The sequence below is a fragment of the Erinaceus europaeus genome, chromosome 2, assembly GCF_950295315.1.
Source record: "Erinaceus europaeus chromosome 2, mEriEur2.1, whole genome shotgun sequence".
Taxonomy (NCBI): Eukaryota; Metazoa; Chordata; class Mammalia; order Eulipotyphla; family Erinaceidae; genus Erinaceus; species Erinaceus europaeus.
This window is the reverse complement of record NC_080163.1, coordinates 171,636,154-171,708,242: the sequence shown is the minus strand read 5'-3', so window position 1 is coordinate 171,708,242 and position 72,089 is coordinate 171,636,154. Positions and strand designations below refer to the sequence as shown.

Sequence of the window (72,089 nt, the reverse complement as noted above, 5' to 3'; positions counted from 1 at the left end):
GGACAGAGCGAGGGGGGAGCTCTCAGCACTGCCGTCTTCTACAGTGTGGTGAGACCCAGACCTGAGCCCAGGTGGTGCACAGGGCAAAGCAGGCAACTGACTGGCTCGGTCATCTTGCTGTTCCTGAAGGGTCTTTCCTACCTCTATTCTAGCTTTTACCTCATTTTATAACACTTCAACATACTAACTGCCAGACAGTTCTCATCTTTCTTTCTTACTTTTAAAATGTATTTTTAATTTTTATTAGATAGTTAATATTCATTCACAAAACTGTAAGGTAATAGGGGTACAGTTCCACACAGTTCTCACCACCAGAATTCAGTGTCCTGACTCCTCCATTTCACCTGGGTGATGTTGGGAGTGTTTGTCACCATGAATCTTGTTTTTATAGCTTCAGTGAGAGGGAAGCTAATGTGCAAAACACCAGAGGAAACTATGCACAGTTTCACTTATCTGAGAGAAAAGTTCTCCCAAGATCACCAATATAGGCTGATTCTATGACTAATCTATCTGTATGTGTGTGTGTGTGTGTATGTATATATGTATGTATATATATATATATATATATATATATCCTGTCCCCAATTTTTATAGTGGTCCTGCCTTTACCCCCTTTCTAGTTCACCCCCTGGCATCTGTTACTACTTCCAGGAGGCTTTACCCCCCTTCTCTCTCAGATAAGTGAAACTGTGCAAAGCTTCCTCTGGTGTTTTCCGAATTCGCTTCCCTTTCATTGATGCTATAAAAACAAGCTTCCTGGTGACAAAAAGTTTGGATCCTGGTGGAATAGTGGTACGGAGCCCTCTGGTTCACTTCTCCTCCCATAAATCCCTCTGGGAGTCTGGAACAAAGATCATTATGGGGTGCAGAAGGTGGGAGTTCTGGCATCTGTAATTGCTTCTCCACTGGATATAGATATTGGCAGGTTGATCCATACCCCTAGTCTGTATTTATGTTTCCCTGGTGGGGCAGGGTTCTGGAGAGCTGTATTCTGGGTCATGTTGGTGAGGTTGTCTGCCCAGGAAAGTCAGGAGGGTAATACAGTAGCACCTGGAACTTGGTGACTGAAAGTCAGAAAGATGGGAAGCAGGACAAAACATTTAATGAATAAGAACCCTCAAGTACGTGTGATGCCTTCTTTAGACCCTTCCACTAAATTCCAGGCTTGTGAGGTCTGAGTCTAATCGAGAAGGACTATGAAGGACTCTTGTCTGAGGCATGTAATTGCCCCTTACTTAGGGGGACATGTACACCTGTGCCCAGCATCCTAGGCCCCAGCCTGTGTCTACTCTGTAACTTTGTTAGAAAACATGCTGTGGAAATGGAACTAGGTGGTCTCATGTGTGAGGAAAGATCTCACCATAAGAGGAGATGGGAGGTTGACATCTCAGACATGGTGTCTGTGGAGACAATCCACGGTAACTGTCAGCAGCAGTGCGTAGTGGCCTGGTGGCTCAGGTAGTGTTGATTGAGCTGAGCTTGTTTTTCTTTGAAATTCCAGTGATTGGGATTTACTGTAATATACTTGACCTCACTATGCTTTCTGCTGTTTAAGGCTGTCTGCTAATAACAGTATCTTAGATACTGACAGGGCCAATCGATTTTGATCTATCTGGCTAAGGTTATAGGTAAGTTAGGTACTTATACACACACATACACACATTCATCAAATGGTCTTTAAAGATTATAAACAGATGTTGTAAATATAGTGGTCAATGGTGTAGATATGTCTCTCAATACCTTGTAATTGTCTAAATATGTGATATCCGTTTAAACTGTGTACAGTCTGGAGATGGCTTTATTGTGCAAATTCACTAAGAGCAGAAAACACCCACAAAAAGTTGAAAGTCTCCATAGTTTGCTGGGTCAGGAGTCAATGATTTTCAACTGCTATCCTGCCTTCTAGGCTTCTATTGATGGTCAGTTGCTCCTTGGGGATCCTCTTGCTGGTCCACTCTCCTTGTTGGGGATATTCTGCCTGATTCAGCAGCTGCTAGCTTTCATTAGTAGAACACATCTGCTAGTTTCCCCCCTGGGCCCCCACAGGTCTTGCTGAGATCAAGCATGTGCACCAAAGACACAGTAAGTAGACCAGGGTCTGCTGATGCATTGGTAGCTTTCAGTTTGCCAATGCTCTAACCCTTTGTGACCTAAAGTTTTGTTCTAAAAAAAATCCATCCTTATTGGTGAAATGGAGGACATGTTGTAATAAGATGACTTTTACACACACACACACACACACACACATACACAAAGATGTATATAAATTTTCCATGGTAAGAAAAACCAAAATAATTGTGTGTGTATAAAAAATTTCATAAAAATGACCTTTAAACCAATTTTCTCTTTAGACAGTTATGATACAAATCCTGAATAGAAATAGCTTGAGGATGAAATTTGAGTTAACACATTAGTAAACTTGCTGGAGAACGGACTGATGAGGGTAAAATATAGTTTTTTAATTATTTTAATTTCATGAATTACAGAAGGTGGTAGAGGGGCACAGAAGCAGCACTCTAGCATATGCAGTGCTTGGGATTGGACTCAGGACCTAAAATTTAGAAGCTCTAATTTCTTCCATGGTGCAACCTACCCATCTTCAGAGATATTTTTCTTTTGTTTTGTTCTAAAGATCTTATTTATTCATTAATGAGAGAGAGAGGAGCAGGGAGGATCTGCACGTTACTCTGGTATATGTGGCACCAGGGATTGAACTTCGGACCTCATGCCTGAGAATCCTATACTTTATCCACTCTACCTCTTCCTCCCAGTACCACTGATAATTTGGCTTTGATTGGAATTGGAACTACTGAAGAAGCACTATTGGGTGCTGGGTGGTAGTGCAGCGAGCGGGTTAAGCACACATGGCACAAAGCTCAAGGATAGGGGTTGGGATCCCAGTTTGAGCTCCCCACCTGCAGGGATGTCACTTCACAAGTGGTGAAGCAGGTCTGCAGGTGTCTGTCTTTCTCTCCCACTCATTGTCTCCCCCGACCCTCAATTTCTCTGTCCTATCCAGCAACAATGATAAACAAAAAGAACAACAAAAGGCGGGGGGGGGGGGTGATGGCCTGCAGGAGCAGTGGATTTGTAGTGCAGGAAGAAAAAAAAAAAGAAAAAGAAACACTCTTACTCCATAAGTAAACCTGAGATAACAAGAGTCTTAAACAATTAAATTCCTTCCACTCTTGCTCTTTGTCAATTGTATGTGCCTGACGTTCAGAAATAGAAATCCTTAGAAAAGAATTTGCGGTGCCTTTTCCATTGTAGTATAAAGATAGTAATTATATTAAAATGTGAATTCCTTTCTATCTCTGCACAGGTTGGAACAAGGACCTAGTCAGAAAGAATGCAGACCTACAATTTCACCCAGAATAGTGTCACTGACCACAGGGTAGGATATGAAGTCCATGATATTAAGGTAATATTACTGAATGTGCTTACTGTATCTTTGATTTATTAAGGAATCAAATTTTGGGGCCTGGTTTATTAAGGAATCAAATTTGGGGGCCTGGTTTATTAAGGAATCAAATTTGGGGGCTCTAGCAGGTATCCTTAGGCTGATCCTTGTGCTTTGCACCACCTGTGCTTAACCCACTATGCTACAGCCCAACCCCTGTTAATATTCTATTATCTTCCTTTCCTTCTTGGCTTGGTCCCTTTATCTTGCTTGTAAATCTGTCATCTGAACTGAGAAGGTTGAAAGAGGAGGGGAGGGGGCCCACTGAGGTGGAAGGATCCAGGGCCACATGTATGCCCTGCCCACTTCACTCCCAGGTCAGACTGGCTTCCTCTGCCCCCTGGAGCCTGTCTGTGCATGTGTGTGGGGGGGTGGGGTGTTTACAAGTGTTTCCTGATGTTAGAACAGTCTTGTTGGAGTGTGACTGCTAACTGCTTTTTGGCAAGATACTATTTTAAATAGTCCTGGGGTCCTGATTGTGGTACACCTGGTTGAGCACACATGTTACAGTGCACAAGGATCCAAGTTCAAACCCCTGACCCCCATCTGCAAGGGGAAAACTTTTTGAGTGGTGAAGCCATGTTGCAGGTGTCTCTGTCTCTTTCCCTATCACCTACCTTCCCTCTGAATTTATGGCTGTTTCTATCCATTAAATAAATAATGATAATAATAGAAAAATTAATTTACATGACAGAAGTCTACATCAAATTGGCATTTGAAGTAAGAAAGCTCTTTTTTGAGGTCCCCTGTTACAGAGCACATGAGTGGAAACAAACTGCTTCTGGAAAGCCTGTTTTTAGTAGCTTAACTTTTTCCTTTCTTTAATTTTATTTTCTTTGTAAACTATCTTTATTTATTGGATAGAGACAGCCAGAACTTGACATGTGATGGAAGGGGGAGATAGAGGGAGGGAGAGACAGAGACACTTGCAGCCCTGCTTAGTCACTTTTGAAGCTTTCCTCCTGCAGTGAGGATCAGGGGCTTGAATCCATGTCCCTGTGCATTGTTGTGTGTTTAACCAAGTATACCAGTGCCTGACTCCCCCCTTTTTTCTCTTGGCTTTTCTTTCTTTGTTTATTTTTCCTTTCTTTCTTTTTTTTTTTTTTTTGCTTTTGGGCTTATCACCAGCTTTCAGGGCCAGCACTATGAATCCACTGGTGCTGGCAGGCATATATTTATTGATTCATTTATTTATTTATTTTGGCTAAGACAGAGAGAAACTGAGAGGGGAGGGGGTATATAGAGAGGGATAGAGACCTGTTTCTCTGCTTGTGAAGTGTCCCTCTGCAGGTGAGGAGCCAGGGCCTCCAACCAAGATAATCGCATGGGTCTTTGTGCTTTTATACTATGTGCACTAAACCCAGTGAACCCCCACCTACCCCACCCTCCCATTTGCATTCCTTTATAGGTGAGAGGAAATACAAAATAAGAGGCAAAATCTTCACCCAGCACTTTGTTTAGGGCAGAAGAAACTCTGCAAATGTCTCCCCTCAGCTTAGAGGGAGAGGGGAGTTTCTCTGCATGTGATGCCTCTTTTTTTTTTTTAATTATCTATGTCTGGATTGACTTACTGATTAGATAGAAAGAGACATTGATAAGGGAGGAGCATATAGAAAGGGAAAGAGATAGAGACACCTCTAGCTATATTTCACCACTTGTGAAGTTTTCCCCCTGCAGGTAGGGGGCCAGGGGCTTGAACCCAGGTCCTTGTGCACTATGATGTATGCACTTAACCAGGTGCACCACCACCTGCCCCCATTTTTTTGCTTTTAAAGAAGCTTCCACTGATTTTTTTTGCATACAACTCTCTATATATGCTATTCTTTTTTAAAGGTTTATTTATAAAATGGAAACATTGACAAGGCCATAGGATAAGAAGGGTATAATTCCCACCACCAGAACTCAGTATCCCATCCCCTCCCAATGGCTTTCCTATTTTTTAACTGTCTGGGAGTATGGACTCAGAGACATTATGGTGTGCAGAGGTTGAAGGTCTGGCTTCTGTAACTGCTTCCATGCTGAACATGGTTGTTTACAGGTGGATCCATACTCTCAGTCTGTCTTTCTCTTTCCCTAGTGGGGCAGAGCTCTGGGGAAGTGGGGCTCCAGGACACATGGGTGGAGTCTTCTGTCCAGGGAAGTCCAGTAGGCATTTTGGTAGCATCTGAAACCTGGTGGCTAAAAAAAGACTTGACATATAAAGCCAAACAAATTGTTGACCAACCATGAACCTAAAGGCTGGAATGTTGCAGATGAAGATTTGGGGTCTCTGTTTTGAAGATAGCTAGTAGGCCTATTTTTAAAATGTTATATTCCAAAGGGATATTATATTCCAAGGGATATATATTCCAAAGGGACATTATATTCCTACTGCTTTGTCCTCTTCTCATGCAGTCTCATCCTGCAGGTAGCAGGATGGGTCTGGGCAAAGCCCTATTTCTTTTTCTGGCTCTGAGATTTTGAACTTTACATCCTGTCTCTAGATTTTATTCAAACTTAAGTCTGTCTCTAAACCCTAACACCATCAACACAAAATGAGTTGAGTTAGATTCTTAAAATTTATTTTGGATTTGAGTCCCCACCACACCTGCAGAGGAAAAGCTTTGTGAATGGTGAAGCAGTGCTGCAGGTCTCTCTCTCTCTCTTCTCCCTCTTTACTTCCTCTTTCCCTTTTGATTTCTGCTGTTACTATCCAATAAATAAAGATAATAAAAATATTTTTAAATTATTTTTTTAATTTTTAAAATATTTATTTTCCCTTTTGTTGCCCTTGTTATTTTATTGTTGTAGTTATTATTGTTCTTATTGATGTCCTTGTAGTTGGATAGGACAGAGAGAAATGGAGAGAGGAGGAGAAAACAGAGGGGGAGCGAAAGATAGACACCTGTAGACCTGTTTCGCTGCCTGTGAAGCAAACCCTCTGCAGTTTGAGAGCCGGTGTACTTAACCCACTGTGCTACCTCCTGACTTCCCTTAGATTATTTTTAAGGAATTTGTATTTACAATTAAATTTTGATTTGATAGAACAAGGCAATTCATACAAGGAAGGGAGATAATGGAGAGAGAGAAAGACACATACAGCTCTGCTTGCTTGTCAAGCTTAACCCCACCCCCTAGTAGGTAGGCACTGGGGCCTTGAACCTGGGTTCTTAGTCATGGTTATGTGCATGCTCAACTGAGATCACCACCACCTGTGCCTATTTTAAAATTATTAAAGAATTTCTTAAGAATCCCCTCAACACTTTATCTGTACTATTCCAGCTTAGGTCCATGATTGGTCAACAATTTGTTCGGCTTTGTATTTTAACTCTTTTCAACCACCAGGTTCCAGATGCTAGCATAATGCTGACCAGACTTTCCTGGACAGACAACACCACCAATGTGTCCTGGAGCTCTGCTTCCCCAGAGCCCTTGCCCACTAGGACAAGGGAGAGACAGGCTGGGAGTATGGATCAACCAGTCAATGGCCATGTTCAGCGGGGAAGCAATTGCAGAAGCCAGACCTTCCGTCTTCTGCATCCCACAATGACCTTGGGTCCATATTCCCAGGGTTAAAAAACAAGAAAGCTATCAGGGGAGGGGATGGGATACAGAGTTCTGGTGGTGGGAATTGTGTGGAGTTGTACCCCTTTTTTTAAAAAAAATATTTTATTTATTCCCTTTTGTTGCCCTTGTTGATTTATTGTTGTAGTTATTATTGTTGTCGTTGTTGTTGGAAGTTGTACCCCTCTTATCCTATGGTTTACTCAATGTTTCCTTTTTATAAATAAAACATTAAAAAAAAAGGGAGTTCGGAGGTAGCGCAGCGGGTTTAGCGCAGGTGGCACAGCCTAAGGATCCTGGTTCGAGCCCCCAGCTCCCCACCTGCAGGGGCCTGGCCTCACAGTAGGTGAAGCAGGTCTGCAGGTGTGTCTATCTTTCTCTCCCCGTCTTCCCTTCTTCTCTTCTTCTCTTTGTCCCAGCTGCATCCAGCTCAGCGCCATGGAGCCCTGCTGCCAGCGTCCTGAGGCCCTGTCGCCCCCACGCCGCATTGCTTAGCGTCGCGTCGCGTCACGTCACCCCACGCGCGTTGCGTCGCGTCACGTCACGTCAGCCCCACGCCGCATAGCGTCGCGTCACGTCACCCCCACGCCGCATTGCGTTGAGTTACGTCGCACCCATAGGCCCCAGCGCTGGGGCCCTGGTCCCCGACTTGAGTGCCAGGCCACTACTGTGCAGAGGCTCCTGGCGTGGAAGTACTGCTGCGGAGTCACGACGGTGCTGTGCTGGACAGCAGCGGCCATGTCCATCGTGCTCGGGCCATCTACTGCCATTCCTCCAATTCCAAGTAAGTGGCCCCCAGTGCCACCCGTCCTGGAAGGTGCTGGGTGGGGGGAGGGGCGAAATCGGGGTACAGCCGCAGAGGCGCCAGCGCCGCCGGACCCCTTACCCCGGGCCAGGCACACCCCGAAGAGGTGGCTGCGCCCCCCCCAACCCCCAGGACCCAGCGGCCTTGAGCGGGGCAGTCCCCGGCAGGGGCGCACCCGGGGGAGGTATGCGCGAGCCCCCAGACCCCACACCCGGGGCAGGGACACCCTGGAAGGGTGGCTGCGCGCCCCAGATCCCGCTGTTTTCGGCTTCCAGGAGCGCAAGCACAGGGGGGGACCCCGTCTGAGAGTCTGGGCAGCCGGCCTTCCCTTTCCTTCCAGCCAGGAGAGGGGTCCTGGGGTCCCAGGGCCTCGCCCAGCATGTCCATGCCTGCGGCTCTGAGCGTCCTGAGGGTGAGGACCCGCCCGGGCAGCTCGAGGCCTGGCAGTGCGCCTCCCGCCCACCCCAACCGCCCGGGCAGGAGTGGACCCTGGTGGAACCCACCAGCTTGCCTTGGCTTCGGGAGTGGCCAGGCCCAGAGAACTTTCCGCGCGCCCGCCCATCCGAAATGTGCGCCCTCTGTCCTTCCTCAGTGTGGCCCACGAAGGCTGTTTGGAATCCTGAACCTGGAGTTTGGCCTGGGGCAACATGGCGAGCCGGGCTCCCAGACTAAGGTGAAGGCCTGGGCGCGGAGTGTGGGTCCAGGTTGGGGGGTCTCCTCACACTTCTAGAACTGGAGTGTTTTCTCTGCCTCTGTCTCTCTCGGAAGAGACATGCATTTCAGAACTGTGCCCCATGCTGGCTGGCTGGAACCCCTGTTGAGCCGTTTGCCAGGCTGTGGATTGGGTCTGGGCTGAGGGTCTGGCACTTTGCAAACTGCTGGTCCAGGGAGGCCACTCCCAGCCCCCCCACCCCCTACCCCTTTCAGGAGGCCTGGGCCTGGCTGGGCTCCTTGTGCCATGGGGGGTGGGTGGGGGGCGCCTGGGGCTCTTGTGTCTGCGAGGACAGTCCTTGGGGGGACTGCAGACTGCCTGCGAACAACAGGGCGGCCAGGGCACTGGCAGGTGGGAGCTGCAATAGGAGCTGGGCAGAGCCAGGCAGGAGCCAGTCTTGGAGCTGGGTAGGAACCGGACAGGAACTGTGGTTTTAAAAAAAAGGAAATTAAAAAAAAGAAAAAAAATGTTACTTATTAATACCAAAAAGAGAAGCAGAGCATGACTATGGCACATGCAATGCTGGGGATTGAATTCAGGACTTAATGCCTACAGATCTACTGCCCTAGCCATTTTGCAATTCTAGAGTATAAATAGGTTATTTTATTTTTTTGTTGTTGTTGTCACCAAAGTCTCATTGCCTCCCTTTCTTTTTTTTTCTTTTCTATTCTTATCCACTCTTTTTAAATTTTTATTTATTTTTCCTTTTGGTTTCCCTGGTTGCTTAACATTGTTGTGGTTATTAATGTCATTGTTGTTGGATAGGACAGAGAGAAATGGAGAGAGGAGGGGAAGACAGAGAGGGGGAGAGAAAGACAGACACCTGAAGACCTGCTTCACCACCTGTAAAGGGACTCCCCTGCAGGTGGGGAGCCAGGAGCTCTAACCACGAACCGCGATCTTTCCTCCGGTCCTTGAGCTTTGTGCCATGTGCGGCGCTTAACCCGCTGTGCCACCACCCGACTCCAACTGTCTCCATCTCTTAACACTTTTTAAATAAGATTATAATATAGTCCTAGCTTTGGTAGTGCATATACTGAAATTGGCATGATACAGAGAAGATTAGCATGGCCCCTGCTCAAGGATTACACACAAATTCATGAAGTGTACCATATTTTTTCAAAAAAAGTTTATAAAATATATGTACACATATAAATAATTAAAACCTTTTAAAGAGCCAGTTAATGCAAGCTGGGAGGTGGTTCAGTGGTAAGAGGTCTGGTTTGCATGTGTGGGATCCTAGGTCTGTCTGAACCCTGTTTCTACTTATGCTGGAGCTCTTTTAAATGATTTACTAATTAGTGAGGGAGAAAGGGAGGAGAAAGAGAAAGAGATAGAGAGAGAGAGAAAACACTGTAGCATCAGTCTGTAACATGTGATGCTGGTGGTAGAATTCAGGACCTCATGCTTGAGTCCAAAACTCCAACCATTGTGCCAGCCTCCAGGGCTGCAGATTGGCTTTTTTGAAAAAAATCATGGTAATATTGTTCTCTTAACTGTACATCTTTTAAGTAATACAAAGACTTTTTAAAAATTTTTGTCAAATATTGTGCCTGGGGATCAATCCCACCCAGAACCTTGCACCTGCATGGGACAGCTGAGAAGCCTCCCCGCCAGTCTCCATTCTGTATCCTTTAAGAGAGGGAGACATGCAAAGCACTGCTCCTCTATGCACGGAGTCCCTCCCATTGCCTGCCTGTGGTGTGCACTTGCAGTGTGGAGGATCAGACCCCCAGCCACATGCTACGTAAAGCATGTGCTTTACTCCCTGAGCCGCCTTCTGGTCCTGAGTTTGATTCCTGGCATTGCATGTACCATAATGATGTTCTCATTCTCTTTTATGAATAAAAAAGTTATGTATGTACTTACATAACAATTCCCAGTTTTCCATAAAGCAATCTATGTATCTTTTTTTTGTTTGTTATTGGATAGCGACAGAGAGAAATTGAGAGAGAAGGGGGAGATAGAGAGGAATAGAGACAGAGAGACACCTGCAGACCTGCTTTACTACCTGTAAAGCGACTCCTCTGCAGGTGGGGAGCAGGGGGCTTCAACCAGGATCCTAAACGGTCCTTGCTCTTTGTGCCACGTGGGCTTAGCCCACTGTGCTACCTTCTGGCTCCCTTAGGTATCGTTTCTAAAGCCTGTTAAATCTAAAATGTTCTTAATCTTTTGTAGTAATTTCCTGATTCATGTTTTCTTGTCTTAAACATCTTAGTTCTGTTTAAGTTTGCCTTGTGGGAAGTCCCATCTGTCTTTGGTCTTGGTAATTTTCCAGGGATTGTAGTTGAATGCCAGCAAGAATGCTCCCAGATAAAAAACAAAGAAATTGCTCTGCATGTGCTTCGAGGTAGGCTTTACCAGAAGATTATAGAGAAAGACAGGTGTCAACAGCAAAATGCCAAAAGACTGCAGGTAATATATATATACATTTAAATGAAAGAAAGAAAGAAAGAAAGAAAGAAAGAAAGAAAGAAAGAAAGGTGGGGGTCAGGTGGTAGTGCAGGAGGTTGAGTGCAGGAGGTGCAAATCACAAGGACTGGTGTAAGGAACCTGGTTTGAGCCCCTGGCTCCCCACCTGCAGGCGGTCGATTCATATGTGCTGAAGCAGGTCTGCAGATGTCTTATCTTTCTCTCCGTCTCTCTATCTTCCCCTCCTCTCTCGATTTCTGTCTGCCCTATCCACAAACAATGACAGCAATAACAACAATAATAATAACCACAATAATTATAAAACAGCAAGGGCAACAAAATGGAAAGGAAAAAAAAGATTTATTTATTAATGAGAAGGAGTAAGGGAAGAACCAGAGCATCACTGTGACATATGCAATGCCAGAGATTAAACTGAGAACTTCATGCTTGAGAGTCCAATGTCTTATTCACTGCCCCACCTGTCAGGACACTGCAGATAAGATTTATTTAGTAGAATCACTTAACAACTGTTCGAAGAGTCACTCTGCACATGCCTTACATATGGGAGTCCCTCGGATTGATTTCTGGCACCACTGAACAGCAACACAGATACAGCAAGCCAAGTTCAGTGGATAGTAGATCTGTGCTTAGGTCTCTATCTCAAAATTGTAAGCATTGAACTGAGAGATAGCTTATTGGTAAATTGCATACTGCACATGCAGGAGGCCCCAAGTTTGATCCCCAACATACAGAAGTTCTGAGTGGTGCTCTATCCATAAAAATAAATAAACGAAGGGGTCCAGAGCTTGCTCCCCCAGTAGAGTGCACATCATATCACCATGCTTGCAGACTTGGTGTTGAGCCCTAACACAACATGGGAGCACCAGGCATGATGGCAGGTACTGTGATGTTTCCAACATGCTCTTTCTCCCACTTTTTCTATTTCATTTTTTTAAATTTTTAAAGTCAATTTTCTTTTATATATATTAATATATTTATTTATTATTGGACCGAGACAGAGAAATTGGGAGGAGAGGAGGAGTTAGAAAAGGAGAGAGACAGAGAAACACCTGCAGCCTTGCTTTACCACTTGTGAAGCTTCCCCTACCCCCTGCAGCTGGGGACCAGGGACTTGAACACGATTCCTTATGCACTGAAATTTCTGTGCTTAAACAGATGCACCACTGCTGGCCCCCTGTATATTTTACTCATTTATTATTTCCTGGATAGAAATTGAGAGGGAACAGAAGATGTAGAGGGGGAGACACAGAGAGACACCTGCAGCGCTGCCTTACCACTTGTGAAGCTTCTCCTCAGCTGGTTGTATCTTGGGCTTGAACCTTAGTCCTTGTGAATTGTAACATGTTCACTCCACTGGTTACATCACCTCCCGGACCCCATTTTTTTCATTTTAAATTTAAAAGGAGAAAACGTCTGTTGGCAATAGTAGAATTATATAGTATAAAACTGTTGTACTAAAATACATCGATATATTCATCTTTTTTTAAAGGTCATTTTGTGAGTGCACATGTATACTGTGAGAGGACCAATGTTCAAGCCCTTGATCCCCACTTGCAGGCAGAAGCTTCACAAGCAGTGAAACACTATCTTAATGTGTCTCACTTTCTTTTTCCACTCTATCTCCCCTTTCCATCTCTATTTCTTTCTGTCTTACCAAACAAAAAGAAAAAAGACTTTTTAAAGGTTACTTTATATTAAAAATGTTATTTCATTATTCTTGACCAAGTAAAAATATCTCAGGACATATAGAAAATATACTCCATTGAGAATAAGAAATAACTTGAATGTTTAGGCTCTCTGTGTCTGTGCCAGAAGGGGTTTGCTAAGAAGTAATGGTTGGGAAATCCGAATTCCTAGCTTCAAGTCTACCTACTGATGCTCCTCTGCAATCTGAGACCATCGCAGGCAAGGGATTAATATATCATTTGCACTGTCACTTACACTACTGCAGGCTAAAACAAGGGTAGGGAAAGTGGAAAGGACAAAAGTAGGAAAAACTAAGATATCTAAATCAAAGTGACTAGTGACAGTTACTATAATGCTTACTGTTATGCAACCCACTTTTCCTAAAATGCTACAAGGTTTATTACAAATAACTAAAAAATCTGGATATTTTGGGCTTCCACATTCTCTTTCAACCCCATTCAGGTTTTACTTTTGTTTCTAAAGATTTATTTATTAATGAGAGAAATAGGGGAGAGGAAGAAGGAGACAGCATCATTCTGACACATCTGATGCCGGAGACCAAACTTGAGACCTCACACCTAAGAACTCCAAAGCTTTATCCACTGTACAACCTCCCAGACAGTGGCAGCCTTTATTTTTTTATAATTTAAAATATTATGATACTTTGCTTACTTAAGAGGCAAAATATTTATACAATCTGAAGAGAACAAGAGTATACATACTTTGCTTATTTAAATGATACATACACTTTAGTAGAACTTACACATTTGAATAAAACTACATACATATGTAATTCAAAATCTAGGAAATATCGAAAAATGTAGTGGGGGAAAAACTCTTTCTTGCCCCTTGACCTTAGACTCTATAAGTAGAAAATATTAGAGTATGTTTTTTTTAATGAATTAATTTATTTTCCCTTTTTTTTGCCCTTGTTTAACATTGTTGTAGTTATTGATGTTGTTGGATAGGACAGATAGGAATGGAGAGAGGAGGGGAAGACAGAGGGGGAGAGAAAGACAGATACCTGCAGACCTGCTTCACTGCTTGTGAAGTACCTTTCCTGCAGGTCCGGGGAGCTGGGGGCTAGAACCAGGATCCTTCTGCTGGTCCTGGCGCTTTGTAGTATGGTCTTGGTAGAGCTATTTATTTCTGAACCCACAGGGAGTTGTAATAAATCTATGTAATAATATGTTTTATTTTACAACTTGAAAGTATCTTAATTTCCATAATAAATTTCATAAAAATGACCTTTAAACCAATTTTCTCTTTAGAGAGTTATGATACAAATCCTGAATAGAAACAGCTTGAGAAAGAAGTTTGAGATAACACATTAGTAAACTTGCTGGAGATCGGACTGATGTGGGTAAAATATAGCTTTTTAATTATTTTTAATTTCATGAACTAAAGAAAGGGGTAGAGGGGCACAGAAGCAGCACTCTAGCATATGCAGTGCTTGGGATTGGACTCTGGACCTACAATTTAGAAACTCTAATTTCTTCCATGGTGCAACCTACCCATCTTCAGAGATATTTTTCTTTTGTTCTAAAGATCTTATTTATTCATTAATGAGAGAGAGAGAGGAGCAGGGAGAATCTGCACATTACTCTGGTATATGTGGCACTGGGGATTGAACTTGGGACCTCATGCCTGAGAATCCTGTACTTTATCCACTCTGCCTCCTTCTCCCAGACCACTCATAATTTGGCTTTGATTGGAACTGGAACTACTGAAGAAGCACTCTTGGGGGCTGGGTGGTAGTGCAGCGGTTAAGCACCCATGGCACAAAGCTTAAGGTTAGGGGTTGGGATCCTGGTTTGAGCTCCCCACCTGCAGGGATGTAACTCCACAAGATGTGAAGCAGGTCTGCAGGTGTCTGTATTTCTCTCCTACTCCTTGTCTCCCCCCCACCCTTAATTTCTCTGTCCTATCCAGCAACAATGATAAACAAAAAGAACAACAAAGGGCGGGGGGAGGGATGGCCTCCAGGACCAGTGGATTTGTAGTGCAGGAGGCAAAAGAAAAAGAAACACTCTTACTCCATAAGTAAACCTGAGATAACAAGAGTCTTAAACAATTAAGTTCCTTCTACTCTTGCTCTTGTCAACTGTATGTGTCTGACCTTCAGAAATAGAAATCCTTAGAAGAAAATTTACAAGTGCCTTTTCCATTGTAGTAAAGATAGTGATTGTGTTAAAATGTGAATTCCTTTCTATCTCTGCACAGGTTGGAACAGGAGCCCAGTCAGAAAGAATTTGGACCTACAATTTTACCCAGAATAGAGTCACTGACCACAGGGTAGGATATGAAGTCCAAGATATTAAGGTAATATTACTGAATGTGCTTACTGTATCTTTGATTTATTAAGGAATCAAATTTCGGGGCCTGGTGGTAGCACAACAGGTTAAGCATACATGGTGCAAAGAAGCCACCTGGCAGCGGTCCCAGTTCATGCAGATGCATGTGGTCCTGGTGATACTGCGGGGCCCATCCATGCTGGCTCTGGGCACAGCTCAGTGCCCCCCATCTGTGCAGTACTTAGGGGCCGGGGAGCCCACAGTGTACCACAGGGCGGCAGCAAGGCCCCTGTGTCGCCCTAGTTACAACATCTTCACTGGAGTGACTGTCAGTATCACCTAGAGATGCCTGCTAGCCATATGCTGCTGGGCATTTCAGTGTTTGTTTTGCCTTTCTTTTATATTATTTTTTATATATTCTCTTTTGTTGCCCTTTTTATTGTTGTTGTATTTATTAGTATTGATGTCATCCTTGTTAGACAGGACAGAGAAAAGTTGAGAAAAGAGGGGAAGACAGACAGGGAGAGAAAGACAACTGTAGATCTGCCTCACTGCCTGTGAAGCAACTCCCCTACAAGGAGGGAGCTGGGGGCTCGAACTGTGATCCTTCAGAAGGCCTTGCGTTTTTGCCCCACTTGCCTTGACTGGCTGAGCTACTGCTCAGTTCCCTTTTCCCCCGCTTTTAAAAAAAAATTATTTATTCCCTTTTGTTGCCCTTGTTTTATTGTTGTTATTATTTTATTTTTAAATATCTATTCGGTTTTGTTGCCCTTTGGTTTTTGTTGTTGTTGTTGTTGTAGTTATTGTTGTTTTGTTGGGTGGGACAGAGAGAAATGGAGAGAGGAGGGGAAGACAGAGAGGGGGAGAGAAAGATAGACACCTGCAGACCTGCTTCACTGCCTGTGAAGCGACGCCCCTGCAGGTGGGGAGCCAGGGGCTGAAACCGGGATCCACATGGTGATCCTTCTGCTTGCGCACTTGTGCTTAACCTGCTGCACTACCAACCAAATCCCCTGTTGTAGTTGTTGTTGTTACTGATTTCATCATTGTTGGATAGGACAGACAGAAATGAGGAGAGGAGGGGGTCGGGCGGTGGCGCAGTGGGTTAAGCGCACGTGGCGCAAAGCGTAGGGACTGGCGTAAGGATCCTGGTTCGAGCCCCCGGCCCCCCACCTGCAGAGGAGTCGCTTCACGGGCGGTGTTGTAGGTCTGCAGGTGTCTATCTTTCTCTCCCCCTCTCTCTGTCTTCCCCTTCTCTCTCCATTTCTCTCTGTCCTATCCAAGAACAAAGCAATGTCAACAATGGCAATAATAACCGCAATGAGGCTGCAAAAACTAGGGCAACAAAAAGGGGGAAAAATGGCCTCCAGGAGCAGTGGATTCATGGTGCAGGCACTGAGCACAGCAATAACCATGGAGGAAAAAAAAAAAAAAAGAAATGAGGAGAGGAGGGGAAGACAGAGAGGGGAGAGAAACATAGACACCTACAGACCTGCTTCACTGCTTGTGAAGCAACTCCCCTACAGGTGGGAAGCCAGGGGCTCCAACCTGGATCATTACCCCATCCTTGCACTTTGAGCCATGGGCACATAATCAGCTGCACTACCACCCAAGTCTCCTCTTTTCCCTTTCTATGTGCACTGAGTATGTGCTTGTCTCTGAAGGTCATGTATACCCTATGAGTTTTAGTCTTTTTTTTTTTTTTTACCTCCGTAGTTATCATTGGGCTTGGTGGCAGCACTAGGAATCCACTGCTCCTGGAGGCTATTTTTACCATTTCATTGCCCTTGTTGTTGTTGTTATTGTTGTTGCTATACCTGTTGTTGGACAGGACAGAGAGAACTGAGAGAGGACAGGAAGACAGAGGGGGAGAGAAAGACAGACACCTGTAGACCTACTTCACTGCTAGTGAAGCGACCTCCCCCACACACATAAGGAAGTGGGGGCTCAAACTGGGATCTTTATGCCCATCCTAGTGCTTTGAGCCATGTGTGCTTCTCCCGCTGTGTACAGCCCAGTCCCCGGTATTTGCCTTTAATGACTTTGGTGTACCTTACTAATAATGAGACTATTTCTCATATAGACTCAGAATAATACTTTGATCGGACTTTTCAGGAAGCATTTCTTTAGATCATGTTCAGAGTTATATTTCTCTTTTAAAATATTTTTCATGACATGCCCGGTTTTATATATATGGAGACAGAGATAGAGGCAAAGGCCGGGACTGAGAGACAGAGAGACAGCGTCCCAGCATATACAGAACCTATCTGGCTGGAATGATCACCTAATCTGGCACTCTCTCCGTCTCAGGAGATGTTCTCATCCCTACTCCCAGCCTGTCCTGGGACCCTCTTCCTAGTAATTGCTACCTCTGCATTTTTCCTAGTTAACATGGATTTTTGATCATTTGAGAGTTGGTCTCTACTCTTGAAAGTTGCTCACACTTTCAAGGTGTTTCCCTCCTCCCCCCTACATTAAGGAGCACTTTAACTGCTATGTGGATACAATATATTTCCTTGCAAGGGAGTATTTGAAACTATGATCTGTATTTAAAGTTGATTTACAAAGTGCTGAGTTTGCTAGAATATATATCTATCATTTACAAGGAAACAGTCACTGTGCAAGAAGAAATACAGTGTTGACAATAGTGTTTCAAGCATATAGTGTTCTTATGCACTCAGTCCAAGAGTTACTGAAATCAACAAAGTTTACTCTCAAACTGTAGTCAATTCTATGGAGCTAAGAGAATTTACATTTTTTACTTGCTTCATTTTTTGTGAACCTTTGGGAAGCTAAAGACAAGTTTTCTTCAAGTAGATCCTGTGAAAGGTGGGTTGTAACCCCAGTTTTTAAAAAAATATTATTCAAGGTTCCTGCACAGCATCAGATGTGTCTGACTTCTAAGGAAAATGAGACCCCAGACACATTGATGGGTGAGTGTCAAAATATTTAAGTTGGGATGGTTGGATTTAAAATAGCAGTTCAAAACTCTCTCAATAGCAGCTGTTTAGTATTAAGCTTAATTGTCTTCACACATTTCATCCATTCTGACCAGCCCTTAATATGGCACAAAAATCAGAACTGCCTTGCTAAAAGTTTTCTTTAATACACTAAAGAATATACTTATTTGTACATCTGGGGAACAATATAGTTGCTGGATCTTTCTATTTGTTTTGTCATCTCAGTGTAATTTGTTTTAGGTAAAATAATTAAAATAATGAAAATAGAAACCAGGCATTGCACAATGTAAAGGCATCAATACCCCTGTCCCAAACTCACCTGTTACCAGTGTCTTTTTCATCCCATTTTCCATGTTTTCAGCTACATGTTCTCAGGGAAAAAAACAAAACTCAGACCTGCTCCTCTGCACCTCTAACCACACTTGATGGTGTTGTTAGCCAAAGAGGTGAAGTCTCCTATTTTTTTCACCAAGAAGTGCTGTCTTGAAAAAAATATTTTGAGGGAGAGGCTGGGTGGCTCACCTAGTTGAGAGCACATGTTACAGTGCTAAAGGACTCAGGTTGAAGCCCCTGTTCCCCACCTGCAGGGGGGAAAGCTTCATGAGTGGTGAAGCTGTGCTGCTGGTGTCTCCCTCCATATCACCCCCATTCCTTCTCAATTTTAGGCTGTCTATCCCATCAATAAATATATAAAGATAATAAAATATTTTTAAATATGTATATTGAAGGGGCTGGCAGTGTACCCGGTTAAGCACACATAGTACTCAGAACAAGGACCCATGCAAGGATCAAGTTTCAAACCCCACTCCCCACCTTCAGGGGAGTCGCTTCACAAGAGTCGAAGCAGGTCTGCTAGTGTGTCCTTCGTTCTCCCTCCTCTCACCTCTCAATTTCTTTTTTTTAATTTTTTTTTATATTTACTTATTTATTCCCTTTTGTTGCCCTTGGTGTTTTATTGTTGTAGTTATTATCAATGTCATTGTTGGATAGGACAGAGAGAAATGGAGAGAGGAGGGAAAGACAGAGAAGAGGAGAGAAAGATAGACACCTGCAGACCTGCTTCACCACCTGTGAAGCAAGTCCCCTGCAGGTGGGGAGCTGGGGCTCAAACCGGGATCCTTTCGCCGGTCCTTGCATTTGGAGCCATATGCGCTTAACCCGCTGTGCTACCGCCTGACTCCCACCTCTCAATTTCTGTATTATCCAATAAAATGAAAAAATAAGCCACCAGGAAAAGTGGATTCTTATTGAGCCCCAGCAATAAGTAACCCTGGAGGCAAAAAAAGGAAAAATCTGTTAATTGATTTATTCATTACCTCACTAATCATATCTTTCTCTCCCCCCTCTGTCTTCCCCTCCTCTCAATTTCTCTCTGTCCTGTCCAACAACAATGACAGAAATAAAAATCAATAATAACTAGAACAAAGATAAACAAGGTCAAAAAAAGGAAAAAATACCCTCCAGGAGCAGTGGATTTGTAGCATAGGCACTGAGCCACAGCAATTACATGGGGTGGGGGATTAAAGAAAAAAATAAAAAAGAGAGAGGGTGACTTTTAAACCTACTTCACCACTCATTAAAAATCCTTCCTGCTGGTGGGGAGTAGGGGCTCAAACCCAGGTCCCTGTGTATGGTAAGAGCAGTCAGCTGTGTGCATCACCAGCCATGCCCCATTCTAACATAGTTATCTAGTTGTCTGTTTTAGGTTGCTTCCATATTTTGACTTACCAACTATATAGCTATATAAACATAGCTGTGCATATGTCTTGGGACTAGCATACAATTAAATATTAGAAATTAAAGTACATATATGTGTTTTTTAACAGACTATTATTATTGGAAAGGGCAGAGAGAAATTTAGAAGGGAGGGGGAGGTGGAGAAGGCGAGAGACAGATATGCACCTGCAGCCCTGCTTCACCACTCTTGAAGCTTTCTCCAACTCAGGCGGAGATCAGAGGCCTGAACCTGGTTCAATGTACACTGTAACATGTGGGCTCAACCAGATGTGTCACTGCCCGGACCCTAAAAATATATATATATATATATTCTTTATATATTTTTAAAATATTTTATTAATATTTCTTTATTCCCTTTTGTTGCTCTTGTTTTATTGCTGTAGTTATTACTGTTGTAGCCGTTGTTGGAAAGAACAGAGCGAAATGGAGAGAGGAGGGAAATACGGGGGAGAGAAAGATAGACACCTGCAGATGTGCTTCACACCTGTGAAGCAAAGCCCCTGCAGGTGGGGAGCCTGAGGCTGTAACTGGGATCCTGATGCCTGTCCTTGTGCTTTGCACCACGTACACTTAATCAGATGCACTATCAGCGAACTCCCAATTCTTTATATTTTAATGAGAGATATACAAAAAGAGAAAGATCAGAGCACTGCTCAGCTCTGGGTTATGGTGGAGCTGAAAATTGATCCTGGGACTTCAGAGCCTCAGGCCTGGAAGCCTTTGACATACAGAACCATTATGCTGGCTCCCCAGCAGGGTCAGTGGAAGATAAGGAAGTTAGATGAGTGACATGCCTGGAGACAATCTGAGTATTCAAGACTATGGGAAGTTCTCAAAAATTGAGAAAAGTGGGCAGTTAGTGTGTCACCCAGTAGAGCACTTAAGTTGCCATGTTGGTGACCCGGGTTCCAGCTCCAGTCCCCACTCACTAGGTGGGGATGGCGGAAAGTTTTAGAAATAGTAGAACAGTTCCACACCTCAGTTCTTCATCTTTGTCTCTACATACAGTCAAAATTAATAAATAAAATAAAGACAGCTGATGATGATGTTAGAGTCCTGTAGCTAATAATAAAAATAACATAAATGATATATTTATTATATATGAATAAAATAAATTAAATTAAATGAAGACAGCTGATAATGATGATAGAGTCCTATAGCTAATGAGCAGGAGCCATAGCATTAGCAACAACAATGAAACATCAAAAAGGAAACGACACATGGGCCTTTAGAGTTTTTCAAATATTATGAATAGGGTACAGAAAAAGTACAGGTAGTCAATAAATACATAAAAAGTACAGGTAGTCAATAAATACATAAAAATATTACACTTGTTATTAGGGAGGTGCAAAAGAAACTATAATGTTGATTGTATTTATAAGTAGCTTAAAAAAGTGGGTCACTATTGAAAAATAGTTACTGTTTTTATTGTTGTAATTATTGTTGTCTTCGTTATTAGATAGAATAGAGAGAAAAGGAGAGAGGAGGGGAAAACAGGGGTGGAGAGAAAGATAGACACCTGCAGACTTGCTTCACCACCTGTGAAGTGACTTCCCTGCATGTGGGTAGCTGGGGATCCTTACGCCACTCCTTGCATTTCACGCCATTTGCCCTTAACCCTTGCGCTATTGCCCAACTCCCTGTTTCTATCTTTTTTTTCCTTTCAGAGAGTTTAAACTTTAAAAAATTTATTTATTCCCATTATTGCACTTTTTAATTTTTTATAGTTATTGTTGTTGTTGACCTTGTCAGATAGGATAGAGAGAAATGGAGAGAGGAGGGGAAGACAGAGACGTGAAGGGAAAGATAGACACCTGCAGACCTGCTTCACCAATTGTGAATCAACTCCCCTGCAGGTGGGGAGCTGGCAGGTCTAACCGGGATCCTTACCCCGGTCCTTCTGCTTTGTGCCACCTGTGCTTTACCAGCTGTGCTACTGCCCAACTCCTGACCTTAAACTTTTATAATTATCAGGTATGGTCCTAGTGTACACAGGCTTTCATTTTTTAAATTTTGACAAAAGCATACTCTGATATTTTAGAAAATGTGTGCTTTTTATTTTGGAAATGCGTACTTGCTTGTTTAAAAATGTCACTTCTCTTGAAAGAATGTTGGGTGTTATATTTTCTAAAGTTCTTAGTAGGCAGTGTAGTACTAAGTTTTCCTAAAAAGAGAAAGGACAGTCAGGTTGAACAGTGACCTTCATTTCCCCAGGATGCCAGTTTTGACCTGTGACCTTCTGATCTACATGTGGTGTACAGATGCCAGTGTCAGCATAATGAGTGGCTATTCCATGACCATTTGTCCCCACAATTGGTGACTATCTGGGAAGTGCTGGGCTAAGGAGTCTTTAAAAGGCTAGTAGCTGAGGGCCTATGGCAGTAGAGGTGTCACCTTGAACTTTGCAGTGAAATGTGCTGATCACAGTAACAGCCATCCAGAAGCCCAAAGTGCGCCATCTTTAGTCTCTGCTACTGTCTCCTCCTGGGCTGACTGTAGACTCAGCCATGTCCTTGCTCTGGCACATGGAACATGGACAAATGGGAAGCAGGCAGAGACCTCAGTGGCTGTCTGGCTATGGTATGGGAGCCCTTCTTCTGGCACTGAAGAAGCTAGGTGCCACCCTGTGGAGATTTGGGGAACAGGCAACACACAGAAAATAGATCCAGTTGAGCTATGAGCTGCCTGCAGACACATGGGACCTCAGCTAATGCAGAGCTGCCCAGAGGAGCCCACCAAGGTTTCATCTGAGCCCTGAGCAAAGAGAGGGGCCATATAAGGTACAGAGTCAGGGAGTGATATTTATTATAGTAATACAATCAACAAGAAAATACAATAAAAGTCTCTATAACTACATACATACAGTGAAAGGAATAAGAGAGAGATTTCTGTGAAAAGACCTTCAAAGCAGGATGTAAGAAGGGATCAAGGAAGATGCCTCAAATGAAATGAGCTGGATGTGAGATGTTGACATTTTTCATTGTGACCCCACTAGACAAAAAGTTTAAAAGAACTGCCTTAGTCAGAGGGCTTCATGTCTTCCACCAGGAAGTTTACACATAGATGGCAGGACTGAGAACTAACTCAAAATCCTGCAAAGGATTAAGAAAATAATTGTTCTCAGTTGGATATCATAAAGTAACAGGGAAAAGAAAGGGTCAGTTCTAGAAAGGGGAAGCTGTCTGTAGGCATTTCAGCAGACACCCAGGTGGCCTCACTGATTGTAGATTTTCCAGGGGAGCCCTGAGCCATTATCAGCTGAGTAGGTTGTAGGTAGGGGGCTCTCTGAATCCCATTTGGAGAGACCTGAGATGTTCCATCTCTGAGCCTTTCTGGAGGCGTCACTCTCCCGGATTGGAATTAGCAGTCTGTCTTACTGTCATGCCTGAAATGAAAAACAGAGAGCTGTCTTAGTTAAATCACATTGTCATATACTAGCTTCTTCTTGATTCCTGAAGAAATAAGTTAAGCCAAAGAGAGTATTTCTCCATGGAGATAAATATATGAAAGGGCTAAGTGGTGCCCACCTGGTGAGCACACATGCCACAGTGAACAAGGACCTAGGTTTTTGTACCTATCCCCACCTGCAGGGGGGAAGCTTCAGGAGCCGAAAAGCAAAGCTGTAGGTATCTCTCAATTTCTCCCCCACTGTCTCTCCCTCCCATCTGAATTTCTATCGCTAGCAATTAGGTAAATTGAATTATTATCAGAAGAGTTAAATATATTAAAACCTAGTCAACATTTCCTCTCAACACAGCAAGATTCTGCAGCCTCCACCCAGAATGTGCTGTCACCAGGAGAATGAGTCAAGTCCTGCCATTGTTGGGATGTGATTCTCTTGTCCTGTTTTAATCAGCCAGAAACCTTTGTCTCACACAGACTAGTTGCTCGAATTAATCTCACATGGCCTAAGCTCACCCAGACTCATGGTGTAGATGAGGTGTGTCCAGGAGCCTGGTCACCTTTGTACCACTGGCATCAGTCAGGAAGGAGGTGCCTACCTCTAGCAGGATCAGGGGACTTGGATGTAGGGCCTCACTCCTCCCTGTCTTCCTTGTTAAGCTCTGTGTGGCTGCTGGTGCACAACACGGACATGATGCAGGAGAACTGAGTGATGGTGGCCTTCTCCTTCTGGTGTAGCAGATAGACACAGTCCATGATGTCCTCCACTGCCAGATTCACGGGGATGATGGGGTGGCTCAGGGCATAGCTGTAGAGTGACAGCTTGTGGGTGGCCCTGTCTCCATAGCCCATCAGGTATTCAGTACTGAGCTCAGAGGCAGTGAGCTCTAGCAGAGGCAGCCATGAGGGGGCACTGTGCAGACAGTTGAACACGGAGCTCTGCCTGATGCTTTCCACATCATGGAGGGTGGTGTCAGAGTCATCCCTCTGGTCCACAGCCGCCAAGATGCTCTTGTGGTGGCCTCTGTAAACAGAGCTGCCCAGGGTCCACGTAGAGTCACCCCCAGTGCAGAGACCTGTGATCATAGCAGTGGGATTAGCAATGGACAAAGTAGGGGCCCTAGGGAGCAGAGCAGAGGCAGTGAGAGCATGAAGGACGTGGAAAACCAAGGGGTCGAGTGTCCACTTTCTAACTGAAACCTTTGTAGAGGGACAGATGGAGGTAGCAAACCCAGTTATAAGAGTATGACATGATTCCTGCATATTAGCAGGAAAATCTTTGAGGATTTGGGAAAGGAGACCTGGACTCCCTACTTTTGATTGAATTTGAAGGTGTATATAACTGGCCTTGGCTTTTTATTGGAGAACTTAAGAGGTTTATAGAAACTTGGAAGTAGAAGTTATCATGCTGGGTCACTATTAGTTCTGGTGTATATTCTGATCCCATTTCCATAGTGAGGCTGGTTTTCAGTATCATGAGCTTGATTTCAAGAGGGGAGAAATGTCCAGAGAGGTGGCACTGGCAGCAAAGTGTTCAATTTCCCTCTCCTCTGCTGGCCCTGAACTGAGGTCTGGGCTTGTGGAGGAACTAACCTGGGGTGTCCTCAAATAGCTGCTCCAAAAGGAAGGACTCCTGGTGGCTGGAAGCCAAGCCAGAGATTTCCTGATCCTGTGACTGGTCCTCAGTCACCTGTAGTGGAGCCATTCCATTTTTATAGTGATATTCTCTGTCTGTATGGAGAGGAATCCAAAATAGGTTCAGGCTGAAGTGGTCGTAATGAGCCCATCGTGACCACAGGATGTAGCTAGAGCAAGGCAAGGGAGCTGTGTCTTCCTTGGAGATGTGCATGTTTTTCTGTGGGACTACTGGGTCCCTGCCAATCTCCCCACCCCCTTGGGATTGATTTTCAGTGTCATGAGCTTGTTTCAAAAAGGAGGTATGACTTGGCAGGAGGCATGTACAGGAACCCAGCTGGTCTCCACATGTGAGGCTGTGGGAGTCATCTGCTTCTAGTGGAAGCCCCTCAGTGGCTGGCGTTTGACCCCCTTCATGTTTATGCAGATGTTTGACACCTACATGTAGAGAAACTCCCATCTAGGTCCAGGCTGACCATGAAGAGACTCACCTCACTGTAGAAGATGACACATGGGCCTTCTTTGGACCTTCTGTGCAAAGAAGGCTGTGTCTCTGTGTCTCTGTGTCCAAGAGTCTGACAGGAAACCCTGCCCTAGCATGTGCCCAAGAAAAGAGTTGACAAAGTAAAGAGGAAGATGTTCTTATACATCCCTGTGCCTGGAATGCAATGAATTCCTCATGAGGAAGAGCTTTATATAGCAGTCCTGTCTGCCACAGAGAAGTAGAGAAGCAAGGACTGTCATTAGAGCCTGTTACAGAGTAGTAGTTGGTCAGTGTCTGTTGAATTCATGGAGGCCTACTGCTTGCACTTTTCCCTGTCAGAAGGTATTGAAGCTAAGCTGGAATCCATTTTTCCTGATCCTTTGTAGTTAATGTCTCACTCCAGTCAGCCTCTTAGATTGCCCTGACACTCACCTGCAGGTGGCTCTGTGGTTTCTTCCATCCTAGAACTCACAGACCCCTGACCAGTTTCCTCAGAGTCCTGGGAGAGAAAGAAGTCAGGGTCACAATAAGCCTTTGGAGTGAGCAGTGGAAGAACACATTTCCCAGCAGCTCTGTTTCCCCCAGAGAGAGAGAGAGAGACAGAGACAGAGAGAGAGAGAGAGAGAGAGAGAGAGAGAGAGAGAGAACCCTGTGTCCAGTATCAAACTACTTGACCCCTGGGGGTGACTGTGGTTTAGAATCACCACTGTAGATTTACATGAATACTTGGATTTTCAGTGCATGTTTAGAAGTGTGATGACAAGGGTATTTGGATTCGTTCCTGCATGCTCTCTAGTCTCAGGATACGCACACAGGTAACTCTCAGTTGAGAGTAATTTGTAATTTAAAATGTCAGCTATCTAATCAAATACTTTTAAAAATATATATCTTCCCCCCACTAGAGGAGAAGAATTTCCTGGTGTTTGAAGAGGCAGGAAACTGGCATCAATGCTGCAGAGTGAAGGCCAACCCTGACATGATGCAGATTTCAAATTATGCAAAAGAAGAAATAAAAAAGAGAGAGAGGGCTAGGCAGTGTTGCAGCTGTTTTGGCACACACCTTACCAAGTGCAAGAACCAAGGATTGGGTGCCACTACCCTGCCAGAAAGCCTTATTATTGACATACTAAGCTGATAATGAAGATGAAAATTAAGGAGGAATTGGTTTGAGATAGGTCATTAAAAATAATCCTATTCTAATGCAGTAAAGAATTGTAAAAAGAGCACACAGTGTACAAGGGAAATGCAGACAGTATCCATAGGTCAAGTATATATGTAAGTGGATCTTATGAGAATATCATAGTGGGATCTCCTAGCATAATGGTCATGCAAAGAGACTGTCATGCCTGAGGCTCCAAAATCCCAGGTACAACACCCTGGATGACCATAAGCATTAAGCCAAAGCTGAGCAGTGCTCTGGAAAAAAAAAAAAGAGAAAGAAAGGAAGGAAGGAAGGAAGGAAGGAAGGAAGGAAGGAAGGAAGGAAGGAAGAAAGAAAGAGAGAAAGGAAGAAAGAATCCTCCTCAGGGCCAGGCAAGGCAGTACACCTAGTTAAGTACACACATTACTATGGACAAGGACTCATGTTCTAGCCCCTGGCCCCACCTGTAGGGGGACAGCTTCATGAGTAGTTAAGCAGTGCTGTAGGTGACTCTGTCTCTTTCCTTCTCTGTCTCCCCTCCCCTCTCAGTTTCTTTCTGTATCTATCCAAAGTAAAACAAAGAAACAAAAAAACTCCAAGGGAAGAATATGGTGTCCCATATCTGAAAATGAGGAAAGATTTAAGATGGGAAAGAAAAGATATCCGAGGTCACATGATGGAAAGACTCTAACTGAATGAAAAGTACCTTTACAAATTTGAGAAGATACTCAGAATTACTTTGTTCAAATTCACATGACTCAGTTCTTTAGCCCTCACCTCCTCAATTCATTAAGCATAATCAGCTCCAGGCCCTGCCCCCAAATGGAAGCTCCAATGTATCTCAAGGTTTGTGAGAACTATGAAGTTATCTCTTATGGGAGACACAGGGATTTGGAGTGGGGTGAGCATGGAACTCTACCCGTATACTTGGATAAGCTTATTAACCATTATTCAGTCACTGCTGAAAATGTGGGTAAGAGAATGTCTTAGTTCTCCATAGTAAATGTCTTAGCTATTGTACTGCAGTTCCAGAAACCAAATGATACGCAGAGCTCCTGGCTGTCATTCTCTTCTTTTTCATTTTCTTTAATAGTGGGGAAACGGGGAAGAAAGGGGCAGAGAAAGAGAAAGAAACCTGAAGTACTGCCTCACCACTCATGAAGCTCCCCTGCCACAAGTAGGTCTCAGGGACTTGAACTCAGGTCCTCTTGCATGGTAATGTGCACTCTACCGGGTATACCACTGCCTGGTCCCTCCTAGCTTGATTTTGGTCCAGTAGCATAAAGAAAAGTGAGGTTGTTATTTTTTCTTTAATTAGTTGAGTCACCCATTCCAGGAGGAAAACATCCACAGGGAGCAATGCAGACCACTCTGTATATGCAAGACAGGGTTGCATTCAGTCTAATTTTTTGTGTCTATAGAGAAGTGTGTGTAAATAGGAAAATACATCCTTCCGGGTGGTATGTGCTGAATTCTTCCCTCATCTCTAGACCACTTTCTGTGTAAAGCAGGAACTTGGAATGTAAGTTCTAGTCTTAGAAACACTCACACAGGTGCGTTCTGCCTCCTTTTGGTTGATATCCAGGTAGTCCAGAATGGCGGTATAAATTTTGCTAATAGATTCCACAGTGACCCAAAAGAGAGAAGGAGAAATGAGCTGTTAGACTATTATCAAATGAACTTGTGTTTTGGCTAATCATTTCAGCATTTTTCAATGGTTTTTCAAGATATCAAGTTTTTAAAGATACGTGCAAGACTTAATGAGAATAACAGTATGCAAATGTATTTCTGGAGAATGAGACAGATCCCAGAAAACATGTCTGTGGTGTCAGGTCTCTGAGACCAGGGCTGAACACCCCATCCTCCAGACCTGCCTGGAGTCCAGGCCAGACCCTCCCTGGGCTGTAGCTCTGGCAGGTTCATTTGCTTTGAGAACCAGCCCGTGGAGAAACCTGCCCTTAAGTCAGGGCCATTTAATACATGGTGCAGGGTGATGTTAGCTCCCATCACAGCATGAAGAGAAGGGGGACAAGAGGGAGGGGCATTGACTGCTTGGACTCTGCATTCTGAGAACTTGAAAATTTGAAATACATGAAATAAGGACATACTCAGAAAGCTCGTTATACCATTGCTCCATCTTCTCATCTGATCTGAAATCCAAGAGAAGGGGAGAAAAACAGTTAAAATGCACATTCACACAAACATATTATGAGTGTTGGCCAGTGTAAACAGCATCATTGATTGTTATTGGTGGGACTGTGTGATCCAGGAGTCCTGTCCTGGTCACGGTGCTGAGGGGCCCTGCTCTTTGGCAGTTTGCTGGGTTGGCAAGGAAATCTTCTAAATGGAGGAGAAATTGGGTTTAGGGCCCTTTGGTGGTGCTGGTGGTTAACTGCACATGCTACCATGCACAAGGACCCGGGTTCAAGCCCCTGGCCCCCACCTGCAAAGGGCTTAGCAGCTACATGTGTTTGCATGTATCAGAGCCAGTGGGAGCCAATGGAGAGCACAGAGCTGTCCTTGTGGGGGTCAGAGCACCTGTGGCTAATAGACCCCCAGATGGAACTGTGCTCCCCCTAAGAGTCATGAGGAGACAGGCAGGGCCTAGCTGCAGTCTTACTGAAAAGAGACCACGAAGCTGCGGTCAGCCCAGCCTAAGACCAGTGATGTGCGGGCTCTTGTGGCTTTCCTCATGTTGGGTTCCACCCACATGTCCATCAGGGGTGCCAAGTACTTGATTCGGAAGTGACTCTTGTACCTGGAGAGGGAATAGAGCACAGCACTGTTAGCTTGCATCCCAGCGATCTGGGAGTATCTGGGTTTATCCTGAGGAGATGGTGGGTGTGTTTCTTTCTTTAATTTTTTTATTGGGGAATTAATGTTTTACAGTTGACAATAACTACAATAGTTTGTGCATGCATAACATTTCTCAGTTTACCCTGAGATTTTTTCACATAACAATACAACCCCCACTAGGTCCTCTGTTATCCTTTTCCAGGATGTGTACTCCCCCCACTCCTCCACCCCAGAGTCTTTGACTTTGGTGCATTATACCAACTCCTTGGAGGGAGGTACATACTTCCTGTTGGAGATGAGCAGCACGTTGGAATATAGGATCAGCTGCCTTTTCTGCCACTTCCGACCCTTCTGGAATTTGCCAGTGCCCATGAACTGGATATGGCCATAAGGCAACACTAGGATGTTCTCTTCCAGACTGCCCTCCTCCATAGAAGAGCTGCAACACAGCAGACCCACAGGGCAGTTTGTCTCTGGCAGGCCGGACACGGGCTCATTCTGATGTCAGCCCTCACAAAGCATTACAGAGGAGTCTCAGTCCCCCAGAAGAGCTCAGTAGCCAAATTCAGGAGTCTTGAGCTAGACAGAGCTCCTGTGATAGTTGAGGTCACTCAGGGCTGGTGGTAATGGAGGTCTGCTTCAAGGAGAAGGCACAGGGCCTGTCACTTCAGTGTCAGGGGACAAGAAAGTAGCAGAGTCTCAGGACCTGGTAGAAAGGAGACACTAAAGGGAGTGGGGGGGGGGAGTGAGGGTATTGGGGCCCTGGTGCTTGGTGCTGGGAGAGGACCTGAGTGGGGGTGAGAGTATTCTGCAGACACCCTGTGTCAACAAATCACACTGTAGTGAATTAACACTGACCCCCAATATAAGGATAAAAAAATGTAAGGGGACACTAAGAGGTCAAAGGAGAGAGGATGAAAAATGTTTTAAAGAACCAACTCAGGGACACAGGGCCAAGGTCTGAAGGCAGCACAGTGTCTACAGCGTTGTCAGAGCATAATCAACCACAGTATCATCTGCGGTTTTAGCCTTTGTGACTCTGCTTCTTTCCCTACCCATTCTTCTACCCCTTTCTTTCCTCTTTTCTTCTTTTCTCTTCTTTTTATTCACTCTTCCTCTCTCATGAAAATAATTTTAAACAGATCTATGTGTGACCTATAGGGGTCAGATAGCATCGATCCAAGAGTGTGAAGAAGTCATTCCATTGTGGTCTCAGGTTAACATACACACTTAGATAACAGGATTCTGGAAAACTTACTCTAATCTTCTTTAAGTCAGTCATCACTTTGGGGTGGAGGGGGGCAGGAATCACATGATCAGCCGAGAATAAACCAAGCATTCAAATGTTTCTCAACTCAAGGAAGTACTAAGCTATTCCTTGGCTGTGCCCGGAGTAAGCCCACAAGACTCTGATGCTAAGGGGTCAAGCCTGCTCTCTGTCATCAGCAGAAGGGAATCTCATGAGCACAAGTAACTGTTGATGACTAGGGCTGAAGCTGAGATTCTGTCAGTAGGAATCGCATAGAGCACCTCCTGGGACCACCCTCCTCCTCCTCTGCTGGTCACACAGGGCATGTGAACAGACTCTACCTTAAGCAGGGCAGCCAGCGCAGTCACGCTGAAAGCCTCGAAGACTTTCTGGTAGATGCAGACATCCTCTACTCTTCACTCCTTGACAGGAAAGTGAGAGCTGGGCACAGCACTTTGTGCACTGTTCAGCTCAGTCTCCAAGACTGAAGATTCCACTGTAGCCAGGGACCCTGGCCTGTGATATCAGTGGTCAAAGGTCATCATCATAACTAACAGCTGACAGAGTGCCCCTCTAAAGCCAGTTACACCTACAGCTTTGAGTCTTTTAATCTTTTCCTTTTGAGATGACTATAGACTTCCAGGCTTTTATTGGAAATAATAGAGATGCTACAAGCCTAGCCCCTATTTCATGCAGTGGTCATCTAATTATATAATACTAAACAGAGTAAATATCACTGTAGGATATTCACATGGATGCTGTCAGAGACACACTATTTCCAGGAGCGTGTGTGTGTGTGTGTGTGTGTGTGTGTGTGTGTACACACACACACGCACAAAGGCAATGTTATCCTCATAAAACTATTTTTGAAAGAATGAATCCATTGGCAAATGAGTTGTGGACATTCTTTGATGTCCTTCAACTCTAGTGTAAAAGACCCACATTCAAGGAACCACTGGAGGACTTGATGTAGCCTAGAATAGATGCCTTAGCTTCTTGGTATGTTTTCTCTTTTATTAATTAATTTATTTATCTTAATGAGAAAGATAAGTGCAATGCTCAGCTCTTGCCTTTGGCGATGGGATTGAACCTCTGAAAGGACCCCAGATCCTCACAAATGAAAGTCTTTCACGTTCTTTTTTTATTATTTTATTCATAGTTCACTGAACAGAGATAGAAAAAGTAGAGTGACGGAGATGGAGGGAGAGAGGAGAGACATCTGCAGCCCTGCTTCAACTGCTTGTGAAGCTCTTCCTCTTTAGGGTGGACCCGTGTCTGGAACCCTGCATGTTGTAACTAGTGCTCTGAGCTAGGTGCATCGCAGCCTTCTATTATTTCTTGTCGTAAACAGCTCTGTAGGATGCACTCCATCTGATCACAGACAAGAAATACCCAGATTAACATCAGTAAGAGAATCACTGTTCAGAAAAAACAGGGTGTTGAGCACCAGACAGTGTGCTTGTGTCTGTGTCTGCTTGTGTGGAGAGAGAGGTGGGGAGAAGCCTGTTCTCACTGTCCTGCTGCATCATCTGAGTGCTTGACCAGGCTGAGTGGTTCCTCAGACTTTTCTTTCTTTCTTACCTTCCCTTAATATAAACTGTTTGAAGGAAAATATGACATTCTTACTAATGATGTGATGGTTGAACAATGCTTTTCCTCACTCAGTCCAGGGAAAGTGAGACAGATGTTTGTCTTTGCCATAAGGAACAATTAAAAGATTAAGGAAGCAATGGATCACATATACAAGATTTCCCTCATGCTGCTGGCACACTGGTAAAGTACAGTCAGGTGGCCGTGATGTCATTCACTTCCCTTGTCTGTCAGAGACTCATTGGCACTTCACCTCTAAAAGGTTCAGGCAGATTGGCTTTAACTGCAGTTTTGGAATTCAGCCTCTTGAGGGCACTCATCACCTACACAGGGAAGCAAAATGAACAAAACTCACTCAGTTTTTTTCTTCACGTACTTACTTAGAAAGGAGATTCTTCTAACAGATCCATTCACATAATTTAATTGTGAATGATCAACTTATAACAGTGCATAATGTTGAATAAGAATCAGAAATTCAACATACATGTAGATTGATATTAACTGTCAGCTGGAGGCAGTCTGCAATATTTTGTAAAATGATTTTTTTCTATGGATTATGTTTTTCAGAACTTTGGAATGATTCCATTCCATACTTTAGAGATACATCTGGATCTAAATTTACACAACACTTTTTTGTTTTTTTATATTTATTTATTTATTTATTTTCTCTTGTTTTGACCATGTTTTTTGTTGTTGTTATAGTTATTATTATTGTTGTTATTGATATTGTTGTTGTTAGGACAGAGAGAATGTATAGAGGAGAGGAAGACAAAGAGGGGAGAAGAAAGATAGACACCTGCAGACCTGTTTCACCGCCTGTGAAGTGTCTCCAGCAGTGAGGAGCTGGGGCTTGAACTGGGATCCTTAGCCAGTCTTTGCGCTTTGTGCCACATGAGCTGAACCCACTGTGCTCTCATCTGACTCCCTACACAACACTTTTTATGTGTCCAGCATTAACTACCACAATAATAGTTTGAGTTTCCTTAGGACATTTGGGGTCAGTTCTCTTCCTTGTGTCCAGGGTTATAACCGCTGTGGCTTATTGCAGGCACAGGAATCCACTGCCGCTGGTTGCCATTTTTTACCTTTTTTTTTTTTTTTACTAATTCCCAATTTTTTTGGATAGAGCAGAAAGAAATTCAGAAGAGAAGGAAGGATGTATATGTATATGTATATGTATATGTATATGTATATGTATATGTATATGTATATGTATATGTATATATATAGAGAGAGGCCTACAGACATGCTTCTCCACTTGTGAAGCCTCCTTGCTGCAGGGATGAGCAGGACCTGGAAGGACCTTGACCATGTACTGTGTGTGCTTATCTGGGTGCACTACCGCCAGCCCCATAATGGAGTGATTAAATGCACAGCTTTTTACCCTACAGCCTAGAGAAACACCAGTAAGTGCTCTCTTACATCTTAATATGTCATTCATATAGCCATTGAGTAATAACTTTGTCTCATACATTTGGGGCCAAGATTGGAACATGCATTTTTCTTTACATAGTTGTCTGCAAAGGAGATTCTGCAGATGAGAAAGAGGGAAAGGATCCAGCAGGAGGCAGCCTTTTCTGGCCTCAAGTTTCAAGATTGAGCCCCAGGGGCTGGTCAGCTCCTGACAGCCAACTCCAGAGAATCTCCACAGGGGTGCTGGGTGGTGGCTCACCCTGATGAGAGCACATGTTTTCATGCCCAGGAACCTATAAAAGGTTAGGACAGTAAATATCCAGGAGTCTGGAGTTGGGCTGTAGCGCAGCAGGTTAAGCACACGTGGCAGGAAGTACAAGGACTGGCATAAGGATCCTGGTTCAAGCCCCCGGCTCCCCATCATGAAGTGACAGGGGAGTCACTTCACAATTGGTGAAGCAGGTCTGCAGGTGTCTATCTTTGTCTTCCCCCTCTGTCTTCTTCTCTCTCCATTTCTTTCTGTCCTATCCAACAACAAGGACATCATCAACAACAACAATAGTAACTATAACAATAAAAGAAGGGAATAAGTAAATATAAAAAAAAATAAGACAGTAAATGTCCAGGAGCACTGACTTCCCTGTGGCTCTGTTTTTTACAGTTATGTGTGAGAAATAGTCAGATAGCTTGCTGGAAACAGTCTTTCAGGTACTGGCTTAGATAGCAATCCTAAACTCTTGGACATCTGATGTGATGTTCCCCCAAGTTTGAAGGTAGACAGTCTACAGGGCCTGATAGAAGGTTAAGGATGTACTGGTGGCCTTCAACTTCTCTAGAACCAGAATGAAACAGCTTATGTCCTCCACCACTATGTTCTCAGGGAAGAAGGGGGTCTCCTGGATAGTAGCTACTGTACAGGAGCAGTTTGGGGCGGCCCTGTCCCCAGAGGCCATCACGGATTCAGGGGTGAGCTCAAGGCACTGAGGAGGAGTAGATTTGGCCAAATTGGGGCCATGGGCGTGTGGTATATGGTGGAGTGCTTGCAGCTAAGTTTCCATATCATTGATGGTGGTGATGATGTCACTGTTCTGGTCCACTGCCACCAAGAAACTGTGATGGATGGTGTCTGATGACAGATTGTACAAGGGCCGGGGATAACCCACCCTCTCCCAGCAAATAGACCTGTGACATAGCAGTGTGTGTAATGATGAGCTCAAGTGGCCACTCTGTGTGCTGAGAGGAGGTGGAGAGGCAGGCAGCCACCAACCCCACTTTCTAGTTGAGAGCATTATAGAAGGAGAGAAGGAAGAAAGCCCAACCAGTCTTAAGTCCAGGAGGAGAATGATGTACCTCACCATGGAAATATTTGTGCATGGGCTGATGTATGAGTTTTGCCTTTGCTACTTTTAACAGAATTTAAGAATTCGAAGGTGGAATCCAGATATATTGTGTTATTCATCTTTCACAGGCAGAATGCCTGTAGAAAGAACACCCTGTCCCTTGACATACAGTCCTACCTCCAAGGACGCCTCTATGAGCAAAGACAGAAAGCAGAGAGGGCACTGAGTCTTGTCTCATACTGTCTGTCAGGCTTCAGCCTTTTGAATGGACAGTATTTGTTGCAAGAATCACCAGGGGCCTAGCAGTGGTGCACCTGGAGCCCAGGCACTACCTGGTTTTGAGTCCCTGGACCCTAATCCTGGGTGGAGGGAGGGAGTGTAGAACACCTCCCTGTTGGGAACCTGTGTGAGCCTGATAGAGCTTAGGGAGAACCACCCCCATCTTTGGATGGAGGTCTGAGAAGATAACCTCTTGGTAAATCTCTCTCAACCGAGGTGAGCATAAGGGGGGAAACTCAGACTTGGTTCTTTCCTTCTTGACTCTCAGGCCCACAGATACCCCAGTACTTCCCTCCATTAACTGCAGGCCACATGGCCTCAGATTCACTCATTCAAAGTCACCTTCTGATCACAGAAGAACACATCTTATCACACACTTCATCACACACCTCAGACCCCAGACAAGAGAAATGCCAAACTATATGGCCTTTTGATATCCATCTTCTCTCTGTCTCACCCTACGGGTTTAACCCCTATGCTTCTCTCAAATACCTTTGGATAATTAAGTTGCTTGTGTTATGGGAAATAACTGTCTTTATCTCATCAATTCCTGTCATACCAACCCCCTACCTTAGGGGCATGCTGACTGTTAAGAAACCTGTAATTGCTGTCATATTGCAACAATAATTACCTCCATTGCTTTTCTATTTAACTCATGTCAATTTTGCTAATGAACGGACTCTAGGATTCTGGGACTCTAAGGACTCAGATTGTAGATTCACGCTAAGAGTCCCCTGGTGTCTTTTACTTTGTGTCACCCCTGTCGTGAGCGAGAAAGAACCAGCCCGTTACCTTTCCCCTGGAGGACACCCTGCCGGAGAAGGAGAGAGACACCCCGAAACCTCCCAAGTGGGTGAGCAGTGCTGCTGATGTCTGCCTTTATCCTTCTCTCCCCATCTCTGTATCTCTCTGGCGCAGCAAATTAGAAAAGGGAAAAAATGACTGTGGAGAGCAATAGAGTCATTGTGCAGCCAAGAGCCCCAGCAATAACCCTGGTGATAAAAAAAAAGTCATAATAATAAATTATTTAATTAGACATTTTAGTCTGGTTATACTACAAAGCAAGCCAATACACTTTTTTCAATATATAATTATTGATGGGAGAGTATTAGAATGGTATGGATAAAATGGCTCCTAAGAAATTTAAAAATAATAGTAAAAAACATTCCTGTCTTCCTTAAGGGCAGGGAATGGGATATAGAGATCTGGTGTTGGGAATTGTGTGGAGTTGTACCCCTCCTATCCTATGGTTTTGTTAACATCTCGTTTTTTAAATAAATAAATAGAAATTTAAAAAAATACTGGTCAAAAACATTCCTGTCTTCTTTCAGCATAACCTGGCTCTGAGGCAGGTAGGGATGCTAAGACACTGTGGGATGAAATGGAGTTTCTTTCTAATGGGAATCCCAATTCTACCACCTCCCACTCTCATAGTAGACTCCATGCCTAATCCAGACACTGACTGCATCACTTCCTCGATTGTCTGAGACACTAGAGAAATCTAAAAACATCCTCAATCCATCCATCAACACAGATACAGCATCACTGTAAACAATTTGAGTCTTCCTTTTAGGTCAGTCTTCCAGGATCTTCTCTGCTTTTTCTTGCCACTCTTGCCGAAATCAGTTCAGTCCATTTTCTCCTAGTAGGTCAACTGTGACAGCTCAGCCTTGTTTCTGGACACAGAGACCAACAGGCCAACAACTTTTGATCCCACAGACAGTTCTGTCCTAGTTAGTTTCTGGTTCAGAAATGTTCCTGTACAAGGAATGGCGACTGGAGCTTCAGAGGCATGTGGCCATTAGTCCCCCTGGGCATTGTTGGGCTCCTGCCTCTCCTCCCATGGGTGTTAAGCCTGGATATTTTAGGATCCTGTGGGAGGCTGTATGGGGCAGAGTTGTCCAGCTGCAGGGATGTGACCATGTCCAGCAGGGCCTCGGGACAGAAGTGAAGCCTCAGCCAGGCCAGCTCAGCACTGGTGAGAAGGGAGCCCAGTGTAGATGCTGCAGACAAGGCAGGCAAACAGACTTCTCCCTGCCCTAGAGAGCCCACCTGGCTGTGTCCAGTTTGCAGATGTTGTGGTGCTCATTCATGCATTTGAAATGCTGTCTCCTAAGTATTTCTGCCTGTGACCATTGAGTTTAGTGAACCTGCTGGAACCTGCGGGGACTGGCGTTTTTCCAGAGGTGACCCCAGGAATGCAGGACTTCAGTCTGCTAGGGGAAGAAGCTGCTCAGCTGTGTGGCAGATGGGCAATGACTGAGGTGTTGTGAAAAGTAGAAAGCTTAGTTCATGAGGAGAGAAGCTGCTGTCAGCAGGTTTCTTTTTGGCGACAGGAACACTGAGCTGGATGGTTGAAGACTGAGGTGGATTTGGGCAGTTGGGCAAGAACTATCCTTCAGAAGTCACAGGCAGCAGTTGCAGAGGTAGCACAGCATGGAACTGGATGGTGTGAGAAGATGTTGAACATAGATATTTTAAGCACCTGAACAGAGGCTGTGGTATAAAAGCTAGCCATAACAGGATTCATTCAGAAATATTCAGAAGGTAATTTCAAAAGAATAGAGAGTGTGTTGGGCTGGGGAGATGGTACTAGCATTAAAGCTCCAAACATTCAGTCCCAAGATACATGAAGCCCTAAATTTAATTCCCAATAAGCCATGGCTAATCAGTGCTCTGTTTGAAACAAAAACAACAAAAAAGCAAGCAAGCAAACAAAAACTAATTAAATAATACTCTGTAGAGGTAGCCATGAGGGGGCTTTAAACAAAGTGAAATCAAATCTCCTACAGCTAATGGTTCTCTGTCACTACCAGTGCCGGCACCTGCCACCTCCTTGCAGCTCTTTAACTGCATGATTTTCTCTCTTCAGATACTGGCCTGCAAGTAGAGCTGCACAGAGGATATATAAACAGATCACCAATGCCTCCTTTCAAAATACCCAGTTAATGTATTTGTTTCTCTAAACTGGTCGGTAGGCCTGCATCCATGAAAGCTAAATCGTAAAATCACGGGTTTCTTGTTTTTTACTCAAAGAGATAGAATAAAAATATTTTTGAGGCCTACAACCTCACAGAGTCTATTCTTCAAAGCTCTTTCTGGACTTTCTCAGATTGATTTACACTGATGGGACCTTGCTTGTGACTACTGGGGACATTCTAACCTTCCCTTTAGTTATTTTTTTGCCTTTCTGTCATTCCATTAACTCAATCCTCCAAAGTTTTACAGAATACTTTCTCTAGAAGTCAGTTATAGTTGGAAAGGCTTCTTCTAAACCCTGGAATCACCTTCTCCTATTCCAATATTTCAATTACCAGAAGCCAGGCTCTAAGGACTGCAGGGTAAGCTCTGCACCTTAGTGCTTATTTTGTTATTATTATTTTTAATATTTATTTTATTTATTTGTTGCTCTTGTTGTTTTATTGTTGTAGTTATTATTGTTGTTGTTGTTGGATAGGACAGAGAGAAATGGAGAGAGGAGGGGAAGACAGAGAGGAGGAAAGATAGACACCTGCAGACCTGCTTCACCGCCTGTGAAGCGACTCCCCTGCAGGTGGGAAGCCGGGGTTCGAACCAGGATCCTTATGCCGGTCCTTGTGCTTTGCGCCACCTTCGCTTAACCCGCTGCGACTTTTTTACAGCTCGACTTTTTTGTTATTTAATATTTATTTTTCTAGAGAAGGAAATTGAGAAGAGGGAGACAGAGACTCCCATATCCCTGCTTTAAGAATCTGTGAAGCTTTCCCCCCTGCAGCAAGGTCACGGGGCTTACTCCCTGGCATCCTTAGGCACTGTAGTGTATGTATTTGTGTGTGGCAGCCGGGCCATGCAATGTATTGTTTAAATTTCATGGTGAAAGGGTGAGCAGCCCCACAGTCCTGGCACAGTAGTTAGTGCTCAGACTACCTCTGGGCCTCTTAATCCTTTCTCACCTCGGCACATCCAAAGTGTGGATTTGTAGTGCAGGCACTGAGCCCTAGAAGTTACCCTGGAAGCCAAAAAAAAATCTCTGCAGGGAGGCAATTTTCAAAATGTTTAATTTTTAAAAATTTCTTCACCTTCTTAATTTAATTTAATTTAATTTATTTAAAAAAGGAAATATTCACAAAACCATAGGATAATAGGGGTACAACTCCACACAATTCCTACCACCAGTACTCTATATCCCATCCCCTCCCCTGCCAGCTTTCCTATTCCTTATCCCTCTGGGAGTATGGACCAAAGGTCACTGTGGGATGCAGAAGGTGGAAGGTCGGTTTTCTGTAATTGCTTCCGTGCTGAATATGGGTGTTGAATGGTCGATCCAGATCCATACTCCCAGCCTGCTTCTCTCTTTCCCTATTAGGGTGGAGCTCTGGGGAAGCAGAGATCCAGGACACATTGGTGGGGTTGTCTGTCCAGGGAAATCTGGTCAGCATCATGCTGACATCTGGAACCTGGTGGCAGAAAAGAGAACTAACATACAAAACCAAACAAATTGTTGACAATCATAGACCTAAAGGCTGGAATAGTGCAGATGAAGTGTTGGGGGGGTACTCACTGCAGACTCTTGTGTACTTCTGCTTTCAGGTATATATTTTCCCTAGTTTATGGATACATGTGAAAGGCTGGAGTAGTACAGATGGCATGTTGGGGAGGAGGGCCCTCCATTTTGGAGATAGCTAATAGGCATATTTTAGTAATATTTCAAAGGTCCTGTAGCTATACTAGTTTGTTTTTTATTTTTCCTCTGAACCTGAAATCTGATATGCAAATGGATCCCAGTATTGTCTGGGGAGGTGATGTCATGGCTGGAAAAGGGACAGAAAGCTGGATCAGGGAAGAGAGTAGTTTCATAATATGGGAAAGGGGTATAAATATTGTTGACTGTAAACCCCATCAATTTGATATGGACTGGGGCCAATATTCAACTTAGGAGCCTATGTGAATTCTGCATCCCTGTAGATCTGAGCTCACATTCTGTGGTCACGAGTAGGAGCATTCCAAGCTGCCCCAATATCAGGACCGATCTTCCTTAGGTGTAGCATAGCTTATGTTGTCCATCCTCCAAAGGGAGGATAGAACATTCTCTACCATTGTTGATCCAAGGTGAGGACAAGGTCCTATGGGGGGCCCACATAGGGTTGTTTTTGATAGAGATGACTGGTAACAATGGAGAGAGGGAATTATTTGATGTCTAGGCCCATCATGTCTGTTTGAGAATCTCAGGACTCCCCGAATAGGGCCCCAGCTGATGGGGTGGCCTGATAGTGACTAAAGAGTCATCATTAACGTAAGCCAGTCTCTTGCCCTTATTCAGGTTTGCAGTCCTTGCTTTGTTAAGGTTAGCTTTGGAGTGAGTGAGAGAACTGTAATAGGAAGGAGGTGAGGAGGGTATCTAAGTCTAATTAGATACTATTTCATTAGGAACTTTATACTGACTCACTGCAGACTGTTGTGTACTTATGCTTTCAGGTATACATTTTGCCCTAGTTTATGGATGGTGTGAACATATGCTCTATCTCATGGGACCTGGTCTATATCTAGGTTTTGGGACTTTGTTGGGAGTGAACCTCCTGGGATGGAATTAGAGAATACTATGGAAGGAAAGGTCTCACCCGAGTAATGAAGCTGAAGGTTGTCATTCCACACCTGAAGTCTCTTGACACAGTCTGAAGTGAAGCATGCTGAGGTGGTACATTGATTAGGTTGATTAGGTTGGGACTGGCAAATGCAATATTATCATTATTGTTGTTAGTAGTATTGTTGTTGGATAGGACAGCCAGAAATGGAGAGAGGAGGGGAAGATAGAGGGGGAGAACAAGATAGACACCTGCAGACCTGTTTTACCATCTGTGAAGTGACCCCCTGTAGGGGCGCAAACCCAGATCCTTATGCTGGTCCTTGCACTTCAGGTCATGTGCACTTAACTGGCTGTGCTGCTGCTCAGCACCCAGGATCGTTTCTTTATCCTTACTTCTTTTCATTGTAACTACGATGTGTCATGGTGTCTTCAGGTTTGGGTTTATCCTGTTTGGGACTCACTGGCCTCTGAAATCTTAATGTCCTTTCTGTTGTTGAGAGCTGGGAAGTTTTTCTCTCTTAATTCCTCTAGGATATTTTCTTCCCCTTCCTCTCTTTTTTCCTCTGGTAGGCCAATTATGAAGTGTTACTCTTTTTGAGATCATCCCATATGTCTCTGTTATTGTTTTCAGTGTCTCTCAATCTCTTTTTTAGCTCTTTTACGTCCTTCTTTTATTTCTCTAGCTCATCCTCCCTGTCTGGTAATTCTTTCTTCTGCTTCTGTTAATCTTCGTTCCCTTCCTTCTTCAGCTCAGTAACTTGTTCTGCTAGTTGGCCTTTTAGCTCAGCTATGTCAGCTTTCAGTTCTCTAATTACCTTGAGGTAGCTGGTATTTTCCTTGAGGGTCTCCTCTGTTGATTCCCTATTTCTGATAGTCCTTTCCTCCATAGTTGTCTTCATTTCTGTGATCATCAGGTCTATTAGTGTTTGCATACCTTTCTAATCTAGAATTACTTCTGATTTATCTGGACTCTGTTCTGGGGTCTTGTCCTGATTCATTGTGCTAGCAGTTTCATTTGCTCTCAATTTAACCTTCTTTATTTTTTCATTGACGTGGTTTGTAGTTTTCTGTCCTGTCATTCTTAAGTTGTTGTGTGTGTGAGTATAAGGGCACACTAGAGTCTTTTCTCAGATGAAGTCACAAACCCCAGAGTGTATAATAGCAGCTGAAGCAGAGATTGATGCAGTTCAATCAAAACCAGTTAGCCAGACAACACCACCACTGTAAAAACAACAACAGACATTATGAAAAGAAGAGAAATGAAAAATGGAAAGGCAAGAATAGACAATTACAAAAATAAGCCATCAACTATAAATTCTGAGATAGTGGGAAGGGAGAGTGAAGGAAGGGGAAAGAGGCACAGGGAGAGAGATAGAATCTTAGAGAGAGTCCACTCCGCTACTGCTATAAGCTCACCCATCTCTGACTCATTTCAGGAGTCAGATCCTGGCATCTGCTTTGAAGGATTCTGAGCAATGAGTCAATCCTATTTCTAAATTATGCCATTTCCCAGAATAACCATAATAATTCTTTGTTGTGATAGAGATAGATACATAGGTAGATTGATTGATAGATAGATTGTTAGATAGATAGATAGATAGATAGATAGATAGATAGATAGATAGATAGATTACAGCACTAAAGCTTGCTTCAGTGAAGTGGGGGCAGGGTTCAAACCTGCATTAGACACATGGAAAAGCCAATGCACTATTCAAGTGAGCTATTTCACCTGCCTAGCAAAATATTTGTTTCTTAGTCTTTTTAAAAGTTTTTTTTAAATATTTATTTATGGGAGTTGGCAGTACTGCAGTGGGTTAATTGCATGTGGGACAAAGCACAAGGACCAGCATAAAGATATCGGTTTGAGCCCCTGGCTCCTCACCTGTAGGGGAGTCACTTCACAGGTGGTAAAGCAGGTCTGCAGGTGTCTTTCTCTCCCCCTCTCTGTCTTCCCATCCTCTTTCCATTTCTCTCTGCCCTATCTAACAATGATGGCGTCAATAACAACAATAATAAGTACACAAACAATAAAAAACAACAAGGGCAACAGAAGGGGAAATAAATAAAAATCTAAAAAAATATACTTATTTACTTTCTTTGTAGAGACAGAGAGAAATTGAAAATGAAAGGGGATATAGGGAGAGAAATAAACCTGCTACACTGCTTCTCCTCTCATGAAACCTCCCCCAGAGGTGGGGACCTGGGCCTTGAACCCAGGTCACTGTACATGGTAACCTGTGTGCTCAACTGGCTGCACCACCCACCATGCTCTGCTCCATATAATATTTAAATATCTTTGCTAGGGGCTGAGAGATAGAGGTAGGATGCATACCTAGTAGGGTGCTCCTGGCCCAGATGAACCCTGGTACCACATAGGAGTACCATAGAACCAGGGGCTGGGCAGAGGTACACCCAGTAGAGTGTATATGTTACCATGTGCAAGGACCCTAGTTGAAGCCCTCAGCCCCTACCTGCAGGGGTTAAAGCTTTAGGAGTGGTGAAGCAGTGCTATAGGTGTGTTTCTGTCTCTCCCCTCTCTATTTCTCCTTCCTTCTTAATTTCTCTCTGTGCTATTAAATCAAATACATTTATTAAAAAATGAGAGTCACAGCACCAAGGGGGAGTGCCTGTCTCTCTGAGTGAAATTGGGGGGACTACTTAGTAGTTCATGCAGAAGACTTTAGTGCTTGAGGCACTAGAGATTCCAGATTCAGTCTCCAACAGCATAAGCCAGAGTTACGCAGTGGTCAGCTAAAGAAGGAAAAGGAAAGGAAGGGAAATACAGAAAAGGAGAGGAAGGAGAAGGAGAGATATATGGCGTATAGTGGTGCTTTTGTATGACCATTATGCTATCTCCTCAGTCTTTTTTTTTCAGGTTTTTTTTTACCACTTATAGACCAAATTAGAAAAAACCACAAATCCCCATTCATCCACCCTCCAAATATAAACAATAATCGTACTCTGTCTCTCACAGTTTGTCTGTTCTTTCCTACTCCTATTTTTTTTGAAAAAAAACTATTTTCCCTGTTGTTGTTATTGTTGGATAGGACAGAGAGAAATGCGTAGAGGAGGGGATGGCGGGGGATAGAAAGATAGACAACTGTTAACCTGCTTCACTGCCTGTGAAGTGACCCCCCCCTGCAGGTGGGGAGTTAGGGGCTTGGACCAGGATCCTTATGCTGGTACTTGTGCTTTGTGCCATGTGTGCTTAACCCACTGTGCTACCGCTGACTCCCCAGATGTCTTTACTTAACATAATGGCGTTACCACTATAATGGATTTTACTTTTTTTTCTTCTTAATATTGTGTTCAGGATCTTTGCCAGTTAATAACATCTAAACTTGGAGGCTGGGGAGCTAACTTAAAGTTTACATAGAAAGCTTTAATGCTTCAGGTTTCAAGGCTTCAGGTTGAATCCCCAGCTCTCTCCAGCATAAGTCTGAGCTGAGCAGTGCTGTGCTTTCACTCTGATACCACACACACACACACACACACACACACACACACACACACACACACACACTTATTTATTAAGATTTATTTTTTTACCAGAGCCTTGCTCTGCTCTGCATCATGGTGAGGCAGGAACCCTAGAGCTTCCAGTATGAGTCTCTTTCCATCAGCATTATGTTATTTAACCCTGCCCATTCTCACACTTTTTGTATCATTCCATTTCTGTAGCTTTCATTACTAAACATAACAATAAAATAAAATGTGATAAAGTAGTAAATAAATAAGTATGGCTTGGGCAGAAGTGACTGCCTAGTTATCATCTTTCTGTCTTTATACCTATCTCTCATTAGTAAAGCTATTTAAGAAAGTAATGGAAAATAAAAATATTTTTCAAAGAAGCCCTTCGACTGGGAGAGCATTGACATCTTTCTCTCTCCCCATAACTAAATATAATAATACAATAAAATACAATTATTTAAAATAAAAGAGAGTGGGGGTAGAGATCATAGTGGTTATGCAAAAATACTTTCATGCCTGAGGTTCCAAGGTCCCATTTTCAATCCCTAAGACTACCATAGTCCAGAGCTGATCAGTGTCCTGGTTAAAAAGAAGAAGAAGAAGAAGGAGAAGAAGAAACATACCTGTGTGACCCATATTTGAATGTGGTATAAAACTTTGTGAGTTCTTTAAATAAAATAAAATAAGAAGAACTTGTGCTTAGGAGTTCTGCTGAAGCCTGTCATACCTGTGGCTTTAAGAGCCCAGTTTCAGTTCCCCCGCGCCCCTTGAGCTTGAGCTGACAGTGAAAAACATACAGTTTTTCTCCCTGGATCTGTGTCTGGAAAAGAAAGTGAGGTGAAATTTGGGAGAAATATGGGAGCCCTTTGGTTGGCTGTAAGGTGCATTCTGCTCTGTGACCACAAGGCGGCAACATAACACAGCAGGGCCCCTCCTGGGCTGGCCTTGCTCTCATTGCACTGCCCCTTGGTCTGGAATAGTTGTTACTTTGGGCAGGGTGTTTGCAGTCTGTTCCCAGGATCTGTTCCTGGGAGCTTCCTTCCCAGGAGATAGAGAGACGTAAGAGACGGTTCACTGGGCATGGCACCAGGTTTACGAGGCTGAGGCGCCAAGTTCCCTGTCCTGGTGAGGTGGCCACAGAGACAGAAGGGTCCTAGAGCTCTGCCTTTGCTCCCCCTGTGTTTGTGTCATGGGTGTATCCCCTTCCATTTCTTGCACTGCTCCAACCCCTTCCTGGAAAAATGATTTGAACACCTGTGCTGGGCTGCTGGGCTGTGAGGAACCTGCTGGAGTTCCCAGACTTCCCTGCACAAGGACCAGGGTTGGAGCCCTGGTGGTTCCCCACCTGCATGGGGAGGAGAGGTGAGGCAGGTCTGTGGGGGTCTCTTTCTCTCCACATCTCTATCTCACCCCTTCCTCTCAATTTCTCAGTAGACTTTAAATTCAGAGAGAAAGAACAAATGGGATGTTGTTAGGTGGCAGGAGTGGGGTGAGCCATCAGCATCCCTGGGTTCCTAGTGTTGGAAATGATGTCCAATTAAAAATAGTTGTCAAGGCAAAAAATAGGAATTGAAGCAAGGCATTTATTTATTCTTTTGCAAAAGGGCGTGCCACCAACAGTGGCCTTCAGGCAGCAGCATGTCCCCCTCAGCCTTCTCCCATCTTTTATATCTGAAGCAGAACTGACTCCTCCACCCCTGGGCTGGGCTTCAGAGCTCACAATCTCTCCATTGTCTAAAGGAGGAAAGGAGGAAGGGAGTATGAGGGTCTCTGCTGGAGGATTGGGAGGCACTGCAGGGAGCTGACCTAAAGAATACAAAACTACTGGCCACAGGTGGTCACAGATAACAATTTATAAAAAGAATGTTTGTACTAAACAGTTGTTCTATTCGTGTTCTTTTGAAGAGAAGACCTAACCATCTCTCACAGTCGATTGACTTTTTCTCTGCATGCTCTTTCTTTGATAACCACAGGAAGGCTCCCTTAACCTCCATGAAAATAAAGAGGGAAAAAATGTAGATGGGAAAGAGCTGCAGTTCAAGTCACAGCAATTCTGCTGATCCTCAGATTCCTTAGAATAAAGCAGAAGTGTCTAAAATTCTAGTTCAAAAATGTATCAGAAGTACAAGAGATAAAGTTTCTGAAATATGTTTTCCTAGTAGATAAATAATGACATAGTATTGCTTTAACGTTCCCTATTTCTACATGTCTCTATCTATACATACAAATGCAGTTATTTCTCTACCTCTCTGCCCATTTGTGTACTACAAGAGAGAAATTGAGTAATGAACAGCAAGGTAGGAAGCAAACTCTCACAAGAATATACTAAAAAGTTACGTGTCACACTGTTTATTTGGAGTTATTCATGACTTTAATCATAAAAGAGGACTGGAAAAAAAAGCAGTGGATTGGACTTGGGTGGTATAGTGTAGTGGGTTAAGTACAGGTGGCATGAAGCATGAGGACCTGCATAAGGATCCTGCTTTGACCACCACCACCTGCCGGGTTCCCCACCTGCAGGGGAGTCCCTTCACAAGCTTTGAAGCAGGTCTGCAGGTGTGTATTTTTCTCTTCCACTCTCTGTCTTCCACTCCTCTCTCCATTTCTATCTTATCCAACAATGACGACATCAATAACAACAACAACTAGAACAAGGGCAATAAAAAGGGAAAAATAAATAAAAAGGGAAAATATAAAATAAACATAAATTTTAAAAATTGAAGAAAAAAAAGAAAAAAGCACTTGATACCAGGTCTCACTATTAGATATTTTCACTATTAGGCCAGATTTCACTATTAAACATCCGTGATCAGTGTTGGTAAGTTTGCTTGATAACCCAGTGGACCAGAAATCATTCTGCTTGTGTTCCTACATTAATGACTGGAAACAACACTATTCATTGTTTCCAGTAAAACAAGATTCATTTAATTCTACAGAACTTTCAAGAATGATTAATACCTATTCCCATAACTTCTTATTCAGTGATCTGTTATTGGCTATTTGCTTTCCTGTTTGGCTACTGTAAGCAGTGCAGCTGAGAACATGGGGCTCAGATACCTTTTTTTTTTAATGTGTTTGCCTCCAGGGTTATCTGTGGGGCTGGGTGCCTGCACTACAAATCCACTGCTCCTGGAGGCCATTTTTCCAACTTTGATGCCATTGTTGCATTGCTGTTGTTGGAAAGGACAAAGAGAAATTGAGAGAGGAGGGGGAAGAGAGAGTGGAGAGAGAATGACAGACACCAGCAGACCAGCTTCACCCCCAGTGAAGCGACCCCTCCCTGCATGTGTGGAGCAGGGGGCCTGGGGCTCAAGCCAGGATCCTTGTGCTGCCATGTGCAGTTAACCTGCTGCAATACCACCTGGCCCCCGGGCTCAGATATCTTTGAGAACCAGTGCTTCCATGTCTTTGGATAGAAGCCTAGGGATGGTATTGCTGGATCTTAAGGCACTGCCCTTTTTGTTTGAGGACTCTCCCTGCAGCTTTCCAGAGGGGCTGCACCAGTTTGCATTCCCAACAGCAGTGTCACTTCTCAGGGCTCCCTTTGCCCACACCTTCCCAGACCCCAGATCTTAAAGGTATGTTGATGTGTGAGCTGGGAGTCTCACTGTGATCCCAATCTGCATTGCCAATGTCCCTGTAATGGGTTGGCCAGTCAGCAGAATTGTTGTGCAAATGACTTGAAAGCCTGGGGCTCTGAGATCCCAAATCCTGTTTCAGCACCAGAATCAGCCAGAGCTGAGCAGGGAGTGAGCAGCTGAGAAAAAAAAAAATCAAAGGCCCCTGTAACCTCTGAGGTCATGACCTTGGTGTCTTCCTGGCCCTTGACTTGGTCCAGTGCTGGTTGGGGATCTGGGTCTCCCCTTCACAGGAGCTCTTGGGGGAGCTGCTGGGCTTTGACACAAGACCTGCCCCTGCCTGCAGCAGCCCCTCAGTCTTCCCTGTGATGGTGGCCAGGAGGACACAGTTCAGGTCACCTGAGTGAAGTGACACTGCTGGGCCTTTATTGGGGATCCCAACACTGACTCACAGCCCCTCCATCCCACACAATTGTTAAAGAGATAATGTGGGGGGGGCATCTGCCCCCATTCTGAAAGTGCCTCACGCCAATCTCAACAATGAATCAAAAAGAGAGCATGATTATCCAAGTAAACTAAACTGTAGAGAAAACGAAACATGTTAGTGTACAAGAGAGGGAGAGGGAGAGGAATGAACTCACTTACTTTCTCCTTGATCACATGGTATTCCCCAGAAAGAGAGCAAGCCCCACAAGGTTCACCACTTTTAAAGCCAAAGGCCCCACCTACAGCTGTAACCACTCCCATTTCTGGGTTGTGCCTTCTCTCCCTCAACACCATGACTCATCCAGGAAAGACTCATCCCTGCTCTCTCTATGCCCTGAGCCTCTGCCTCCTGCTCCTGCTCCTGCTCCCACTCCTGCTCCTGCCTGATTTCATGGTTCCACATGGGTCTGCACTTCTGCTCTGAGAGGAGGCACCAGGACCCGGGTTGGAGACCACACCCCAAGTCCACCAGGAGTCACAGTGCACAGGGGGATCCCGTCCTGCTGGATGGTAAGAAGGGGTGCACTCAGTGATGTGGGTCTGAGACCTCAGCCACATGCCTATGACCTTGACGTCACTGCTTCCCACCTGGAGCTTCCAGAAGCTTCTTCAAAGGCGCTTCTGCTTTCTGAGGGCAGGAGACCGGGTGTCTCCATAGGTTACAGAGACAGTGATTGGGATTGTGCCCTTATGTCAACTCTCCCATAAACCTGGAGGCCCCCATTAAGATGATGGCAAAAGGAAAACAGACCAACAGCAAAAGCTAGAAGGAAGGCAACAGTGAGGTGAACACTGAACCTTTGAAAGTTCACGGAAATGTTTAGTGTGAGACGGCCTTTACTCTGTGCTTCATTTTGTCCCTCCAGGGCTGGGACTCCACACCTGCCCAACTCCACCATTCCTAGAGGCCGTTCTTTATCTTCTTCTTTTCCCATTTTTCATTCGATCGAGCACCCAGATGGATGGGGGAAACAGTGTCACACACTATAGAGCTCAGCTACGATAATGTACAAGGACCCAGGTTTAAGCCTCAGGTCCTCACCCGGGGGGAAAGGAGGCTTCACAGAGCAGTTAAGCAGAGCAGCAGGTGTCTCTCCCTTTCTATAATCTCTCTTTCCACTTTCAATTTCTCTCTCTATTCAAAATAAAGAGAGAAGATGATCGCATGCAGCACTGGTCACCTGCTCCTGAGTTCTTACCCCTTCAAGAGGGAACCAGGGACTTGAACCCAGGTCCTCTACTGTGGTAACATGTGCTTTCTACCAGATGAGCTAGCACCTGAGCCATGGCTTTTGCACTGAGCCTTATCATCACACATGCCAGGGGTAGTGATGTGTGGATGTAGACACAAACATACGTACACACAGAGACCAAACCTTTTGGGCGCACTGAGTTAGCTTCTGATGTTGGAGTCCTACCGGCCTTACCTATGAACATGACACAGCATAGCTGGGACTGAACACATTAGGGAAATAACTGAACAGTCTGGGGCCTGGGATTCAGCATCCAAGATACACGCAGATGCACTTGCATTTTCCCAGCAGCTGTTAGAAGTTCTCTTCCATCAGAATGAACTGCATATTAGAATTTAAACATACTTCTGAAGGAAGCTCAGAGTTACTATTATTGAGGTGAGGGAGCAGAGATTAGTGCAGAGCACAGCGTTCTTAGCACATCAGTGTGCAGAGGTGAAGCCTGGCTGCAGGTGGGCACCATCTGAGGAGTTTTTAGACCCCAGAGATTCTGTTCTGTCACAGGATGGACTTCCTCTGGGGGTCGGAGCTCAGTGCTGAATAGCTCCAGGTGAAACTCCCTGTGCTGCACATTTATTTGGAGGGACAGGCTCAGGGCTTCAGGGACATTGACATCAACTTAGAGAAGTGGGGTCAGTTAGTCCTGTGAGTGCCCACACACCTCTGGTTTGGCAAGAACGTGCTCAGAGAATATGAAGATAAGATTAAGACAGAGCTTTACCAGTGGTGGTGGCCAGGCTGGGGAGGAAGCCTAGGTGCGGAGATGAGTACCAAGTAACAGTGTGTGGATTGTTATTCTGGGGACCTTTCTGAGCAGCTCATGTTCTTTGAAAGCACATGTCAGGCTGTTCTGTAACTTAGAGTCTTTCCGTTTTTCCTTTAAAAACAGAAACTGATGTGACTGACCTTGACCCATGTCTAAATGAAGGAGTGGGGGCTTGTCTCACTGACACTGTGGACATAAACATGTTCATGTCTGGGTCCAGGACTTAACACCAATTTTAGCTAAAAATATCAGTGAGAAGTGTAATTTTCCCCCTCAATTTTATATCGTTCCTGCAGTTATGCACAGTGGCATTTTAGATGAATTCAAAGTGTGTTTACATTTTGGTGACTGGAGATAGCTCATCTATTAGAGTGCATGCCTCCCATGTTTGAGTCCCTGCATTGGAGCATCAGCACCATACATGGCCTCAGTCCCTTCATGGATGGTGACAGGTGCTGTGATGACTGTCTCTCTTTCTCCAACTGTGCTCTCTCTCTCTGAAAAATTATTTTAAATATTATACAGTTGGGCATTAGGGCCTGAGTGGCACTGTGCAGATGGCAGGGCCAGGATTATTCCCTGCAGTGATTAAAATAAATCAAGAGCCAGGGAGACAGCATAATGGTTATGCAAATGACATTTATTTCAGAGGCTCCAGGGACCCAGCTTCAAACCCTGCTACCACCATAAACCAGATCTGAGCAGAGCTCTGAAAAAAAAAGAAATTAAATTCAAATAAGTCTCCTTTCAAATGTGCTCTTCCAAGGAGCCTTCCTTGTTTGTCCTCTCCACAGTGTCAGTCAGGTTTCATCTTTAACCTTTACTCCCTCACTTCCCTCTTTGTTTTTTTCTGGGTAATATTTCCAGGAGTCTAGAATCACACTGTGATTGGTGGTCTCTTCTGTTGAATTATTGTCTTCCCCATTCAAAAGTTGGTTGCATGAGAATTGGGCCTTTTTTCTTTTTTTTTTTCTTTTTTTAGTCCTTACTATAGGACACTATTTCATTTCCTCAGGAAAATAACTTAAATATGTAGGCCAATCTGAAGATGCAGATAAGAATTCATTAGTAGCCACTTGTGGTGGACGGTCATTAGCACCTAGGGGTCCGGGACCTGGACAGTGTCAGAAACTTGCCCTGGAAGCTGCATGGACATGTCTGAGACATACAGTCTTTCAAACCAAGGTCTCATCCAAAACTGAATGATGCCTGGCAGAGGCATAATGTTGAGGTGGTTGTGTGTCTAGTGGTAAATAAAAGACAGACGTGCATCAAGCTTCCTGAACAACTAGAAAAACCACAGCCCACATTTCTCCAGTTTAGGACCTATATAGCCCCCATTTGGAAACAACCCAAATGCCCTTTGACAGATGACTGGATAAAAAAGTTATGGGACATATACTCAATGAAGTATCCCCTAGGAAAGAAAAGATGATGTTGTATCCTTTGGGATAAATAGGATTATGCTTGGTGGATAAGTAAAGAGGTAAGTGACAGCTACAGAACATTTTTTGGCACTGGGTAGAAACAACTCAGCAGCATAAATCTCAGGTCTGGTCTGTGGCACTGCATATGCTTGTGTCATGTGTCATTCTCTCTATCTCTGTCTCTCTCATCAATCAACAAATGGAGTTTTGTAGTAGGCTACCTGGTGATCTATTCCTCTCATCCTAAATAAATACTTCTAAGAAACTTTAAATGAATTTTTTTATTTCATTCTTTTATGAAAAATCTATTGAAATCTTTTTTCCAATCGTGTTCTTTTCTGTGAAGGCCTGAAATAATTTAGAAGGCCCGAATTAAAAAGTTCATCATTTCTACTAATGTATGATGTTTAGTAATGTAGTATATACATTAAATGTAACAAAATATAAATATCAGAAATTCAGCAACAGGGAAGGAACGCTCAGCATTCTCTGAATGGCATTTGTAAACCCTGAAGTGCAGAGTGTAGCCACACTGGAGCCTCAGCTCTGAGAGCAGGACCTTCCTGACTGTGCTGTGGTGTCTCCAGGGTCAGTCAGCACACACAGTGCTCAGGCCCCTCTCCCCACCCTTGCTGAGCTGCCAGATGAGGACAGAGCTGCAGGAGCTCATGGGTTGTGCTAAGAGCAGAGGGGAGAATGACAGAGTGCTTCTCTCTGTCTCTCCGAGTTTGAAAGGAGCTTCAGGATCAAGCACTCAGTGCCTCTGCTTAGCCTGTGGGTGTCTGCCTACTTGCAGAGATCCAGGAGAGCCACCAGCAGAGACAAGAGGTCACTGGTTCTAGGCTGGCCCAGGAACAGCTTCCTGGTTACTTTCTCCTAAGACCTCCATCTTGGTTTTCCATGTGGTCATGACTTTTACATTTAAAACATTTTCATCTACTTGTCTGTAAAGCCAATGGCTCAAGCATGAAGCTTTAGTCTTTGTTATTCTCTCTATTTCTCTTCTGAACATTAAAAGGGAAAAACAAAAGAAAACACGGGTCATCTGGCACAGTGTAATCATGCACAGGAGGCCCACAGATAAAAAAAGGAAATATGGACATCAGTATTTTGTGGAGTTGAACTTATTTCTTCCCAATTTCTTGCACTGCAGGTCAGTTCAGCAAAAACAAGAGTGGCATTCCTGTCTGGAGAGGGTGGAGAGGAAGAGAGTCAGACACCTATAGCACCGCGTCATAGCCCATGAAGCTTCTCCAGAGCAGGTGGAAGCAGTGAATTGAACCCAGGTCCTTGCTCTTGCTAACATTTGCACTCTAATGGGTATACCACCTGCATGCTATGCAGTTGGTTTACTAGGGAAACTACAGATATTTATGTTTAAGGCATAGGAAGCAAAAGGAATTCTTAATGGCTCTACAGCCTAAATATAGAAATAATGTTGCTTATTAAATTCCATAATGTTGATCAGGCTCTTCCTGATGTCAGTCATCATACTCCTTGTAAGGAAGTGAGTTTGAGGGCCAGGTGGTCATGTCCTGAAAAAGCACACACATTACAGTGCACAAGCACACAGGTTCAAGCCCCTGTTGAAGCTTTTGGAGTAGTGAAGCAGGCCTGCAAATGTCTCTGGCTCTTTGCTTCTCTGTATCTCCTCCTCTCTCAATTTATCTCTGTCTCTGTCCAATGATACATATTTTTTTTTAAAAGGGAGTGATGTTTACTAACTGGATACTCCTACAAGAATCAAAGAAATTTTCTAAAAGCAGGGGAGAGGCCGAAAGCCCTGTGTTCAAGGGAGATAGCATATGGCTGAGAGTGAGAGTTTCTACATGTAGTTTAGGGAGATATGAATGTGAACCCATCAGATGACTACAGTCTTGCAAAACATCATTCCTGGGGGCCAAGAGGTAGCACAGCAGGTTAAGCGCACATGGTAAGAAGTGCAAGGACCAGGTTAAGGATCCAGGTTCTAGTTGCAGGCTCCCCACCTGCAGGGGCCTCGCTTCACAGGCAGTGAAACAGGTCTGCAGGTGTCTGTCTTTCTTTCTCTCCCCCTGTCTTCCCCTCCTCTCTCGATTTCTCTCTGTCCTGTCCAACAACAGCAGCTATAACAACTACAGCAATGGGAATAATGGCCTCTAGGAACAATGGATTCATCGTGCAGGCACCAAGCCCCAGCAACAACCCTTGGGGGGAAAAAATTAAAAGTTCCTCAGCATAAACAAATAACAATTTCCCTCAGTTAATTGTCACCCTTACAAAGGGTGGTTTCAGTGTTTTCACAGGTCCCTGTCCCTTATGATTTACTGAGGTAACCTAGAAAAAAATGGTAAATGTAAAAGGATCATTCAGAATCCCCTCAGGTACTGTATCTGGACTCACCATTTCATGGTCTTTTCCCACCCTCAAGGAGCCCTTCCATCTGGAGCAGATGACTTCAGAGACCACAGGGCAGCTGGTCCGCAAGGCTAGGCAGTAGAGAAGGAGCCAGCAGGGGAGAGGTGAGCCCCAGCCTTCCCAAAGTGCCTCCTCTGGGATGTCTGTCTACCTTTCTGAAGCAGGATCATGACACAGGACCATTCGCATGTGGGGGGTGCGGGGGTTCAGAGAAGGTTACAGGCAGGGACCCAATTCTCATCCCAAGTCATTTATAGAAAGGTATTTTATTTTGGGAATTGCTCTTGGTCAGTGTGGCCAACCCTTTTTCTGCCAGGGGTGACATGGATATTTAAGAGATAATTTACAGGCCCTACAAAATTATCAGTGCTGACTTTGATTCCCAGATGAAATGACTCCCTGGGTCTCATGTTGTCCACAGGCTAGAGGTGGCTTTTATTCCAGATGCCCAGATCCTGTCTTGCATGAGCTTCTCTGTAGGTGCATTGTTCTGTCATTAGAGCAGGACCTTTAGGGCCTGGGAAGAGGCCTTCCCCACCCCAGTGTGTGTCCAGTATCCTGGCCACCCTGGGAGCAGATGCAGTGCCAGGCCTGTCAATCCATACTTGTAGCGGGGAACTCCCATGCACAGAGAGTATTGGGGGGGTGAAAGGGACTCTGAGACCAGCCTGGGCTGAAGTGGTCTTGACTCAGCTAGAATGTGGCTCTGACCTCACTGCACTGACTTACTTCCCATATATTGACTGGATGTTGATGGTCAGGACAAATTTTTTTTTAATTCTCCAGCTTCATATTCCCCCATGATTCTGTTATACTTCTGATATTCCTACTACAGAAAAAAATGATTTGATCAGATTTTGCTCTCTTAGATAAAGCACTACCTTGCTTTTGTATGACAAAGCCACAAGCCTAGACCCTCCACATTGAAAAAAGCTTTGGCACCATCTCTTTCTCTGTCTGTCTATTTGTCTGTCTCTTCGCCCCTCTGTTTTTCTGTCTCTGTTTTGAGAAAAAAGATCTTACACCAAGAATGAAAATCATATAACATACCTTTTAGCAAGTTGACTCTTACTTTATTAACATATAGTTCAGCTTTTTGTTCTTGTTGTTGTTGTTGTCAATAATATTCTTACTTCACTGAAACCTGAGGAAACTGTATTTGAATCTTGCCTTAACAGATGGTGAAGGATGAGGTTGCATTAAATTAACTTGTTTAATCATCTCCATTTGCCCCGCCCCCCAAAAATAAAATAGACCATCTATTGTCATCAGTCACAGAAAATCAGAGTCTACACCAGGGCATGTCTATCTGTAATTAACAATACAGCTGAGCCTGACAGTCCTTCTCGGGATGAGACTCCTTTTCTGACTGTCTGTTCTGGAGTCACTATTGTAAGATTGCACAAAGGCTCTATTCCATCAAGGAATAGAGCGTTCTTGCCGAAAGCCTTTGTAAGGGACTATATATGGGTTCCATTTTAGAAATCTTGGGTCTCAGGTAGGAAAACCAGGATGCATGTATCAACTCATCTATAAACAAATATTCCCATGTTGATGTCGGAGAATCCCCTGTTGTATTAAATAGGAGTTTGCTGTCCCTTCCTGTCTGTCCTACTGAGCCTCAGTAGGAAGTGGACCTGCCCCAGGCCCCATATTTAGCTGTCCTCCATTCTCTCCAAGCCTCTACTGAGCAGACAGGAACCTCCTCCTCTGCTCCTCCCAAAGCTCAATGTCTTGTTCACAGGTGTCCTTGCTGATGGGCGAGTCCCCTGGTCGGGATTCCAGGGCATTACCAGGAACTCCCAGGCCCTGGGAACCCTGTTGGATGAGCAGAACTTCTCCCCCTGTATCAGCAAGAAGCCACCTGGCAGCAATCCCTGTTCATGCAGATGCGTGTGGCCCTGGTGATACTGCAGAGCCCGTCCATGCTGGCCCTGGGTGCAGCTCAGTGTCCCCCATCTGTGCGGGTCTGTAGTAGCCTGGGTGCTGCAGTGCACCACAGTACTCCGGGACGGCCCTGCGTTGCCCCAGTTACATCTTCATTGCAGTGACTTGCCTCATAATATGTGTCAGTATCCCCAAGAGATGCCCGCAAGCCATATGCTGCTGGGCATTTCAGTGTTTCTTTTCCCTTTTGTTTTTATTAATTTTTTTATATTTTCCCTTTGGTTGCTCTTTTTTATTGTTGTTGTAGTTATTAGTATTGATGTCATCATTGTTATACAGGACAGAGAGAAACAGAGGAGGGGAACAGACGGGGAAAGACACCTGGAGTTGTGCTTCACCGCCTGTGAAGCGACTCCCCTACAGGCAGGGAGTTGGGGGCTCGAACTGGGATCCTTCAGCAGGTCCTTGCATTTTGCGCCACATTGCTTAACCTGCTGTAGTACTACCCAGCTCCCCGTTGCCCTTTTTTTAAAATTATTTATTTATTTTTATTCCATTTTGTTTCCCTTGTTTTATTGTTGTAGTCATTATTGTTGTTGTTACTAATGTCTTCGTTGTTGGATAGGACAGAGAGAAATGGAGAGAAGAGGGGATGACAGAGAGGGGAGGAAAGATAGACACCTACAGACCTGCTTCACTGCTTGTGAAGCAACTCCCCTACAGGTGGGAAGCCAGCAGCTCAAACCGGGATCATTGCCTTTTATGCCATGGCCGAGAAGCCCGCTGCGCTACCACCCAACTCCTCTCTTTTCCCTTTCTATATGCACTGAGTATGTGCTTGTCTCTGAAGGTCATGTATACCTTATGGGTGTTTTTTTTTTTTTTTTTTTTTTGCCTCCAAAGTTATCACTGGGGCTTGGTGACAGCGCTACAAATCCACTGCTCCTGGAAGCTATTTTTCACATTTCATTGCCCTTGTTGTTGTTGTTGTTATTGTTATTGTTATAACTGTTGTTGTTGGATAAGACAAGAAAATCTGAAAGAGGACTGGAAGAATAGAGGGGGAGAGAAAGACACCTGCAGACCTGCTTCACTGTTTGTGAAGTGACCCCCCACATATACAGGTGAGGTTCTGGGGGCTCAAACTGGGATCTTTATACCAGTCCTTGTGCTTTGAGCCATGTGTGCTTTACCCACTGTGTACCACCAGCCCCCAGTATTTGCCTATAATGACTTTGGTGTACCTTACTAATAATGAGACTATTTCTCATATAGACCCAGATTAATACTTCTATCGGTCTTTTCAGAAAAGCATTTCTTTAGATCATGCACAGAGCTATATTTATCTTTTACAATATTTTTATGACATGCCTGACTTTATATATATGGAGACAGAGGCAAAGGCAGGGACAGAGAGACAGAGAGACAGCATACCCAGCACCCATCTGGCTGGGATGATTCCCTAAACTCTCTCCCCTCTCTCCATCCAAGGAGATGTCCTCTTCCCTACTCCCTGCCTGTCCTGGGACCCTCTGCCTAGTAATTACTACCTCAGTTTTTTGCCTAGTTAACATGAATTTTTTATCATTTGAGAGTTGGTCTCTACTCTTGAAAGTTGCTCACACTTTCAAGGTGTTTACTCCTCGCCCCTACATTAAGGAGCACTTTGACTGCTATGTGGATACAATATATTTTCTTGCAAGAGAATATTTGAAACTATGATCTGTATTTAAATTTGATTTGCAAAGAGCTGAATTTGCTAGAATATATATCTCTCATTTACAAGGAAACAGTCACACTGCAAGAAGAAATACAAGTGTTGACATTAGTGTTTTAAACATATATTGTTCTTATGCATTCAGTTAAAGAGTTACTGAAATCAGCAATGTTTACTCTCCAATAGTCAAGTCTGTGGAGCTAAGAGAATTTATATTTTTAGTTGATTCATTCTTTGTGAACCTTAGGGAATCTAAAGACAAGTTTTCTTCAAGTAGATCTTGTGAAAGGTGGGTTGTAACTCCAGTTTTGTTTTTTTTTAATTCAAGGTTCATGCACAGCATCAGATGTGTCTGACTTCTAAGGAAAATGAGACTCCAGACACATTGATGGGTGAGTGTCAAGATATTCTAAGTTGGGATGGTTAGATTTAAAATAGCAGTTCAAAACTCTCTCAATAGCAGTTGTATTAAGCTTAATTGTCTTTACACATTTCATACATCCTGACCAGCCCTTATTGTGGCACAAAAGTCAAACCTGACTTCCTAAAAGTTTTCTTTAATACATTGAAGAATATACCAATTTGTAAATCTTGGGAACAATATAGTTGTTGGGTCTTTCTATTCATTTTGTCATCACAGTGTAATTTTTTTTAGGTAAAATGCTTCTTTAAAATAATGAAAATAGAAAACAGGCATTGCACAATGTAAAGGCATCAATACCCCTGTCCCAAACTCACCTGTTCCCAGTGTCTTTTTCATCCCCTTTCCACATTTTCTGCTACATGTTCTCAGGAAAAAAAAAAAGAAAAAAAAAACAGCCTCAGACCTGCACCTCTAGCCATGCTTGATGGTGTTGTTAGCCAGAGAGGTGAAGTCTTCTCTCTATTTTTTTCACCAAGAAGTGCTGTCTTGAAAAAATGTTTTGAGAGAGAGGCTGGGTGGTGGCACACCCATTTGAGAGCACATGTTACAATGCTAAAGGACACAGGTTCAAGCCCCTAGTCCCCACCTACAGGAGGAAAGCTTCATGAGTGGTGAAGCTGTGCTGCAGGTGTCTCCCTCCCTATTACCCCCTTCCCTCTCAATTTTTGGCTGTCTTTCTGCCATCAATAAATAAATAAAGATCATAAAAATTTAAAAATATATATGTTGAGGGGGCTGGCGGTGTACCCAGTTAAGCACACATAGTAGTCAGCACAAGGACCCATGCAAGAATCAAGGTTTATCCCACTCCCCACCTCAGGGGGGTCGCTTCACAAGAGTGGAAGCTGGTCTGCAGGTGTGTCCATCGTTCTCCCTCTCTCTCCACTCTCAATTTCTGTATTATCCAATAAAATGAAAGAATAGGCCGCCAGAAATAGTGGATTCTTATTAAGCCCAAGCAATAAATAACCCTGGAGACAAAAAAAAAAAAAACGAGGAAAAGGAAAAAAAATGTTAATCGATTTATTTTTTTTACTTCACTAATCATGTCTTTCTTTCTTGATGTTTATAGAAATACAGATTACACTCTCTTTTCCTCACAGCTTTTTATTTTCAGTATGGGATTCTGCTAGTCTATGCATTTATTTATTTATTCCTTTTGGTTGCCCTTGCTAGTGTATTTCTTTACAAAAAAGGACCTTGAATTTCTGAGACTCCTTTCTAATGAGGTCACACCTCTGAGTCTACACAGAAGTATTTCTTGAACCCTGGTTCCATGGCATAATGTCCTCAGCATTTGAACATATGAGAGGCTTGTGTCCAGGCTCAGGTGTTCATGTGCTGAACACATGCACTTGGTGTTTCTCAGACTGAGTTCCCAGCCCTCTTAGTGATGTGCATTTACAGTCCAAGTTAAATTCTCAAGAAGATCAGAATGCAAAGAGACTTTCCTCTCTATACCTCAGAAATGAGCTCCATTTCCCAGACTGCGAGCTAGAGCACTGTCAGAGGACTGTGAGCTGCTTAGTGCAGCATCCTCAGTGCCCATCCATAGTGACACTCTGCTCCTCTCTTTCCTTCTCCTCCTCCTCCTTTCTCTACTCTCTCTCTTTCTCTCATTAAGAAATGAACTGTCCCACCTGCAGAGGAGTCACTTCACAGGTGGCGAAGCAGGTCTGCAGGTGTCTGTCTTTCTCTCCCCCTCTCTGATTTGCCCTCCTCTCTCCATTTCTGTGTCCTATCCAACAATGACAACAATAATAACTACTACAACATAAAACAACAAGGACAACAAATAGGAAATAAATAAATATTTTAAAACGTCTTTAAGAAAACATTTTAGGGAAAAATAAGAAAAAGAAATGAACCACATTTTTAAAACTCAAATCCACACCACAGCAAAGTGTCTTTCTCTATTTTGGGAATGGCAAGGGAAAGCAATCCTAAGCATGAAGTACTAGCCACTGTTTTTATGTACAGTTACTCCCTGTGTCAGCTCTGGCTTTGTACTTGGCTTCTGGGTTTTCAGTCCCCTGCGTCCTCTCTTTGGTGACTCCATGGGCTGGGAGGAGCAGTGGGATGGGAGCATAGAGCAAGGTGCCTGCTGTTCCTTTGTAGCCCTGACAAGGAGAAGGACATTCAAGGATTGGCACAGAGCTCCCACAGCAAAGCTCATTTTATTGTGTAGGAAGCCCCAGGTTCACACCCCAGGTGCACATCAGATCAGCTCAAACAGCACAGAGGGGAGACTCCATGATCAGTGGAGGCTTGCAGTGAGCCTGGATCTCTATCTCAAAACCTCTGTCTCTCTCTCTCTTTCTCTGCCTCTAGGGCTATTGCTGGGGCTCTGTGCCCTGCACTATGAATCCACTGCTCCTGGAGGCTATTTTCCTCTTTTGTTGCCCTTGTTCTTTATTGTTATTATAATAGTTTTTGTTATTGCTATCATTGTTGTTAGACAAGACAGAGAGAAATCTAGTGAGGAGAGGAAGAGAGAGAGGGCAGAGAAAGACATACACCTTCAGACCTGCTTCTCCACTTAGGGGCTCCAACCGGAATCCTTAGGCCAGTCCTAGAGCTTCACACCATGTGCACTTAACCTGCTGCACTAGCGCCCGGCCACCTTATCTCTTTTTAAAGGATTCAAAAGAGAAGGTCTTCTGGAACTAGTGGGTCACAAGACCATAGCAGTTAAGTAAATAATAAAAGAAAAGAAACATTTAAAGTCTATTAGACTGACCTCATGTGTCAGTATAGTGAGCAGAGCAATTCCACACAATCCATTGCAGTTATTTAATCACAGCAGCCATCAGTGTTCCTACCTTCATTTGTTTGACTCCTTAACAGATCTCTGTAAAGGCACAGTTTAGAAGGGCAATGTCAGGGCACAGGCAGTGGCATATCTGGTAGAGCGCACAGATTACAGTGCACTAGCATCCAGGTTCAAGTCCCCAGCCCCCACCTGCAACAGGGAACCTTGATGGACAGTGAAACAGAACTACAGGCTCCTGTCTATCTCTCTACCCCCTATCTCTCCTCTCAATATCTCTTATCTTTATTCACAAGAAATAGTAAATCAAATCTTTTCTAAAGAAGGACACATTTAGTGTCAGAACTGACAAATAATCTACCATAGAAATAAAGATCTCAATGGTATTTGGCATGAATAAGCAGGAGTGTTCTCAGACAGGATCCTAGCAGAAGTTACTAATGGGCCCAAGAGAAGAGTCCTCGTACAGCAGTCGCCTGCTTTTCCTGTGCCAGATCCAGGTTCAAGCTCAAGTCTCACCACATGATGGAAATAAGTGTCAGTGCTATGTTGCTGCTTTTCTCTCTCTCCCTCTACCTCTCCCTATCTTTCTTCCTCTCTCTCTGCTATCCTGTAATTCAGTGGAGCTGCTTACTGGCACCATGAATTCACTGGTCCTGTCAGTCATTTTCCCTTTTTTTTCTATTTTATTGAATAAAGATATATTGGAGGGAAAAAGAGAGAATAGAGAATGATAGACATCTGCAGCGTGTTTCATCTCTAAGCATGTTGGGAACTTGGACTCAAACCCAGATCCTTGCACATGGTCATGTGTGCACTCAGCCTGGTGCCCCAGCTCCCAGCCTCTTGTTATTTTTGATCTATCTCCCTCCTCTACTGGAAGAAAGACAAACCCAGTGCAATGTAACCCCAGACATCACGGAATATAAAGTTCCTATTGCACCCTGTACCAAGGGATGTCTGCATTCTAAGCAAGGGAACCTGTGAAGCCTGCTCCCATGGACTCAGCAATTTCTATGCCTGGGCACCTGCTTTCTGTAGGGTTTCCCTGGCTGAGTGCAGTGATCCTCCCACAGATACAGTGGCTCCATCCTGAGGCCCAGAGGGAGGACCTAAGGCACCATGTGGGCACTAGCTCAAGGTTAGTTGGCCTGATTGGTACCATTCTTAAGCCTGAGTCTGCATGTTGACTGTTCTCCCTGTAGGGCATCAACAAGACTCTGGATAGGAAATGAGTGAGCTGCCAACTACTGAGCTGCTGCGCCGGGGACCACAAGACTCCACTTCTGTCTCCATCATTGTAGAGCCCTGCCATCTGGAGCAGACCTCTGAGGAGACCCCAGGTCAGTGTGTCCTTAGGCCCAGACACTGAGTAGGAACCAGCAGGAAGCACTGGTGAACCCCAGCCATTCTGCAAGTGTCCCCTCTGGGCCCATGACTGCCATCCTGATGTGGCTCCTGACATTGAAAGCCACCTGTAGGGGTGAGGGGGTGGTATAGGCAGGGCCCAAGACCCACCCACAGTCCAACGTGGGGACACTTCTTGTTTTGAAATCAGACCCAGCTCACTGCTAGGGAGGGCGCTTATTTTTCAGTGGCTGTAGGTAGATAGTGGCTCCTCCTCTTTGTCTCTGGAGCCTGTCTCACACAGGACTCTGTCTCTGTGCACTGTGTCTCTTACCAGACCAGAGTGCAAGAAAGTGAAATGTATACATATCATAAATCCTCACACTTCCCCTTGTAAAGGGCCCAGGGATTCGTACTCAGTCTTCATGCTGGGGAACATGTGCTCTCTGTTATCCCAGATTCACCCTGGTCCCTTTTGGAATTTCTGAAAGCAGCAAGGTGTTCATCACCTCCTGTTTGTGAAAGGCTCAGGCTGTAGCTAGAGGACCGACAAGACCAGGCTCCCACAGTGGATCAAATTCAGACATCACAGAATATTAAGGGAACCATTGTGTTAAAACCTTGGCTGTTCAATTTCATTTGAGAAGTCACTATAAACAACCTGTCTACATTGCCTGTGCTGACCAGTCTGAACACTTGGGAGAGTCTGCTGGTGACTGGTAACTTTGCAACAGTTACTCAACTCACACAAGGTAGCAAAGGGTATTGATGAGGTGCTTTCTGGTCATAAATACATGTGGCAGTTTACAAATATATATATAGAGAGAGAGGAAGAGAGAGAGGGAGAGGGAGAGAGACATGAAGGAGGGAAGAGAAGGAAAGTATAAAGAAAACAAAAGAAATGAGAACTAAGGAACAATCTGGCCCATTTGATGTCAAAGAGAGGAATCTGACTGATCCCCACTAAAGAGAGACCAGGTGGCAGTGCTGGCCTTGTGATTACAGACAGATAGACACAGTGTCACAGAGGGACTGTGGGCCCTTTCCCACATTGGGAGCCCAGAGCGGGCCAGTCAGAGTCAGTGTTACATTAGAAGCATTTGAATGAAATGTTGGTGTCAGGTAAGTTGAGACAGCAATGCCTTCTAGTTGTGGGAAATACACATACACACACACACACACACACACACACACACACACACGCCCAACTTAGGCACACACAGAAAGGAAATAAACAGAGGAATTAAAAAACTGCCATGCAAAAGGAGACAAAGAGGTCTCCAAAGTGATGAGTGCACAGGTGGGTCCAAATCCAGGAGCAACCCCAAAGGTTAACAGACGGGAGTGTTTTAAATGCTTGTGGTCCATATACACAAGGGAAGTCTACTCACCCATTGTAGATGGAGAAATCATCCTCTTGCGTCCTACTGTATGGAACTTCAGGTGGCCATGTTTAGTACCATTTGTTGGAAGGAGAAAGATGAGTATTTGGCAATCTCACTTATAGATGGATCTTAAGAAATAAGGAAGAGGTTCAAGGCCCTGGCTCCCCACCTGCAGGGGAGTCTCTTCACAGTCAGTGAAGCAATTCTGCCGGTGTCTATCTTTCTCTCCCCCTCTCTGTCTTCCCCTCCTCTCTCCATTTCTCTCTGTTGTATCCCACAATAACATCAACATTAACTACAACAATAAAACAAAAAGGGCAACAAAAGGGAATAAACCAATAATTATATTTTTAAATGCCCTTTCCCTTCATTTAAAAAAAATTAGCAAGAAAAAGCCAGATACATGGCAGAATTTAGACTAGGCTTGGCCTGCTGCAACAAGACCAGGCCTTGTGCTGTAACAGGAAGAGGAAGAGTGGGTGCTGCAGATACCCACGCTGCCCAAGGGTGGCAGAAAGGCTAAGATGGCTGTGGAGTCAGTGTGCAGGTGACTGTCAGAGACGGGGAGAAATTGTGCCCACTTGATAACTACTATTTTTAAATCATTCTTTCCCAAGTAGAAAAAAAAAAACGGAAAGGAATTTTGAAGATTAACAATAGGCTGTTTTGAGTTGAGGTAGATTCATAAACCAGTGTTTCAGAAATTGATATCTTCCCTTTTTCAAAATGTGTTGCAACACCTTATCTTCCACCAGAGTCCACTGAACCCCCTGCACCCCATCTGCAGACTCTGGGGTCTAAGCACTAAACTCTAGTTTTCCACACAAAGCACTTCTACTGTCCTTAATTTAAACTAGATTTTATGGACAGATGTTACTTTCCTAATTCAGGTGGCTCACTTATGTATTGTTAGGATTAAACTGAAGTTATGTAGAATACAGTTTTTAGATCAGTATATAGTGCATAGTAATAGCCTCTCAGTCATTTATTTTTATTTCCCCAAATGTATTGTTCTTAATTTTACAAATACCTCATGTGTTTTAGATTTTGCCCATTTGGCTTTGGCTGGAATTCAGTTACTCTGCCGGTCCTTGTCTCATCATCTAGTGGGTAACAACCTTTTCCAAAATGGGCCAGGGAGTGAATTACTGTTGTTTCCTTTCTCTTAAAGTTAATAATACAGGGTGGGGGAGAGAGCATAATGTTTATGCAAACAGAATCTCATGCCTGAGGCTCCTAAGTCCCAGGTTCAATCTGCCAAGCCACCATAAGCCAGAGCTGAGCAGTGCTCTGGTGTTTCTCTGTGTGTGTGTGTGTGTCTCTCTGCATTGCTCTCAAAAAATAAATAAAATTAATTTTAAAAAAAAGATTAGAATACCATTCCTAGCACACATGAGAAAACTCCATTTAGTCTGGACTATGAATGCCCTAACACAGTAAGGATTAATACTCTTCTGAAATCCCTTCTAGAAAGGTTTTGCAGTACATCTGGTGTCTCTGCTAGAATTATTTTATCTCCAAGAATTTAAAGTATTAACTTAGTGCTATTAGTCATAGGAAATATTCAAAGGCTGTAGCAATACAAAAACCATCCTTGATTAGGTAGCATCATGAATGAATCTCAGCTTGTAAGGAAGTGTGTATCTGTATATATACACATACACATAGTTGTATGAGAAGTTTTCGCTAAGGAACTCAGTGTTCTAAGAAACATTTAAGATTGTTTTATGTACTGCATAATCCTGAAGTGTGAGGGCTTTATTTACATTTATGGTTTTTCATTCCATCAGTGAATATCCCTCTCTAGTTAAGTGGAATTGAACTGCATTTATACTTCAAGCATTATTAACCTTGTGGATCTAGGACCTCCTGTATGCTTGATTTCACCATTTCTAGGCTGCTTTTTCATTCAGACAGAGGGACAAGAGAGGTGAAGAGAGACAGATGGTGTACTGACTACATTCAAACTTCTCCTGGTCCATTCTCTTCCCATGTAGGGCCAGGGCCCAATTCTGGGCAGCCTGCTCTACTTGGTGAACTATGTGTGTTAAAGGGTTCATTTTCCACATTATTTTAAACTGTTTTTCACAGGTAGCATTTGCAAAACAGTGTCTTGGAATGAGGATAGGTTGACTTTAGATGCCAGTTATAGGCATAGCTGCTCTTTACAAATTAGTGAAAATTCAGTTTTCTAGATATTGAACATTGCTTTTCTTTATTATAAATTCCCTTTTCTTTATTATTCCTCCCTCCTTCTCTCTGTCTCTATTATTTGTTTGTTTGTTTGTTTTACCAGAGCACTGCTCAACTCTGGCTCATTTTATGGTGGTATGAGCTGCTGAGCCTGGGACTTTGGAGTGTCAGGTGTGAGAGTCTTTTTGCAGAACCAATGTGCTCTCTATACCTGCTGGAACAGTGACTTCTTTGTGTCAAATTCTTCTCAAGAGAACATACCAGAGCATCATTCTGGCACATTCAGTGCTGGAACCAAATTCAGGATCCTATGCTTGCAGGTCCTGCTTTCTGACTTCTGAGCTCCCTCCTGGGTCACAGTAATTCTGCTTTTAAAAACAACCAGAGCACCACTAAGCTTTGCTTGTAGTCATGCCAGAGGTTCCACTGGGACTCCAGAGCCTCAGGCATGAAAACCTTTTGTATAACCACTATGATGCCTCCCAGTCGCTGCAATTGTGTTTGCAAAATGGACTTGTAGCACCAAGGTTTGGTGCAGGGACCTGAAGGAGCAAGGAGCAGCCCTGAGTGCTGCCATGTAGCTGTTGTGAGCTGAAGCTGGGTTTGGAGGTTAGTTTACCATGTCAGGAAAGCTTCACGGAACTCATTGTGACACCTGTGCTTTTCCTCCCTTTATTATGCTTTCATCAAAGTCTAAGTGTTCTTTAAAGGAGGATTGGTACTCTTCTCTTTTCAGACCCACTAGAATTCCTTTCGTCATGGTACTGTCAGCATCATGACTGCCATTGGTTTGAAGCTCATCAGTAACTCTTTAGAATCACTGCTGCTTGAATGTTGCTAACATTATGCTTGTTTACACTTGAATTGTGGCTTCTGGTGGGCAGAAGACGTGTGCTTTCTTTCCTCTCTCAGAGCCTAAGTCGTGTCTGATACTACGCAGTTGTAAAATCACTAGTAGCCACAAACAACTTTTCATGCTTCTCTTTTCTGTTTTCATATTAGTATAAGTAGAGATTGCTCTGGCTCTGTGCATGTCTTTTTTCCTTCCCAAGGTATTTTCTGATTGAGTATGATATGTAGTTTTTTTTGTTGTTTTCATTTTTATAACTTACAGGTTTAAATTTATTCTGCTTTGCAATGGCACTTAGACTTCCTGAGTTAAAACTGTGAAAACTGTTTTAAAAAGACCAGAGGCATAAAGGAGGAAAATGATAGTTATAACTAAATATCTTTTTTAACATTTGTATTAGGGATTTAGTAATGCTTTATAAGATTATAAGATGCACAGCCATGATGTGACACCAAATCTATTGCCAAAGTTCTGTACTGCTGTCCACAGGAGGAACAACCATAGTTTTCACAAAATCTTAGAAGTTAGCTTGGCTGCTGCTGTTTCTTTCACTTTTTTCCAAGTTCATTTGTTTCAGTTTTCTATATTCCTTGTCCAAAAGGACATGGTGCTATCTCTTTTTTAAATTAGAAAATATTTTTCTATAACTATATACCTGAAATTATTATTATTATTATTATTATTATTATTATTATTATTATTATTTATTATCAACAAATTTATCAGTGGTGTGGTAGAATGAGTAATGGTCATTATTTTTCTGTTTTATGTGTTAGAACAGAAAGAAATTAAGAGGTGAGTGGGAAGAAAAAAGGGAAGGGGACGGGTGTAGTGGGTTAAGAGCCCATGGTAGGAAGTTCATGGACCAGTTTAGGAATCCACATTGGTGCCACCCACTCCAAAGCTACAGAGGGGTCACTTTACAAGGGGATGAAGCAGGTTTGCATGTGTCTGTGTTTCTCTCCCCCTGTCTGTCTTCTCCTCTCAATTTCTCTTTGTCCTGTCCAACAACAATGACAGAAATAACAATAATAATAACTACAACAAAGATAAACAACAAGGGCAACAAAAGGAAAAAATAGCCTCCAGGAACAGTGGAGTTGTAGTACAGGCACTGAGCCCCAGCAATTATCTTGGGGGGGGGGGAATTTAAAAAAAGAGAAAAAAGAGAGAGGTGGACTTTTAAACGTACTTCACCACTCATTAAACATTCTTCTTGCTGGTGTGGAGCAGGGCCTCAAACCCAGGTCCCTGTGTATGGTAAGAGCAGTGTCAGCTGTGTGCATTACCAGCCATGCCCCATTCTAACATGGTTATCTAGTTGTCTGTTTTAAGTTGGTTCCATATTTTGACTTACCAATTATATAGCTATATAATCATAGCTTGTGCATGTGTCTTGGGATTAGCATACAATTTAATATTAGAAATTAAAGTGCAAGGGAGTCGGGCGGTAGCACAGCGGGTTAAGCGCAGGTGGCGCAAAGCACAAGGACCAGCATAAGGATCCCGGTTCGAGCCCCCGGCTCCCCACCTGCAGGGGAGTCGCTTCACAGGCGGTGAAGCAGGTCTGCAGGTGTCTGTCTTTCTCTCCTCCTCTCTGTCTTCCCCTCCTCTCTCCATTTCTCTCTGTCCTATCCAACAACGACAACAACAATAATAACTACAACAATAAAACAAGGGCAACAAAAGGGAATAAATAAATCAAATAAATATTTTAAAAAATATATTTAAAAAAAAGAAATTAAAGTGCATATATATGTTTTTTAACAGACTATTTACTTATTATTGGACAGGGCAGAGAGAAATCTAGGAGGGGTAGATGGAGAAGGCGAGAGACAGAGAGGCACCTGCAGCCCCGCTTCACTGCTCTTGAAGCTTTCCTCACCTCAGGCAGAGACCAGAGGCTTGAACCTGGGTCATTGTGCACTGTAACATATGCGCTCAACCAGGTGTGCCACTGCCTGGACCCTAAAAATATAAATATGTAATTTATATTTTTAATGAGAGAGAAAGAAAAAGAGAAAAAACATAGTACTGCTCAGCTCCAGGTTATGGTGGAGCTGATAATTGAACCAGGGACTTCAGAGCCTCAGGCATGAAAGCCTGTGACATGCAGAACCATTTTGCTGGCTCCCCAGCAGGGTCAGTGAAAGATAAGGAAGTCAGATGAGTGACATGCCTGGAGACAATGTGAGTATTCAAGACTATGGGAAGTTCTTAAAAATTGAGAAAAGTGGGCAGTTTGTGTATCACCCAGTAGAGCACTTAAGTTGCCTTGTTGTTAACTTTGGTTCCAACCCCAGTCTCCACCCGCGAGGCGGGGAGGGGGAAAGTTTTAGAAATAGTAGAGCAGTTCCGCATCTCGGTTCTTCATCTTTGTCTCTACATACATTCAAAATGAATAAATAAAGTAAAGACAGCTGATGATGTTAGAGTCCTGTAGCTAATAATAAAAATGACCTAAATGATATATAAATTATATATGAATAAAATAAATAAAAATTAAATTAAATGAAGACAGCTGATAATGATGATAGAGTCCTATAGCTAATGAACAGAAGTCATAGCATTAACAACAAAAATGAAACATCAAGAAGAAAATGGCACATTGGCCTTTAGAGGATTTCAAATATTATGAATAGGGTACAGAAAAAGTACAGGTAGTCAATAAATACATTAAAATATTACACTTGTTCATTTATGATCTAGGAGGTGCAAAAGAAACTCTAATGCTGATTGTATTTATAAGTAGCATAAAAATGTGGGTCACTATTGAAAAAAAAAAAAAAAACTCCCATGCTCAGCGATTTGGGACTGAAATAATTGTTTCCATCTTTTTTTAAAGAAGATTTTTTAAGGTGCATTTAAAAATTTTTTATTTTCCCTTTTGTTGCCTTTGTTGTGTTTATTTTTTTAGTTATTATTGTTGTTGTCCTTGTTAGATAGGTTAGAGGAGGGAAAGACAGAGAGGGGACAGAAAGACACCTGCAGACTTGCTTCACTGTGAAGGGACTCCCCTGCAGGTGGGGAACTGGGGTCTAGAACCTGGATCGTTACGCCATTCCTTGCATTTCAGCCACATGCACTTAACCCGCTGCTCTACTACCCAACTCCCTGTTTCTATCTTTTTTATTGCCTTTCTGAGCTTTTTAACTTTTTATTTATTCTTTTGTGCCCTTTTTTAGTTGATGTAGTTCGTATTCTTGTTGATGTTGTTGGATAGGACAGAGAGAAATGGAGAAAGGAGGGGAAGACAGATATGAGGAGGGAAAGATAGACATCTGCAGACCTGCTTCACCACTTGTGAATAGACTCCACTGCAGGTGGGGAGCTGGCGGCTCTAACTGGGATCCTTACACTCGTCCTGCTTTGTGCCACCTGTGCTTTACCCACTGTGCTACCGCCCAACTCCCGACCTTAAACTTGTATAATTTTCAGGTGTGGTAGTAGTGCACACAGGTTTTCATTTTTTTTAACTATGATAAAAGCATATTCTGGCATTTTAGAAAATTTGTACTTTTTATTTTGGAAAATGTGCACTTGCTTGTTTAAAAATGTTACTTCTCTTTGAAAGAGCATTCATTGAATGTTATATTTTCTGAAGTTCTTAGTAGACAGTGTAGTACTAAGCTATCCTAAAAAGAGAAAGGGCAGTCAGGTTGAACAGTGACCTTCATTTGCCCAGGAGGCCAGTTTTGACCTGTGACCTTCTGACCTGCACATGGTGCACAGATGCCAGTGTCAGCATAATGAGTGGCTATTCCATGATCATTTGTCCCCACACTTGGCATCTGTCTGGGAAGTTCAGGGCTAAGGAGTAAAAGACTAGTAGCTTAGGGCCTATGGTAGTAGAGGTGTCACCTTGAACTTTGCAGTGAAATGTGCTGATCACAGTAATAGACATCCAGAAGTCGGAAGTGCAACATCTTTAGTCTCTGCTACTGTCTCCTCCTGGGCTGACTGCAGACTCAGCCATGTCCTTGCTCTGGCCCATGGAACATGGACAAATGGGAAGGAGGTAGAGACCTCAGTGGCTGTCTGGCTGTGGGAGCCCTTCTTCTAGCACTGAAGAAGCTCGGTGCCACCCTGTGGAGGCTTGGGGAACAGGCAACACACAGAAAGTAGATCCAGTTGAGCTGTTAGCTGCCTGCAGACACATGGGACCTCAGCTAATGTAGAGCTGCCCAGAGGAGCCCACCAAGGTTTCATCAGAGCCCTGAGCAAAGAGAGGGGTCATATAAGGCACAGAGTCAGGTAGTGATATTTATTATAGCAGTACAATCAACAAGAAGATACATTAAAAGATTCTATAAATACATACATACAGTGAAAGGAATAAGAGAGAGATTTCTGTGAAAAGACTCTCAAACTAGGATGTAAGAAGGCATCAGGGAAGATGACTCAAATGAAATGAGCTGGATGTGGAATGTTGACATTTTTCATTGTGACCCCACAAGACAAAAAGTTTAAAAGAACTGTCTTAGTCAGAGGGCTTCATGTCTTCCACCAGGAAGTTTACACATAGATGGCAGGATTGAGAACTAAGTCAAAATCCTGCAAAGGATTAGGAAAATAATTGTTGTCAGTTGGATATCATAAACTGACAGGGAAAATAAAGAGTCAGTTCTTCAAAGGGGAAGGCTGGCTGTAGGCATTCCAGCAGACACCCAGGTGGCCTCACTGATTGCAGACTTCCCAGGGGAGCCCCCAGCAAGGTGCTGAGAGGAGCCCTGAGCCCTTATCAGCTGAGCAGGGTGTAGACAGGGGGCTGTCTGGATCCTGCTTAGAGAGGCCTGAGATGGTCCATCAGTGCGCCTTTCTGTAGTGGTCACTCTCCTGGCTTAGAATTAGGAGGCTGTTTTCTTTTCATGCCTGAAATGAAACACAGAAAACTATCTTAGTCAAATCAAAATCTCATATACTAGCTACCTCTTCATTCCTGAAGAAGTAAGCCAAAGAGTGAATTTCTCCAAGGAGATAAATACATGAAGGGGCTAAGTGGTGCCCACCTGGTTAGCACACATGCCACAGTGAACAAGCACCTGGGTTCTAGCCCGAGTCCCCATCTGCAAGGGGGAGGCTTCAGGAGCTGAAAAGCAGAGCTGTAGGTGTCTCTCCCCCTCTGTCTCTCCCTCCCGTCTTAATTTCTTTGTCTAGCAATTAGGTAAATTGAATTATTATGAACAGAGTTAAATATATTAAAGCCTAGTCAGCATGTAGTAGAAACCTTTCCTCTCTATACAGCAAAATTCTGCAGCCTCCACCCAGACTGTGCTGCCACCAGGAGAATGAGTAAAGTCCTGCCATTATTGGGATGTGATTCTCTTGTGCTGTTTTAGTCAGCCAGAACACCTTGTGTCTCTCACAGACTAGTTGCTCGAATTAATCTCACATGGCCTAGGCTCATCCAGACTCATGGTGTAGATGAGGTGTGTCCAGGAGCCTGGTCACCTTTTAACCACTGGCATCAGTCAGCAAGGAGGAACCTACCTCTAGCAGGAAGGGGACCAGGATGCAGGGCCTCACTCCGCCCTGTCTTCCTTGTTAAGCTCTTTGTGGTTGCCAGTGCAAAGCACGGACATGATGCAGGAGAACTGAGTGCTGGTGGCCTTCTCT

At 43.8% G+C, this 72,089-nt stretch overlaps 1 long non-coding RNA gene and 1 other non-coding gene across 3 annotated transcripts; both read left to right on the top strand.

Moving 5' to 3' along the window:
• The first annotated feature begins 9,532 nt into the window (after positions 1-9,532).
• Positions 9,533-9,639, top strand: LOC132537196 (U6 spliceosomal RNA). Its single transcript, XR_009548659.1, has one exon. It is a non-coding gene; the product is annotated as a U6 spliceosomal RNA (small nuclear RNA).
• A 5,220-nt stretch (positions 9,640-14,859) lies between these two features.
• On the top strand, positions 14,860-61,972 carry LOC132537014 (uncharacterized). Of its 2 annotated transcripts, XR_009548526.1 has the most exons (6): positions 14,860-14,961; positions 17,803-17,866; positions 52,657-52,789; positions 53,914-54,004; positions 57,833-57,896; positions 61,904-61,972. It is a non-coding gene; the product is annotated as an uncharacterized LOC132537014 (long non-coding RNA). The 2 variants fall into 2 exon arrangements; XR_009548527.1 differs by lacking the exon at positions 53,914-54,004.
• Positions 61,973-72,089: the final 10,117 nt, after the last annotated feature.